Here is a 70,957-nt window from a genome sequence, read left to right as displayed (position 1 = left end):
TACTGAGAGAAAAATACACTGCGCTCCTACTACTACCTGTCCAGACCTATGGCCGTCTCGATGGGGTGCCACAGGGTTCAATTCTCGGGCCGACTCTATTCTCTGTGTATATCAATGATGTCGCTCTTGCTGCTGGTGACTCTCAGATCCACCTCTACGCATACGACACCATTTTGTATACATCTGGCCCTTCATTGGACACTGTGTTAACAAACCTCCAAACGAGCTTCAATGACATACAACACTCCTTCTGTAGCCTCCAACTGCTCTTAAACACTAGTAAAACTAAATGCATGCTCTTCAATCGAACGCTGCTGGCACCCGCCCACCCGACTAGAATCACTACTCTCGACGGGTCTGACCTAGAGTATGTGGACAACTACAAATACCTAGGTGTCTGGTTAGACTGTAAACTCTCCTTCCAGACTCACATTAAGCATCTCCAATCCAAAGTTAAATCTAGAATCGGCTTCCTATTTCGCAACAAAGCCTCCTTCACTCATGCTGCCAAACATGCCCTCGTAAAACTGACTATCCACCGATCCTTGACTTCGGCGATGTCATTTACAAAATAGCCTCCAACACTCTACTCAGCAAATTGGATGTAGTCTATCACAGTGCCATCCGTTTTGTCACCAAAGCCCCATATACTACCCACCACTGTGACCTGTACGCTCTTGTTGGCTGGTCCTCACTACATATTCGTTGCCAAACCCACTGGCTCCAGGTCATCTATAAATCACTGCTAGGCAAATCCCCGCCTTATCTTAGCTCATTGGTCACCATAGCAACACCCACCCGTAGTATGCGCTCCAGCAGGTATATCTCACTGGTCATCCCCAAAGCCAACACCTCCTTTGGCCGCCATTCCTTCCAGTTCTCTGCTGCCAATGACTGGAACGAACTGCAAAAATCTCTGAAGCTGGAGACTCTTATCTCCCTCACTAACTTTAAGCATCAGTTGTCAGAGCACCTTACCGATCACTGCACCTGTACACAGCCCATCTGAAATTAGCCCACCCAACTACCTCATCCCCATATTGTTATTTATTTTGCTTATTTGCAACCCAGTATCTCTATTTGCACATCATCTCTTGCACATCTATCATTCCAGTGTTAATACTAAATTGTAATTATTTTGCACTATGTCCTATTTATTGCCTTACCTCCATAACTTGCTACATTTGCACACACTGTATATATATTTTCTGTTGTATTTTTGACTTTATGTTTTGTTTACCCCATATGTAACTCTGTGTTGTTGTTTTTATCGCACTGCTTTGCTTTATCTTGGCCAGGTCGCAGTTGTAAATGAGAACTTGTTCTCAACTGGCTTACCTGGTTAAATAAAGGTTAAATAAAAAATAAATAAAAAAATAGATGTTTCTGCTGTTCATTTTGGGCTCAATGATGACCCCTGGTGGTCATTCAATGTAAGCTGTTTCAGAGTAGGCATACTATCCCAGTCTGTAAAATGCAGGGTTGTTCAGAATAGAAACTCTCTCTCTCTCCAGTTACCCTGCCGTGTGTGAGTTTCTACAGACCAACAACTTGTTGTCGGTCATCAGAGCACATGAAGCGCAAGATTCTGGGTAAGAGAAGCCCTACTTCTTCTTTGGTTATTGACAAAACACTGTTATTCTTCACATGGCAAGTGACAGGGTGACAGTAAAGGACTCTAATTTAATGTATTATGTTTAAAACATTCACCTGTCTACCCCAGTGTGTGTTGATCCGGGGCTGGAGATGTGGGTTAAGTGTTTGGGGGGTGGGGATAGGGGTTGTTATGTCAACCAAAACAGCAGCATAAGGTTTCATAATCAAATCAGTCCATTTATAATCACAGCTATCCATAGTCAAGGCTAACCTTAACCACACAACAACCATATCTTTAACCCTACACCCAATCTATGTAATCCTAACCCTAACCCTAATCCTAATCTGTATTCCCTGACTGTGTCCCTGTTCAGGTACCGGATGTACAGAAAGAGTCAGACTACAGGCTTCCCCTCCCTCATCACCATCTTCTCAGCACCTAACTACCTGGACGTCTACAACAACAAAGGTTAGACGCGTACACGCACACACACACGCACACGTGTACACGCACACACACGCGTACACGCACACACACACCAGTAGGCTATCAGTGTGTAACAGTCCTCTCTCATTCTCTCATAGCGGCGGTGCTGAAGTATGAGAACAATGTGATGAACATCCGTCAGTTCAACTGTTCCCCTCATCCCTACTGGCTGCCCAACTTCATGGACGTCTTCACCTGGTCCCTGCCCTTCGTTGGAGAGAAAGGTGGGAAAAACTACTAGACGTATTACAAACACCAGAATAATATGTTCTCTGAATATGTTCTCTCTCTTATTTTGTCTCTGTCTTTGCCTGTCTTTCTCTCTCTCTTTCTCTCGCTCATATTGACTGTGCCCCCTCTCTCTCTCTCTCTCTCTCTCTCTCTCTCTCTCTCTCTCTCTCTCTCTCTCTCTCTCTCTCTCTCTCTCTCTCTCTCTCTCTCTCTCTCTCTCTCTCTCTCTCTCTCTCTCTCTCTCTCTCTCTCTCTCTCTCTCTCTCTCTCTCTCTCTCTCTCTCTCTCTCTCACTCCCTCTCTCTCTCTCTCTCTCTCTCTCTCTCTCTCTCTCTCTCTCTCTCTCTCTCTCTCTCTCTCTCTCTCTATCTTTCCACAGTGACAGAGATGCTAGTGAATGTTCTCAGTATCTGTTCAGATGATGAGCTCATGGAGAATGATGGAGAGGAAGAGGTCTATGATGGTAATCATACCTTTATAGAACTTGCCAGCTTGTAGTCCTAAAAACCAATGAGTTACCTCTGGTCCGTTCAGGGGGAAAGAATAGGGTTTTAGGAAAAAATGCCAAAAATAAGGTCTTAGGTTAACACAGGTTTAGGAGATCTTATACGTGTTGATTGGTTGGTTCCAGTTCACTATTGTTATGTCAATATAACCTTCCTTTTCACGTTCTTTTGATTGGTGTCCTGTGTTTTACACCTCTGTGATTGGTTCCTTCCAGCCAATGCAGCGGCGGCTAGGAAAGAGGTGATCAGGAACAAGATCCGTGCCATCGGGAAGATGGCCAAAATGTTCCAAGTTTTACGGTGAGTGAGCTTCAGTGTGTGTGTGTCTGTGTGTGTGTGTGTGTGTGTCTGTGTGAACAATTGCGTAGGTCTCTGTGTATGAGCATCTTTTTTTTGTATGTGTGTGCGCAGATGCATGTGAGAGTGTGTATGCTAGTGTGTGTGTGTCTGTGTGTTTTTAATCCTCTATGTGTGTGTGTATCTGTGTTTTAGGGAGGAGAGTGAGAACGTATTGACCCTGAAGGGACTGACACCCACTGGCATGCTGCCCAGCGGAGTTCTGTCAGGAGGCAAGCAGACTCTGCAGAGCGGTGAGTACACACACACACACACACACACACACACACACACACACACACACACACACACACACACACACACACACACACACACACACACACACACACACACTCACACACACATTCCCACTTTCTCACACACATTTGCATACACACACTATCTATATACACACACACTATCTATCTATCCACCCCTCTCTTTTCCTTCCTTTCCTTTCCTCTGTCACCCTCTCTCTCTCTCTCTCTCTCTCTCTCTCTCTCTCCCTCTCTCTCTCTATCCCATGTTCGTCCTCTGTCACCCTCTCTCTCTCTCTCTCTCTCTCTCTGTCTCTCTATCCCATGTTCGTCCTCTGTCACCCTCTCTCTTCTCTCTCTCTCTCTCTCTCTCTCTCTCTCTCTCTCTCTCTCTCTCTCTGTCTCTTTATCTCTCTGTCTCTTTATCCCATGTTCATCCTCTGTCACCCTCTCTCTCTCTCCCTCTCTCTCTCTCTCTATCTCTATCCCATGTTCGTCATCTGTTACTCACCACGTCAGTCAGTGTCACCCTCACCTCACTACTGCTGAGGAGTACTAATAGCCTGGTATGTGTGAGTGTGAGCTAACGCTAGCTACCAAACATGCTAACATGCTAGCACCAAACGCCCTCTGCACTGAAGGCTGCAGTGCCGCTCTAAGGGTTTTGCATGAATAACCCTCACCCTCCTCCCTCTTTCTCTCTCCCTCACTTTCTCCTTCACTCTCTATCTTTCTCTCACTCTCACTCCCTCTCTCTCTTTCTCTCTTTCTCTCCATCCTCAGCTACCATTGAGGCCATTGAAGCCATCGATCCTGTTGAGGACGCAGAAGGTAAATTCCACTCATGCATCAACAATGAGAGTAAGCGAGTGAGTGTGTGAGAGAATGAAAGAGGTTGAGAAAGAGGCGGATGAGGCATGGCGATCCATCTACGCCATACACTTACCCACAATGCATTGAGCTCTTCTAACAGCACAGCTCATGGTGAAGCCTGACTGCTCTTATTCTTTCTCCTCACGCACGCACACACACACACACACACACACACACACACACACACACACACACACACACACACACACACACACACACACACACACACACACACACACACACAGACACACACACACTGCCCTCTACACACTCCACACACAAACACATACACACTCCCCTCTATATATTCCCCACACACACACTCCCCTCTACAAACTCCTCACACACACACACACACACATACACACACACACACACACACACACACACACACACACACACACACACACACACACACACACACACACACACACCCCTCTACACACTCCTCACACACACACACAAACACACAAACGGTAAAACAGTGGCTAAACATGAGTGTGTATCGGCTGGGGGAGGACTCTGATCCTATGATAACTCTAACATCGTCCCTACACAATGACATCATCCCTACACAACCTCTGCTATTTGCTTTCGGTACAATAACATGTGCTGTGTGGAGCCTGTGGAGTTTTGCATTGGAAAAGTGAGGTTCCATGATGATACACATTGTTAACACATGAACACTACAATCTTTATGTAGACTGTCAGTCGCTTGTAGGCTACTGTTGAATCTTGATACTTATAAGTCTGGAAGAATAGGGATTGTTAGTGTGTAAATTATGTCTGTAAGTGTTCAGTATATTTTGTTTGTGTGCTCTGTTTGTACTGGCCTAGCTGTTGTGTGTATTTATAAGGCTTGTGTGTAGTAACTAGTAGGGTTGGGCGGTATCCAGATTTTCATATCGTCATACCGTCCTTTCTCATCCCGGGATATACGGTATTACCGGCTTAATACACAAGGGGGTGCCAAAAAAAGCTAAAAAGCCCATTGAGTGTCTATTACCAGAATGCTAACAAAATTAGCACAGGTAATAGCGAATTTCCATGGAGGCTGCTAGCTAAATATGCTAACGAGCGCAAACAAAAATAAATTAATTGCAAAGAAAGGCAATCCAGCTCATAAAGGTATACATACAGTGCATTCGGAAAGTATTCAGACCCCTTGACTTTTTTCACATTTTGTTACGTTACAGCCTTATTCTAAAATCAAATTAAATAAATAAAAATCCTCCTCAATCTACACACAGACTATTTGCATTGACCCCCCCCCCCTTTTCTTTACGCTGCTGCTACTCGCTGTTTATTATCTATACATAGTCACTTTACCCCTACCTACATGTACATATTACCTCAATTACCTCGACTAACATGTACCATTTTTTTACATTTTAGTCATTTAGCAGACGCTCTTATCCAGAGCGACTTACAGTTAGTGAGTGCATAAATTTTTTCATCCCCCCGCACATTGACTCGGTACCGGTAACCCCTGTATATAGCCTCTTTATTGTTATTTTATTGTTGCTCTTTTATTTTTTACTTAGTTTATTTAGTAAATCTTTTTCTTAACTCTTATTTGTCTTAAAACTGCATTGTTGGTTAAGGACTTGTAAGTAAGCATTTCACGGTAAGGTCTACACCTGTTGTATTCGGCACATGTGACAAATTAAATGTGATTTGATTTGATTTGAATACCCCATAATGACAAAGCGAAAACTGGTTTTTAGAAATGTTTGCAAATGTTTTCAAAATAAAAAACGGAAATACCGGATTTACATAAGTATTCAGACCCTTTGCTATGAGACTCAAAATTGAGCTCGGGTGCATCCTGTTTCCATTGATCATCCTTGAGATGTTTCTACAACTTGATTGGAGTCCACCTGTGGTAAATTAAATTGATTGGACATGATTTGGAAAGGCACACATCTGTCTATATGAGGTCCCACAGTTGACAGTGCATGTCAGAGCAAACACCAAGCCATGAGGTCGAATAAATTGTCAATAGAGCTCCAAGACAGGATTGTGTCGAGGCACAGATCTGGGGAAGGGTACCAAAAAATGTCTGCAGCATTGAAGGTCCCCAAGGACACAGTGGCCTCCATCACACTGACAGAGCTCCAGAGTTCCTCTATGGAGATGGGAGAACCTACCAGAAAGACAACCATCTCTGCAGCACTCCACCAATCAGGCTTTTACGGTAGAGTGGCCAGACGGAAGCCACTCCTCAGTAAAAGGCACATAACAGCCCGCTTGGAGTTTGCCAAAAGGCACCTAAAGAACTCTGACCATGAGAAACAAGATTCTCTGGTCTGATGAAACCAAGATTGAACTCTTTGGCCTGAATGCCAAGCATCACATCTGGAGGAAACCTGGCGCCATCCCTACGGTGAAGCATGGTGGTGGCAGAATCATGCTGTGGAGATGTTGTTCAGCGGCAGGGACTGGGAGACTAGTCAGGATCGAGGGAAAGATGAACGGAGCAAAGTACAGAGAGATCCTTGATGTAAACCTGCTCCAGAGCACTCAGGACCTCAGACTGGGGCGAGGATTCACCTTCCAACAGGACAACAACCCTAAGCACACAGCCAAGACAACGCAGGAGTGGCTTCAGGACAAGTCTCTGAATGTCCTTGAGTGGCCCAGCCAGAGCCCGGACTTGAACCTGATCTAACATCTCTGGAGAGACCTGAAAATAGCTGTGCAGCGACTCTCCCCATCTAACCTGACAGAGCTTGAGAGGATCTGTAGAGAAGAATGGGAGAAACTCCCCAAATACAGGTGTGCCAAGCTTGTAGCGTCATACCCAAGAAGAATCGAGGCTGTAATCACTGCCAAAGGTGCTTCAACAAAGTATTGAGTAAAGAGTCTGAATACTTATGTAAATGTCATATTTAAGTTTTTTATTTTTAATACATTTGCAAAAATGTCTAAAATCAAGATAGCAGCTGTACAGACTTCTCAAACATGGCAGAAAGCTAACACAACATGATGCCCGTCTCCTTATTAATTCAGCCACTTACTGAGATAATGCAACCCTTAACTTTAACTTGCTAGTTAATGCAGAATGCTGCGTTTTTCACACAGAAACAATATAAAACGCATAAGAAATATCTTTCTGCATTTTGTAAACGCAGATCTAAAATGCTTCTTATTGTAATTTCTGCTCGGTATCAGACTAATGTTGTGCTTCAGTTGCACTTCTCCACTCGGATGACAGAGCTCTGACTGATGTGTAGCTACTTTTCTCTGGTACTTTTCCGTTTAGACTGCTTTTCTCCGGTATAATACAAGATTAAGTTTAAGCAAAACATTAGGAAATGTAGCTGGCTATATTCTTTCTATGATAAACATTAGAAATATGATGGCCATGCATCGTTTTTCCAAAAAAGACCTTGCTTTTTCAGTGTAAGCTCATTTACTTGTGCGGCTGCCAGACAAATAGCGTTACACTTCTGTTGTCATCTGATAAAAATTAAGCTATTTTCTGCCGAATGTGTTGCACTAATGTATACTGAACTAAAATATAAATGCAACTTGCAACAATTTCAACTACTTTACTGAGTTACAGTTCATATAAGAAAATCAGTCAATTGAAATACATTCATTAGGCCCTAATCTATGGATTTCACATGACTGGGCAGGGGCGTAGCCATGGGTGGGCCTGGGAGGGCATAGGGCCACCCACTTGGGAGCCAGGCTCAGCTAATCAGTATGAGTTTTTCCCCACAAAAAGGCTTTATTACAGACAGAAATACTCCTCCGTTTTATAAGCTGTCCGGGTGGCTGGTCTCAGATGATCCCACAGGTGTAGAAGCTGGATGTGGAGGTCATGGGCTGGCGTGGTTACACGTGGTCTGCGGTTGTGAGGCCGGTTGGACGTACTGCCAAATTCTCTAAAACGACGTTGGACACAACTTATGCTAGATAAATTAACATTAAATTCTATGGCAACAGCTCTGGTGGACATTCCTGCAGTCAGTATGCCAATTGTGCGCTCCCTCAAAATGTAGACATCTGTGGCATTGTGTTGTGACAACACTGCACATTTTAGTGGCCTTTTATTGTCCCCAGCACAAGGTGCACCTGTGTAATGATCATGCTGTTTAATCAGCTTCTTGATATGCCAAACCTGTCAGGTGGATGGATTATCTTGGCAAAGGAGAAATGCTCACTAACAGGGATGTAAACAAATATGTGCACAAAATTTGAGAGAAATAAGCTTTTTGTGTGTATAGAAAATTTCAGGGATCTTTTATTTCATCTCATGAAACATGCTATAGTGCTATAAAGAACACTTTCCTAAGGTTCTATAAAGAACGTGAGTCATAAATAACCGTCACTGGCCATAGTCATATTTAACATGTAATGGCATAACACAACTGATAGACTGGAATGACACTCTCAATCACGGTTGAAACGGAGCTGTGAGCAAACCAAGCTCCAAAATATTCGAATGAGCCGACGCCCCTACATTTTAATTGTCACTAAAAGAGGAAAGAACCCTTTTCTGAACTGCAAAGAACTACTGAATGGCTCAAACAATTCTTTGAGTCATTATGGTCCCACATAGAACCATCACGCTTCCCAAAGAACACTCATTTCTTAGTGTGTAGCAACTGCATTGTAACTACATTGTATGTGTGTATTACATGTGTGTGTAATTGTGTTGTGATCTGTCTCCCCAGCGATCCGAGGCTTCTCTCCTCAACATAAGATCAATAGCTTTGCGGAGGCCAAGGGTCTGGACCGGATCAACGAGCGCATGCCCCCCCGCCGTGACGCCGTCAACAGTGTGGGTCTGTCCATGGGCCGTATGAACATGGGGGAACCCAACGGCACTGACAACAACAGCAATATACAGGGATGAGGCACACACACACACACACATTTAAACACTAATTCATACACACTCTGAAACACACACATAGATATGAAGTACATACACAAACATACACACATTTACATTTTAGTCATTTAGCAGATGCTCTTATCCAGAGCGACTTACAGTTAGTGAGTGCATACATTTTATTCTTCATACATTTGACTTACACATACTCACAAATACACACTTACGCTTAAATACACTTGATTTAAACATAAAGTACACACACATACAGTTGAAGTCGGAAGTTTACATACACTTAGGTTGGAGTCATTAAAACTTGTTTTTCAACCACTCCACACATTTCTTGTTAACAAACTATAGTTTTGGCAAGTCGGTTAGGATATCTACTTTATGCATGACACAAGTAATTTTTCCAACAATTGTTTACAGATAGGTTATTTCACTTATAATTCACTGTATCACAATTCCAGTGGGTCAGAAGTTTATGTACAATAAGTTGACTGTGCCTTTAAACAGCTTGGAAAATTCAAGAAAATGATGTCAAGGCTTTAGAAGCTTCTGATAGGCTAATTGACATAATTTGAGTCAATTGGAGGTGTACCTGTGGATGTATTTCAAGGCCTACCTCAAACTCAGTGCCTCTTTGCTTGACATTATGGGAAAATCAAAAGAAATCAGCCAAGACCTCAGAAAAAGAATGGTAGACCTCCACAAGTCTTGTTCATCCTTGGGAGCAATTTCCAAATGCCTGAAGGTACCACGTTCATCTGTACAAACAATAGTACGCAAGTATAAACACCATGGGACCACGCAGCCGTCATACCGCTCAGGAAGGAGACGCAGTCTGTCTCCTAGAGATGAACGTACTTTGGTGCGAAAAGTGCAAATCAATCCCAGAACAACAGCAAACGACCTTGTGAAGATGCTGGAGGAAACAGGTACAAAAGTATCTATATCCACAGTAAAACTAGTCCTATATCGACATAACCTGAAAGGCCGCTCAGCAAGGAAGAAGCCACTGCTCCAAAACCGCCATAAAAAAGCCAGACTACGGTTTGCGACTGCACATGGGGACAAAGATCGTACTTTTTGGAGAAATGTCCTCTGGTCTGATGAAACAAAAATAGAACTGTTTGGCCATAATGACCATTGTTATGTTTGGAGGAAAAAGGGGGTGGCTTGCAAGCCGAAGAACACCATCCCAACCGTGAAGCACGGGGGTGGCAGCATCATGCTGTGGGGGTGCTTTGCTGCAGGAGGGACTGGTGCACTTCACAAAATAGATGGCATCATGAGGAAGGAAAATTATGTGGATATATTGAAGCAACATCTCAAGACATCAGTCAGGAAGTTAAAGCTTGATCGCAAATGGGTCTTCCAAATGGACAATGACCCCAAGCATACTTCCAAAGTTGTGGCAAAATGGCTTAAGGACAACAAAGTCAAGGTATTGGAGTGGCCATCACAAAGCCCTGACCTCAATCCTATAGAAAATGTGTGGGAAGAACTGAAAAAGTGTGTGCGAGCAAGGAGGCCTACAAACCTGACTCAGTTACATCAGCTCTGTCAGGAGGAATGGGCCAAAATTCACCCAACTTATTGTGGGAAGCTTGTGGTAGGCTACCCGAAACGTTTCACCCAAGTTAAACAATTTAAAGGCAATGCTACCAAATACTAATTGAGTGTATGTAAACTTCTGACCCACTGGGAATGTGATGAAAGAAATAAAAGCTGACATTTCACATTCTTAAAATAAAGTGGTGATCCTAACTGACCTAAAACAGGGAATTTTTACTAGGATTAAATGTCAGGAATTGTGAAAAACTGAGTTTAAATGTATTTGGCTATGGTGTATCTAAACTTCCGACTTCAACTGTACTTATACATACACTTAAACACAAAACATACAGGACACACAAGTCAACATATACCCTTATACAGTGATGGTACACACATCATCCTCCTCCTCCCCCTACCCCGTCCTGTTGCTGCCCAGCCCATCTCTCCACCAGTGTGGCAAGACTGTGCCATGGATGGTTGATGCGTCCTACTGGACAAACTGTACTGCAGGTTCCATCACTACCTGACCTGGTCACACACACTACTGCAGGCCCCTGACCTGACCACCTGACCGCACCACACTACTGCAGGCCCCTGACCTGACCACCTGACCGCACCACACTACTGCAGGCCCCTGACCTGACCACCTGACCGCACCACACTACTGCAGGCCCCTGACCTGACCACCTGACCGCACCACACTACTGCAGGCCCCTGACCTGACCACCTGACCGCACCACACTACTGCAGGCTCCTGACCTGACCACCTGACCGCACCACACTACGGAACACTCTACTGGAAGTTCTGGAACACTCCAATGCAAAACAAAGAGCTACTGTTCTGTTCTCATTGTGTAGTGGGGGTGACTGGGTGACAGATGTTACCTTTCTGTTGTGTTGGGGGCAGAGGGAGGGGGGTGGGGGGGATTGGGGAGGGGAGGCATGGGGTGAGAGGTCAATGGGGGCTGAGGTGGCATGCGGGAGAGGGACTTTTTCAGTTTCCTCTTCTCATTTTAAAACAGGAAGTTGTGTTGTCAGCCCGGTTGGTGGTTTACTTCATTAACTTTATTTTATAAGATAGCTAGATAGATAGAGAGATGGACTGGATGGTTGTCATGACGTCCATGGGAGTTTATTTGTGTGTGCTTGTGTCTGCGTTTGTGATTGTGTGAGTGAATGTGTTGTCTGTACGGGTGAAATTTGAATGGCATTTTCATATGCAAACATACAAGGTTGTGCTATCAAACATATTTTGCTACTAGTACTATATGACAATAACAGGACATTGAAATGAAGCATATTATTTATTAACTTCAAGGAAAAGACAATGTTGTCAGAAGGTTAAAATTGCAGTCTTATTACTTGAGTGTTCTCTCTCGATCTTATTTTATAAGCCAATATGCTCCACTGGTCAGTTAGTCAGAACTGAGGTGTGTGACCCACCGTTAATTCACAGTACACTCAATACACCCCAGGCAAACGCTGCCTCTAAAGTCAGATAAGTAAAACTGACCTTACATCAGTTTTAGGGGCGACGTCTGTCTATTCCAATCTTATGTTCTATTGCTGCCAAAACTGATCTTATTTCACATTTAAGGGCAACTTTTTACCACTTTTACCTATTCCACTTGCTGGGACTAGCTACACTTTTTATGTTATATTGCTGCCAAGTCAATAATAGAAATAGAAAGCATAGAATGGACACCTGTATCAGAGATTGACATTTTGAAATAATTTTGAAATGTTTTGCTGGCATGCAATCAGAATCAGCAATGAGTGAAGTCCATTCTATGCGTTCCATTTCTATGGTGTCCTCTTAATTTGCTGTCCAGTAGCCTATAACCTGAGCTGGCTGCACTGGAGGAAGTCCCTATACTGTATATGATGTTGTGTTCTACCTTGAAATGAAGTGTTTTTGGCTGAGTGTGAGCAGTGACTAACAGAAGTCAACAGAAGGTTATTTATTTGTAAAGCATTTATAAACGCATCAGTGCATGCAGTTAAGTTATTTGATAATAATAATAATAATAATGTGAAATTTGATTTGTGCCGTGTTTCAGTATGGTAAATTCATTTTTTCTTGCTTCGAATTAACTAAAGGATAATATTTATTTAGTAAAACGTTTATTTTGTAATTTTTGTTATTTTTTGTGTGATTTTGTTATTGTTATTATTATGTTTTTCATGACTGTATTATGAGTTCATTTATTGTTTTATTTTGATGCTGTACAGAATGGGAGCTTGTATGAGGTGAAATGCATTGTGACTCTATCTCTCCTCTCTTCTCTGTTGATGTACAGGAGTTGCTTTTAAACCTACAATAGCGTGAATGAATGACCATGCTATAAAGAGACAGACTTCCATTCAGGCAGCCAAAGCATGATTGCATGCTAAACTCATCTGTAAAAGCAGACACAGTTACAGAATTTTTGTCTCTCACATTTCAAAGGAAAAATGTACTCTCTAAATTATATTCTTGTTATTTAATATTATTATTATTCTATTTATAATTAACATTATTCTTAAGCTCTCTGCTGGTTGCTCTCACGTTTTGCTGATCCTTGTTTGGTCTCATTGTGCTTTATTTTGAGAGGTGAACTTACTGGAGACCTCGTGCCATGTAGTTTGTGCCATGGCTCTCTCTCTCTCTCGGACTCCCTTATCACACACACTGTAAGCATGCCCCATGGGACAAACCACTTTTTTTACTCTTGAATAAAATATGCATGAACCTTTGGCTTTGACTACCTTTATTTCCTCCGTCGGTCACAGACACACACGCACACGCACACACACCACATATACCAAACATTAGGAACACCTTCCTAACATTGAGTTGACTCCAATGCTTCCCACAGTTGTGTCAAGTTGGCTGGATGTCCTTTGGGTGGTGGACCATTCTTGATACACACAGGAAACTGTTGAGCCTGAAAAACTCAGCAGCGTTGCAGTTCTTGACACAAACATTTTACATTTTTACATTTTAGTCATTTAGCAGACGCTCTTATCCAGAGCGACTTACAGTTAGTGAGTGCATGCATTATATATTTTTATTTTTTCATACTGGCCCCCCTTGGGAATCGAACCCACAACCCTGGCATTGCAAACGCCATGCTCTACCAACTGAGCTACAAACCGGTGCGCCTGGCACCTACTACTATACCCAGTTCAAAGGCACTTACATATTTTGTCTTGCCCATTCACCCTCTGAATGGCACACACATCCACGTCTCAATTGTCTCTAGGCTTAAAAATCCTTCTTTAACCTGTCTCCTCCCCTTCATTTACGCTAATTGAAGTGGATTTAACAAGGGATATCAATAAGGGATCATAGCTTTCACCTGGTCAGTCTATGTCATGGAAAGAGCAGGTGTTCTTAATGTTTTGTACACTCAGTGTATGTTCTCTAATTGCTGTCTGATGGAGAACGCTCCCTCAGTAGATCACACACAATAACTGCAACTGTTATCTATTACAGTACATGCCTCTTCCACCACTCCCTGTTCCACTACTGTTATATATTACAGTACATGCCTCTTCCACCACTCCCTTTTCCACTACTGTTATATATTACAGTACATGCCTCTTCCACCACTCCCTGTTCCACTACTGTTATATATTACAGTACATGCCTCTTCCACCACTCCCTGTTCCACTACTGTTATATATTACAGTACATGCCTCTTCCACCACTCCCTGTTCCATTACTGTTATCTATTACAGTACATGCCTCTTCCACCACTCCCTGTTCCACTACTGTTATCTATTACAGTACATGCCTCTTCCACCACTCCCTGTTCCACTACTGTTATATATTACAGTACATGCCTCTTCCACCACTCCCTGTTCCATTACTGTTATCTATTACAGTACATGCCTCTTCCACCACTCCCTGTCCCATTACTGTTATCAATTACAGTACATGCCTCTTCCACCACTCCCTGTTCCACTACTGTTATCTATTACAGTACATGCCTCTTCCACCCCTCCCTGTTCCACTACTGTTACCTATTACAGTACATGCCTCTTCCACCACTCCCTGTTCCACTACTGTTACCTATTACAGTACATGCCTCTTCCACCACTCCCTGTTCCACTACTGTTATCTATTACAGTACTGGACTAAGCAACTGGACTAAGGAGACTGTAGCTCTATTGAAAATCACTCTTCCTGGCTCTTCCACAAATGTTTCCAGGCATGATGTGGATGGGGTCCACTCCATCCAGGGAATACATTTTAATTTGATTCATGAATTGAAAAGTGCCTGTTATTTTCTGTAATATCTTTAGGCTACCTAGGCCAGGATTCCACACCTGGATAGGGACCGTGACTTGCAGTGCTGTGCAGTGATGTGCTGTGCTGTGTAATAACACTGTAATAAGGTTTGAGTGGACTTGAGAGAGGTGGGTTAACTGAAACTCGTTACATCACCTCCCCAACAGGTTATCACAAGAACACATACTGTATGGTTCATCAGACATGTGGCAGTTGTAGCAGTGTTTTTAAACAGGGAAAAGTCTGGTTATAAAAACTTCCTCCTACGCTTACACCCATGCCTCTTCCACCACTCCCTGTTCCACTATTGTTATCTATTACAGTACATGCCTCTTCCACCACTCCTTGTTCCACTACTGTTACCTATTACAGTACATGCCTCTTCCACCACTCCCTGTTCCACTACTGTTATCTATTACAGAACATGCCTCTTCCACCACTCCCTGTTCCACTACTGTTACCTATTACAGTACATGCCTCTTCCACCCCTCCTTGTTCCACTACTGTTACCTATTACAGTACATGCCTCTTCCACCACTCCCTGTTCCACTACTGTTATCTATTACAGTACATGCCTCTTCCACCACTCCCTGTTCCATTACTGTTATCTATTACAGTACATGCCTCTTCCACCACTCCCTGTTCCATTACTGTTATATATTACAGTACATGCCTCTTCCACCACTCCCTGTTCCACTACTGTTACCTATTACAGTACATGCCTCTTCCACCACTCCCTGTTCCACTACTGTTATATATTACAGTACATGCCTCTTCCACCACTCCCTGTTCCACTACTGTTACCTATTACAGTATGTGCATCTTCCACCCCTCCCTGTTCCACTACTGTTACATATTACAGTACATGCCTCTTCCACCACTCCCTGTTCCACTACTGTTATATATTACAGTACATGCCTCTTCCACCACTCCCTGTTCCATTACTGTTATCTATTACAGTACATGCCTCTTCCACCACTCCCTGTTCCACTACTGTTATCTATTACAGTATGTGCATCTTCCACCCCTCCCTGTTCCACTACTGTTACATATTACAGTACATGCCTCTTCCACCACTCCTTGTTCCACTACTGTTACCTATTATAGTTCAGCAACGCCTCTGTGTGGAATGTATTATGTTTGTTTGCACATGCTTTAAATCTCCCTTCCTATTGTGGTGTCTCAAAATATGTTGCTAATTATGCTGTGATGATAAGAAGTCCGCTTACACTGTACTTTGATTATAAAGGTTTATTGTATCAAAGATCACAGTATCAATTTACAGACATCTGCAGATATCTGGAGAACAACGGCCCAATCTGTTAATATGTTGTTTTTCTCCTTCTTTGTTTAAGACATGGTATTTATATCCTATGTGACATAGTATGGCGTGATTTTAATAAACCAATCCCCGGCTTTCACATATCTCCAAATGTGCTCTATTCCAAGAAACCTATGTAGCAATGCTTTTCCAAATGCTTCAGCAAAGCAGAGTAAAGTTCATCTATTACACCATTTGCAAACATCAGCAAAATCAATAGACCTTCAGACACTACATATTTCCCCCGTTCGAGACTAATTAAGTCTCGAAAACAAAAAGAATAGGATTATGACAAATAACAATTTTTGTTCTTGAGTAACTTCAGCAATAAACCATAATTTATGGAGAGTAAACACATGTTTATATAGACACATTTTTGTATGGGGTGTAAATAAATTGTTATGGAGTGTAAGAGCCAAAAACCTGTCTGGCAGCTTTCATTCCAAATATCCATCAGTCAATCAAGACAGGAAAATTCTCTCACGGCCCCTCTGCCCTAGGCGACCACCTAAGTACTCCAGATCAATTCATAAATCTTTATCAATGCATTTTAAGCTATGATGCAATTGAATACACATGAAAACCTCAGCAAACAAAATACAATCAAAATGTCCACATTCAGGCTGGTCGACCCATCGGACCCTCCTGTGGATTCTCTCTGTCCCTGCCTAGACCCAATATCCCTAAGCTTCAACGAAATAAACAAAAACATCTGAGGTCCCCACATGTACCCAACAACAGAAAACATAATTATTCAAAAATTAATACAGAAAGAATATAACACTGGAATGTAGTCCACTACACTGCAGCTCCTCCACAGTGTCGACTTTCAATGCGACGTCGATGATGGAATCTGAACATTTCCACACCTTCCTTGTTCCACTTCCTCCAGTCCATTCATATTGTCCATGTTTGAGTATTTGAATCCCTCTACATATTCCCCCATAAGCTTCTGGAAGAAAAGAAAAGACCAAACAGTATCTTTTGCAAAACAACACATTCAAATTAAAACATCAATATCAGCAATAATATAAGAATGATATATAAGATTATATATAAAATGAATCACATTCCATTTCCCCCCTTTGATTCATAAGAAAATACTAAATATCACAATAATATAATTATCCCACAATCAGATATTCCAAATTTCCTAGAGATATTTCAACCCTAGTTTTCATAACATTTTAGTCTGACTATTTTCCAAATTTTTATTTTATTTTTATTTTTTCAAAAACCATTTCACTGATTTATTCACAAAACTCTTTCCCATTTTCTGAGGATATTAAATCGGGAAATTCCCACCTGCTTATGACTTCTTTACACAAGAACTTTGCAACCGACTGAGCATCTTTTAGCTTAGTTGGACATCTTATGCACCTCTTGGTATATGAATGTAACCAAGGATATCAGTCACACATTTTTCAGACAGATTGTGCACCTACCTATGACATAGTCAACCTATTCAAGAAAATATGGTTCCCAAAATCATACTCCTTTGAGATTATTCTAATCTCCCCTCTTGCAACATTAGCTAACCCATAGCTTCCTAAATCATCATGGTTTCTCCAAAACAATAATTGATTGCTACTCTAAGGATTTTTTTTTAATTGTCTTCAAAACCCTTGCTTTCGAAAGTCCTTCAATTTATGGTTCAATCCCTTGGATTGCTTCATCTTTCAATGGATACTGATTCTTCCAAGGAGGTCTGGCTCCTCGTTGAAGTTCAACTTACACCTCAATTGAGTTGATTTCACAAATCCAATATCAGTACTACTTTGATATCACAAACATTCTTGAACTTTTTGCAACATCTTCTCTTTCATAGGGTCTGAATCCATCTTCACACTGCAAATAGATTCATCTGTCATCCATACAGCTTGTGGCTCTCCTTGTCCTTGAGCCGAAATCATGATTTTGAGAAATCGATGATCTTCACTCCTCCAAATCCCTGTCCTAATTAGTTGATTTCACATAGTGAGATGTGTAACCTCTTCAGGCTGAACACAGATAAAAGCAGTTCCGCTATCCATCATCACTTCCCATAGTCCATTGTTTATTTTCACTTCAATTGTTGGGTCTTTTTCCCTAACTGGTGCTACCAGCTGAAACCCCACTTTCGGATCTTCTAGGCACCCCTAGAATCCTTGCTCCTATAAGGGTTCACCTGTCCTCCAGATGATCTTCACTTGCTCCTGTATCTTCCTCTGAAATTCTTTCTTTCCAGAAACTATCTATGGATATGAAACAACTTGTACCACTAGTTGTGGCTGGTACAATTGCAGTTGACCTGGTTCGGTTGAAGCTGTGGCAGTGATTGTTGATGTGGTTTACACTGATTCTGCATAACCAGAGCTTGTTTCTTCTCCTTCTTATTCTCCACCAGTTGTATTTGATTGAGTTTTCTGAGAGTTTCTTGGTCCTGTTCTTTCTGGTTGTGTTCCTTTTTCTGGTACAGATCCACTTGATGGGCTATATGATCTGTATAGACACCTTTTGTCATGCTCCCAAGTCCAACCACCTCTGCCAGTTTGCTCCTTACTGGTGAGGGCAGTCCCATCTGTAGTTTAGCTCTCAATATTGACTGCTCAATTTGACTCACATCTGGATCATTTCCGGTAATATTTCTTCACACTTGATGAACTCTTGACACATAGGCTCTCGGATTTTCTTGTTGTCCTAGTGGGTCAATCAGAATGTTGTCAGGATGCACATTTATTGGAAACGTATCTTTCAGTGCTCTCCACAGCCGATTTCTACTTGCAGCCAACAATTCAGGGTCATTCACTGCAGTCCCCACATATCTATGAAGTCCAGATCTCTGAAAAATGTCTTCCATGCCTGGAATCCCAAGGAGATTAGCCAAAAGTCTCTTAATGTCTCCTATGGCAGACTGTGTTCCCACTGTAATTTCTTCCAACTTTGAAATCCAAGGATATGCTCCATCTTGAAGAGTAGGCAGCTTCTCAAGTATATCTGACATATCGGTATTCTGCAAAGGCTTATATTCTAGGTTTTGTCCTCGAATGATCACTGGCATCATCTTCTTACTTGTGCTCCCTTGTCTTGGCCTCAATGTATACTTCTTCTCCAATTCTTGGGATCCTTTTTCAGCATTTCTTTCTTCTGTATCTTCAGCTTCTTGAGTTGTTCTTCCAGCTCTCTTACTTCTTCTAAATTATTGGCCTTATCCAGGTATGATACACATCGGTCTATATCTCTTTCTATTTCTTCTGTGCTAATCATTGTAGGATAAAATCCTCTTGAATATGAAGCACCTTTAATCTCCAAATCTTCATCGCTTTCTCCATCTTCACTTTCATCAGAGATCTAGTATCCTTCTTCTTCCTTCAACTTCCATCACCCCTTCTTTCCTCTCTTGCCAACTTCCTTCTGATCACAGAGTCATATCCACCCATGATCTCTTCTCAATCACTCTGATCATCATCATCATCATCTTCTTCAAGTTCCATCCTCCTGAACCTCACTCCACCCTTAGTTTCCAGACATCTCGTTTTCTTCCTACTTTTGGAGTTTGGATTCATCTTTATGGTCGTTTCTGCTTGTCCTCTCTCTATTATTCGTTCATCTTCATCTCTGATGCAATAATCACCCTCCTGAATGATCACTGGAAGCTGAGGATAGACGTCCATAAACTTGACTTCTTTCTCATAAGGTGGGGGTGTTTTTGCTGAATCCATATGTGAGAAAGGTGTATTGACTTCTGCCATTAGTTTTTCTGTCACCTTCACCTCTTTTGCCATTTTCTCTGTACCTCTGTCTCTCTTATCTTTTGTATCTTTTATCAGTTTTTGTTCTTCATTTTCAAACAGCTTAAGAACACCCAGCTCTCTTTGTCTCTTTTCTTTACGTTGTTGTCCTTTTTTTTTTCCTTCTTTTGATCTGCCTTATATGTGGATACAAGCACTTGCATTATCTTGATGACGTCTGGGTTAAGAGTCCCTTCCACTGGCCATGGTTGTTCAATGTCAGGCCAATGTTTATTCCATTTTTCAGATAATCTTGCAATACCATTAACTAGAGGATTACTATTCTGTACTACATCAAGAGGAGTAATTGCTTTTGTAGTTTTGATGTCCTTTTTCCCCATTGTAACGACTCTGTTATATGTTTCCCCTTTTTTTTTCTTTTTTTTAAAAAGTAAAAATAGTTAATTAATCAATTAATCAATTAATTAATCAATATATCAATTTATTTTATGAATTTTATTTTACCAAATTATTGATTAGTGGCAATCTTACCACATCTGATCAGGAAAAGTAAAGGAAAGTAGTCAACTTCAGAGCAATCCAAAAAGAAAAGACCTGTAATCCAGCAACACTACAGCACTCATAACCCAATTGCTTAATAAGCACCCAATTACCTTAATTTTACAGAATAATGTCAATGCTGGATTTCCAACACAACTCTAATCAAAACAAGTCATTCACAAAAACTCTAATGTGCAATTATCAATTACATCAATTCATCAGTCTGTTGCCAAGTTCCTGCGAAATGGTCACAACATGAAATATCCTATGTATACACAATGTATGTATTATATCCTGTAAGGGAAAGTAGGTTTTGTGGATAAGAACAGTACTGGCCTTGATTGGACTGGATTGTTGTCGCTTGATGTACTGGTCAGCACCTCCTCTCTCTCTCTCTGTCTCCTCCTTCTCATCGTCTCTCACATGACAGAAGAACAAAGAAACAGACAATAATTTAGTATTTTATGCATACTTATGTTCACATTCACACTAAGAAATAAGCAAACAGCTTAACTCAGGAATATTATAATAGCGCAATAACGTTTTATTTTATTAATTTATTTTATTATTATTATTTTTTTATCCATCAACATATCTCTCATTTATCAATTCAATCAAATAGTTTCATAGTTAAACAACAGCCACTTATCAAACAGAATACCTTAAGTCTCTCTCTCCCTCTCTACTCTGTCTACATGTCACAGCAGCTCAGTGAAGCAGGGGAGTGGCATATTTGCTCTACGTAACTCTAAACACATAAAATCCCACGCGTGCGTAGTTCATTCACCAGTGCGATTTCAGAGTGAACAGAACTCTCCTAAAAAGCTCTCTCCCAGCTAAGCAACAGTAGAGTAGACAGACCAGCTATCGCTCCGTTCTCTCCCCCTTTGACAAACAATAACACTTAACAGAGCTCACAAACGAACACGAAAACATAGAACATAGAACACAAATCCTACTTCCAAGTTTGTTATCTGCACTTATCCTAATCTGCAGATTTAAAGTTATGTTGTTATCAATTACAAAACATCTCTATACACTCTTAAAAAAGTCCTCCCTATAGGCTCATGATTAGTTAGTAAACGTTCTCTTTTTATAGAGACTCATAAGATTTTTAAACTTAATGTCCTTCCAGGGGGCTCATATATAGTTAACAATTATTAACGTTCTCACAAACGGAGACTCATAAGATTTTTTAACCTTAACTTCCTTCTAGGGGGCTTATATTTCCTTATGAAAACAAAAATCCCTGTTCTCAACCAAAACATATATATATATCTCTAACATAGAACTTATCCTAACATGAGTCGACACACAGCTGGCACACATCAGATGTACAGACATGCAGCGGCTCTTTCTCTGTCTCACACACACACGCAGGCTCCGTTCCTCTCATACACACACGCATACACAGTTTAAACAAGAATGCATCCGTTCATACAATAAAATAAGCATGCTACCGCCGTTCCTATTTTCCTTTATATTCCTTCCTAAATTTCTGCTACCTCAGGTTGTAGACATTCAATGAGAGGATTACTTCAGACAAATACTTCGTCAAATAGATTCTGAGAGGTAACATACAATTGAATATATCTTCTACAATCTGCAGTTCCCAGAACTGACTTGAGAGTTAATCTAATAACTATCAAGATTCATGGCCCATCATATTGATCTGTCACGATCGTCAGGGAGAGACCAAGGCGCAGCGTTGAATGCGAACATTATATTTATTAGAATGATCACACGATCAAAACAACAGACGAAAACGTGATGTCTACGGTTGAACACAAACCAAATAAGAACAAGAAACCACCAACACAAAGTGAAAGACAGACAGTTAAATATGGCTCCCAATCAGAGACAACCAGCTGACACTCGTTGCCTCTGATTGGGAATCACTCAGGCCAACATAGAAATACAAACATAGAATTACACACCCTGGCTCAACATAACAGTGTCCCCAGAGCCAGGGCGTGACAGTACCCCCCTAAAAGGCGCGGACTCCGACCGCGCCAACTAAACTACCACAGGGGAGGGACCGGGTGGGCACTCCGCCTTGGCGGCGGATCCGGTTCCGGGCCTGATCCCCACTCCCTCTCCAACCCCCCAAAGTACCCCTGGTCCGGTCTGGCCCCGCTGGCCGGAGCTGGACTGCACACTGATGGAGCGGATTGCTCTAGCTCCGGCGTAACGCATCTGACCGGTGCGGACCAGGCACCAGTGGAACAGGCACGGGCCGTGCGGACCGACGACGCACACCACTGGCTTGGTGTGGGGAACAGGCACGGGCCGTGCTGGACTGACGACGCACACCACTGGCTTGGTGTGGGGAGCAGGAGCGGGCCGGACAGGGCTGGCGAAACGCACCGTAGACTTGGTGCGGGGAGCAGGAACGGGCCGAGCCGGGCTGACGAAACGCACCACAGACTTGGTGCGGAGAGCAGGAACGGGCCGGACAGGGCTGACGAAACGCACCACAGACTTGGTGCGGGGAGCAGGAATGGGCCGAGCCGGGCTGACGAAGCGCACCACTGACTTGGTGCGTGGAGCAGGAACGGGCCGAGCTGGGCTGACGAAACGCACCACTGACTTGGTGCGGGGAGCAGGAGCGGGCCGGACCGGGCTGACGAAGCGCACCACTGACTTGGTGCGGGGAGCAGGAACGGGCCGTGCCGGGCTGACGAAGCGCACCACTGACTTGGTGCGGGGAGCAGGAACGGGCCGTGCCGGGCTGACGAAGCGCACCACTGACTTGGTGCGAGTGGCAGGAACAGGCCGGACTGTACTGGGAACACACACCACTGGCCCTACGTGGGGATCAGGAACAGGCCGGCCCGGACTGGCAACACACGCCAGTACCTCTCGCCGTGCCTCTACATCCACCATTCCCTCTTCGACCAGTGGCCCCCGTAACCTGGCGGCCTCCTCTGGCAACCCGCTGGGCCGCTCTATCGCGGCCTCCTGCTGCCCCGACGTCGTGAGCCCCCCCCTAAAAATGTTCTGGGGGTCTCTCCTCCCCGTGGGCCAGGCCTCTATCGTTCTCGCCCAACTCTCGCTCTTCTGTCTCCAACTCCCGCTATTCAGCTCCTCAATGGGCTTGACCCAGTCGAAGCTCTTCCTCAACTGTTCCCAAGTCCACCCTCTCTGCTCCTCACTAGGCTTGACCCAGTCGAGGTTGCCACGGAGATCTGCTAGCGATGGCTCCTGGACACGCTGCTTGGTCCGGTTTTGGTGGTTTCTTCTCCTGTTCGGTGTGTGCACAGTGTAAGGCGCCCAGACATTTGCCCAGGGGTAAGCTACAACCCCTGCCCGTTCCACAACGACCCTGGTCCCACCTCTCGGTGGACTTTGTTACAGACCTTCCCCCCTCACAGGGGAATACTACCATCCTGGTCATTGTGGATCGGTTCTCGAAGGCCTGTCGTCTCCTTCCCATGCCGGGTCTCCCTACTGCCCTACAGACCGCTGAGGCTCTGTTTACCCATGTCTTCCGGCATTACGGGGTACCCGAGGATATAGTGTCTGATCGAGGCCCCCAGTTCACCTCCAGAGTGTGGAGAGCTTTTATGGAACGGTTGGGGGTTTCGGTGAGCCTTACCTCGGGTTACCACCCGGAGAGTAATGGGCAGGTTGAACGTGTCAACCAGGATGTGGGGAGGTTTCTGAGGTCTTATTGCCAGGGCCGGCCGGAGGAGTGGGCGAGATACGTTCCGTGGGCCGAGATGGCGCAGAACTCTCTCCGCCACTCCTCCACCCAACTAACCCCTTTCCAGTGTGTGTTAGGGTACCAGCCGGTTCTGGCACCTTGGCACGAGAGCCAGATCGAGGCCCCTGCGGTGGATGAGTGGGTGCGGCGCTCGGAGGAGACATGGAACGCTGCCCACGTCCATCTGCAGCGGGCCATCCATCGGCATAAGACGAGCGCCGATCTCCACCGCAGTGAGGGGCCTGTATACGCACCTGGAGATCGAGTCTGGCTCTCGACCAGAAACCTGCCCCTCCGCCTGCCCTGCCGGAAGCTGGGTCAGCGGTTTGTGGGGCCATTCAAAGTCCTGAGGAGGTTGAACGAGGTGTGTTACAGGTTAGAACTGCCTATTGATTACAGGAATATTAACCCCTCGTTCCATGTGTCTCTCCTCAGGCCGGTGGTTGCTGGTCCACTCCAGGACTATGAGATAGAGGAGATTCCTCCGCCCCCGTTGGACATCGAGGGGGCTCCGGCGTACACTGTGAGGTCCATTCTTGATTCGAGACGCCGGATGGGGGGTCTCCAATATCTCGTGGAGTGGGAGGGGTACGGCCCGGAGGAGCGGTGCTGGGTGCCGAGGAGGGACATATTAGACCTGTCCCTGCTGACCGAGTTCCATCAGGGTCATCCTACGCACCCTGCTCCGCGTCGTCCTGGTCGTCCCCGAGGCCGGGATCGGCGCACGGCTGGAGCCGCGCGTCAAGGGGGGGGTACTGTCACGGTTTCGGCCGAGGCTGCTCCTCCTCCTTGTTCGGGCAGGCTTCGGCGGTCGTCGCCCCGGAGTACTAGCTACCACCGTTCGATGTTTCATGTTTGTTTGGTTTTGTCTGTTTGTACACCTGTCCCTTGTTAGTGTTTGATTTTGTTTCCTATTTAGTTATCGTGTGTTGGGTCAGGTGTTATGTGTGATTGTTTTTTGTCAAGCTGTAGCTCTCTGTATTTCCTCTCGTGCTTTGTTGTTTTCGAGAGTCCGCACTGTGTGCGCTATCGTCGTTTTACGCACTGTGTTTATTGTGCGTAATTTGTATCTTGCCTCCCGGTTGGGTTGGCTGTTCGCCTGTTTGGTGCTGCTTTCGTGTACTAAAGTCTGTTCACGAACGCCCGTGTTTCCTGCGCTTGATTTCCACACCGCATCTACACTCAGCCACTGACATGATCGCCTTGTTTCAAGGGCTTCCTTAAATCAACGGCGTCCTAAAAGTATACTTTTTCCTTATTCCTGGCCTTATTCCTTCATGCTTTTCCTGGACACTCTCTCACACTTTTTCCAAGCCAAAATATGTGTGCCCAGTGTCAATAATTTCTATAGACTCTCCCCCCTGTTTGCGTTGTTCCCAACGCAAACAAAGTTAGACATTTAGAACGGACTCTCATCCCACAGCAAATAACAGCAAAGCGCACACACAAGTCCTTTGACGGTACATCTGAACAAACACAGACACAAGCACACGAACCGACCAGCGCCCAAAGAACTGTGAGTAATCTCACCTTATCTGCCGGCGTCTTGAGCGGGAGTCACTTCGTAGCCCATGAATGGAATGCTGAGAAAAGACGTAGCACGTCCCAAATCCTTGTCGCCATTTATGTGGTGTCTCAAAATATGTTGCTAATTATGCTGTGATGATAAGAAGTCCGCTTACACTGTACTTTGATTATAAAGGTTTATTATATCAAAGATCACAGTATCAATTTACAGACATCTGCAGATATCTGGAGAACAACGGCCCAATGTGTTAATATGTTGTTTTTCTCCTTCTTTGTTTAAGACATGGTATTTATATCCTATGTGACATAGTATGGCGTGATTTTAATAAACCAATCCCCGGCTTTCACATATCTCCAAATGTCCTCTATTCCAAGAAACCTATGTAGCAATGCTTTTCCAAATGTTTCAGCAAAGCAGAGTAAAGTTAATCTATTACACCATTTGCAAACATCAGCAAAATCAATAGACCTTCAGACACTACACTATCTCTATCTCTTTCTCTTTCTCTATCACTCTCTCTCTTTATCTTTCTTGATCACTCTCTCTCTCTCTTTATCTTTCTCTATCACTCTCTCTCTCTCTTTATCTTTCTCTTTCTCTATCACTCTCTATCCCTTTATCTTTCTCTATCACACTCTATCGCTCTCTATTGGTCTTTATCGCTTATTGTGTGGGAAGTATTGCCTCACTTCCGCCTCTGTCAAACTGAAACTGAAATTATTACCCACGTTTGTATAACAGAAAGGGATGGATGGAGAGAGAGAACAGTGAGAAAGAACGTGGAAGAGGAAGAGATCTCTTATTTATCATTTCTATTAATCTCTGTCATTCTTGGATTGTCTCTGTTGTTCTGTTTTCTAGAACTGGGACCACTCCAAACAGAAGAAAGGTAAACCTCAGCAGATTAGCAATGTCAGGTGCAAACTTTTGAAAACGTTTGTTTGCATTTGAACTGAACCTTCAAATGAAGATCTGGGTATAGGATAACAATTCCCTCATGGAAAAAAAGTATTTATTGTGTATGAGATTATGTATGTTGTGTGGTATGAGAATGTAGTCATGGAGATGATGGTATGTTTCCATTACTCTGAAGTGCATGGGTAACATCAGGGCACCATTTAATAGCTGATGTATTATACTGGACTAAAATTATTATTTCTAAACTAAATGTGATCCTCTCCCATTCTACCATATATTATATTTGTTTTAAATCAGGCTGAGGGGTTCTCTTAAGGAGATTGGCCATATTATTGTATTCATGATAATCAGATTCCCAATTGTAGGATTATCTCACGTAATTGTTCCCCAGTAATTGAGTTCAGGACTAAAAGATAATCAGGCTTTGCACAATATTGCACAATACTGGACTAGCCAGTTTAGATTTCTGGTAAACCGGCATTATCTTTGAAACAGTGCAAGCAGGTGTGTGTATATAGGAAGTGTAACTACTCCTATATACCACACACACACACACAGACACACACACACACACACATTTGGGTTCTTAGTTGTTCTCAGATGGCTGTTCTTAGTTCGCCGATGTTCCGTACCAGGATGTTTTAATGTGACGTATTCTGAAATCTCATACACAAGATGCCACTGATGAAGAGGATGAAATCTAACCCAAACCCTGGGAATAGTTCCTCATTGAAAGTTATTCCAGAAAAGTTGTGAAAATGACAAAAGGAACAGGAGTTTACTGATGATTACTGTAGTGTTATATCATACTAAGTCATGGTCTCGTTACGTCTGTTCCTCAGATGCAGCAGTTGGGAGGGGAGGAGTGTCTGGTCCCTCAGCCTCGTGGGAGTCTACCCAAAGCCTGTGCGATAGGATTGGCTACCGTGGTGACGGTGGCTATCTTGGTTTTGGAGCCTGAGTGCTTCTTCAGACACGTTGCTGCAGCGATACTCATCCTGACTGTGGGGCCCTCACTGCACGGAGTGTTTCTTCTCTCAGAGGAATGTCTGCATCATGCAAATACCAGGTGAGGGAACTTATTAACTTCCATACTCACAAAACATGGTAGCCGAATAAATTGATTTACATGGATATTTACATGTTATTTACATGGATATTTACATGTTACCTGCCTCCCTCTCGCTCTACCGCCCTCTCTCTCTCTCTCTCACTTCCTCTCCCTCTCTCCTCTCTCTCTTTCTCTCTGCCCAGATACCGTGGTGGGAGGCTGGGTCAGATGGTGACAGCCTGTGTGGGTGTGTGTACCCTCCTGGGTGTGGGGTTGGCTGTGCTGCTGTTTGTCTTGACCAAGCCCCAGCCCTGGAGGGACCAGTGGAGCATGGTTATCCTGGCCTGTGTCCTCTACCCTCTACTCAAAACCCTGGGAGTACTGGTGAGATAACAAGCGCCTAATCTGGAACTCTCACACACAGTATGAACCAACACAGGACCCTATGTGTCTCCAGGTTGAGTTTTAATTTAAAAAAATTGTGGTCATTTAGCAGACGCTCTTAACCAGAGCAATTAGGGTTAAGTGCCTTGCTCAAGGGCACATCGACAGATTTTTCACCTAGTCGGCTCGGGGATTAGAACCAGCGACCTTTCGGTTACTGGCACAACGCTCTTAACCACTAAGCTACCTGCCGCCCCATCATCAGTCTAGTGCTCCAAACTCTTTCCTTTATGCCAATAATAACACTGTTTACCTTCGTAAAGCCAATGAAGGTGAATGATACTGTACGAGACGCATATTTCTGTCCCCTGAAACTCAAAAGAGTAACCCCTATTGCCCTCCAACAGTCAGCTAATCAGCAGAAGTGGCATGGACTTGTTTTGAAATACACCAAGCAGCTTTCATTTTGTTGTGGTTAATTTCTTCTGAAAATCGTGTTTCCCAAATATTTCTAAGGAAACTAGTATTCTTCCCTAAATCACCACAGAGTAAACATGGAAAGAGCTATGTATCCAGTGAGGTGCAACACACTGTTCATGCAGTCTAGTCCCTGGGACCATTGAGGAACCCTGAGGTTTTCTGACTAGGGCTGTTGTGTTACCATATTACCGCCATGAGTCATGACCGCAGTAAACTTCTACATGACTGTTGAGTCATGGTAATCTCCTCTTATGCAGTCTGGCATTAGTAGTACCCAACTAGCTAACGACCGTCAGGTTGCTAATGGCCTGGTGCTCAGGGCTCTATTGTCCCTCTAACCACTCTGACATCAATTCAAATGCAAACGAAAATCACATCAAATATTTATCATCAAAACAGTTTAGTGCTTTTAAAACTCACCTAAGTGTGATGATCAATTTGAAGAACAACAGGTTGAAACTGAGTGTAAAACATGGCCTTGTGGATGTTGTTTCAAAGCCTAACACAACGAAATGGACAGCGCTTTATAAGGTGATGATTAATTCAAAACATCCATATGCATATTAGATAACAAGGCCGAAAAAAAGAACTTCATTAAAATTATGATTGTGCCGTTATACAATACAAAGCCTATCGCATATTACCCATGGCAGAAAAACATAAAACAAAACTGATTTAAGATGTCTTTGGTACATAATTGTTCTAGCCTATACTCCAAAATTAAACAAATTCGAGTAATGGCCTTTGAGTGTGGACTGTATTATTATGCATACTGGATGGACTGGTTACATTATGCTACACTCCCAAATGTATATACAGTGGGGGAAAAAAGTATTTAGTCAGCCACCAATTGTGCAAGTTCTCCCACTTAAAAAGATGAGAGAGGCCTGTAATTCTCATGATAGGTACACGTCAACTATGACAGACAAATTGAGAAAAGAAAATCCAGAAAATCACATTGTAGGATTTTTAATGAATTTATTTGCAAATTATGGTGGAAAATAAGTATTTGGTCAGCTACAAACAAGCAAGATTTCTGGCTCTCACAGACCTGTAACTTCTTCTTTAAGAGGCTCCTCTGTCCTCCACTCGTTACCTGTATTAATGGCACCTGTTTGAACTTGTTATCAGTATAAAAGACACCTGTCCACAACCTCAAACAGTCACACTCCAAACTCCACTATGGCCAAGACCAAAGAGCTGTCAAAGGACACCAGAAACAAAATTGTAGACCTGCACCAGGCTGAGAAGACTGAATCTGCAATAGGTAAGCAGCTTGGTTTGAAGAAATCAACTGTGGGAGCAATTATTAGGAAATGGAAGACATACAAGACCACTGATAATCTCCCTCGATCTGGGGCTCCACGCAAGATCTCACCCTGTGGGGTCAAAATGATCACAAGAACGGTGAGCAAAAATCCCAGAACCACACGGGGGGACCTAGTGAATGACCTGCAGAGAGCTGGGACCAAAGTAACAAAGCCTACCATCAGTAACACACTACGCCGCCAGGGACTCAAATCCTGCAGTGCCAGACGTGTCCCCCTGCTTAAGCCAGTACATGTCCAGGCCAGTCTGAAGTTTGCTAGATTGCATTTGGATGATCCAGAAGAGGATTGGGAGAATGTCATATGGTCAGATGAAACCAAAATAGAACTTCTTGGTAAAAACTCAACTCGTCGTGTTTGGAGGACAAAGAATGCTGAGTTGCATCCAAAGAACACCATACCTACTGTGAAGCATGGGGGTGGAAACATCATGCTTTGGGGCTGTTTTTCTGCAAAGGGACCAGGACGACTGATCCGTGTAAAGGAAAGAATGATTGGGGCCATGTATTGTGAGATTTTGAGTGAAAACCTCCTTCCATCAGCAAGGGCATTGAAGATGAAACGTGGCTGGGTCTTTCAGCATGACAATGATCCCAAACACACCGCCCGGGCAATGAAGGAGTGGCTTCGTAAGAAGCATTTCAAGGTCCTGGAGTGGCCTAGCCAGTCTCCAGATCTCAACCCCATAGAAAATCTTTGGAGGGAGTTGAAAGTCCGTGTTGCCCAGCGACAGCCCCAAAACATCACTGCTCTAGAGGAGATCTGCATGGAGGAATGGGCCAAAATACCAGCAACAGTGTGTGAAAACCTTGTGAAGACTTACAGAAAACGTTTGACCTGTGTCATTGCCAACAAAGGGTATATAACAAAGTATTGAGAAACTTTTGTTATTGACCAAATACTTATTTTCCACCATAATTTGCAAATAAATTCATTAAAAATCCTACAATGTGATTTTCTGGATTATTTTTTCTCATTTTGTCTGTCATAATTGATGTGTACCTATGATGAAAATTACAGGCCTCTCTCATCTTTTTAAGTGGGAGACCTTGCACAATTGGTGGCTGACTAAATACTTTTTTCCCCCACTGTACATGAGTCTGGGGGTGCTGTTGTTTCATTGATTGTGCAGGGCGACTTACAGGTAGCCTACAATTATAGTGAACTTGTATTTGATTTTGAATAGCTAGTCAAATCAAATCAAATCAAGCTTTATTTATACTGCACATTTCAGACATGGAATGCAACACAATATGCTTCACCGGAAAACAACTAATAAAAACAATGAAAATGTAGTCCCCTGTAGCTCAGTTGGTAGAGCATGGCGCTTGCAACGCCAGGGTTGTTGGTTCGTTTCCCACGGGGGGGCAGTATGAAAATGTATGTACTCACTAACTGTAAGTCGCTCTGGATAAGAGCGTCTGCTAAAATGACAAAATATATATATATATATATATATATATATTCACTACATAACAAACATAAGAGGATAAAAAACAAAAGAACAGGGCCTCCCGAGTGGCGCAGCAGTCTAAGGCACTGCATCGCAGTGCTAGAGGTGTCGCTACAGACTCTGGTTTGAACCCAGGCTGTACACAACCAGCTGTGATCGGGAGTCCCATAAGGAGGTGCACAATTGGCCCAGTGTCGTCCGGGTTAGGGGAGGGTTTGGCCAGGGGGGCTTTACTTGGCTCCTTGTGGCAGGCCTGCAGGCTGACCTTGGTTGTCAGTTAAACAGTGTTTCCTCTGACACATTGGTGCTTCTGGGTTAAGTGGGCGGGTGTTAAGAAGTGCGGTTTCAGGGGATGCATGACTTGACCTCTGCCCCCCGAGCCCGTTGGGGAGTTTCAGCGATGACTAAAAACCAAAGCTAAAAAGGTGTGTTTTAAGATCTCTTTAAAAAATGTCCACAGTTTCGGCCCCCCTCAGGTTCTCTGGCAGGCTATTCCAGAGGCTGGGGGCATAGTAACTAAAGGCTTCCTCTCCATGCCTCTTGGTCCTAGGCATTGGGATAGTTAAAAGGTCTATGCCAGAGAACCTGAGGGACTTACTGGGTACATAACTTAAAATCATGTCTGACATGATGGATTGATTTAAAAACCAATAGAAGAATCTTAAAATTAATTCTAAAACTCACAGGCAGCCAGTGCAGAGACCTTAAAACCGGTATAATGTGTGCTCTCCATCTGGTCTTGGTCAGTACCCATGCTGCAGCATTCTGTAAGTTTTGCAGTTGACCAATGGCTTTCTTGGGTAGACCAGACAGGAGAGCATTACAGTAGTCAAGCCTGCTTGTAATAAAATCATGAATGTTTCTCTCTGAATCAGCCTGAGAGAAAAACAGCTGCACCTTGGGAATGTTCCTCAGGTGGTAAAAAGCTATTTTGGTCACATTCCTTATGTGTGATTAGAAATTGAGTTCAGAATCTAAAATAACACCTAGGTTTTGTACCTGGTGTTTTATCTTTAATGCCCTTGAATTAAAATCTGTGGCCAGATTCTCTCTCTATACTTTGGCTCCAACAATAAGTACCTCGGTCTCGTCTTGATTTAGCTGGAGGAAGTTGTGAGACATCCAAGTATTTAAATGACTAATACAGTCTAATCATTTGTCCTTGGAGCTAAAGTCCTCTGGTGACACAGAAATGGAAAGTTGTGTATCATCTGCGTAGCAGTGAAAATCAGTGATGTGCTTTCTGATAACGCTGCCAAGGGGTACCATATATAAACTGAACAGTACCGGACCCAAAATCTAAACTTGTGGAACGCCACATGTGATATGTATTTTCTCTTAGTAAGGTTCACCAAGGGTGACAAAAAACTCTCAACCGGTTAAATAGGTCCTAAACCAATTTAGAACTGGACCAGAGAGGCCAACCCACCACTCCAGTCTGTCCAGAAGGACATCATGGACAACAGTGTCGAATGCAGCACTTAAATCCAAGAGTACAAGGACAGAGAGCTGTCTGGTATCTATGTTGGCTCTAAGATCATTTACCATTTTCACTAAGGCTGTCTCTATGCTGTGGTGGGCCCGAAAATCAGATTGGAATTTTTCAAAAATACAGTTGGCACTTGAAAAATAATTTTGCTGTTTGAAAACCAATTTCTCCAGAATTTTGCTTATGAATGGAAAGTTGGAGATGGCCGAAAATTGCTAAACGCTGAAGAATCTAGATTACTTTTCTTCAGAAGGGGTTTCACCATAGCAGTTTTTAGTGCAGTGGGGAAAGTGCCTGTGAACAGGGAGTGATTAACAATAGCTTGAACTTCTTCAGATATGCAATTAAAAACTGTTTTGAAGAAGGTGGCGGGATAGGATCGAGAAGGCAGGTAGAAGGCTTAAGTTGTGATATCACTTTCCTGAGCATGTCGGTGTCAACCAGGGAAAATAAATCCATAGTGCCTTTGTGTGGTAGGCTAGGGCACATATCATCAAACTTCTCATCAGGTCTTGCTTGATTGATACCCAGCCTAATGTTTGTTATCTTATCTCTGAAATATACCGCAAACTCATCACATTTAGATGTGGAGGAAAGTTCACATAGGTTTGCGGGGTTAGGATTTATCAGGCCATCAATGGTCGTGTAGAGCACTCTCGAATTATTCTGATTATTAGTGATCAAGTTAGAAAAATGAGCCCGTCTGGCATTTTCTAATTGCCTTGTTATATGCCAAGTTGCTCTCTTGGAATATCATAATGGACCTGCAAATTTGTCTTTCTCCACTTCAGCTCTGCCTTTCTGCAATTTGCAAAGCCCAAATTCGCTATTCCAGTGCATACAGATAACATGTATCCCCCGAAAGTAATTTTACATATTCGTAAAGACTAGATTACATTTAGAATAGTCTGATGGGTGAAAATATGATCACTTGATAAGAGAACAGCTGTGCAGCTTGAGGCAAGGAACAGAGCACAAGCATATTTTGCGATTTTCTCAATCATCAATAGCCTGTAGTTGCGTCATGCAGCCCATATGCAGTATGTTTTGATTTCGAAGACATTCTAAGGTTTGTATCATTGCCAAATAACTCTAAATCTAGCATATAGGACCTGTTTCATATGATCACTTTTATGCTCAACATAGCCACTTCATATGTGCACTTGCTCTGGAATGAGGAAATTATATTTTATTCAGCTAAGTTCAATTATATTCTTCTTACTATAAAATCATATAATATAAAATAATGGCACGGGACTTATAAGCATATATTGTCAGCTAAATGAACAAGCCTACAGCCTATGGCATGGAGCATAGCCAGATAACATACAGTAGGCCAACTCATATTCTGTTCTTCTGAAATATCATAATGTTTCTTTAGACCTGACTAAAATACATAATTGATTTATTGTGATTCATTTGATTAATTCATTCATTTGACTTTTTTAAATGTAGATGTTCCAAAGGCGCGCATCAGTGGCTTGTACAGTATGCAGCTCTTATGTGTGGAGGCCTGGAGATGCTAAATGTGTTTATGTTAATTAACGGTCAATTACTGTGAGACCGGCTGACAAAATGCCACAGCCCTATTTCTGACACCCACACACAAACTCCCACACACAAAGCTCAGCTAAAATGTATAACATTAATTCCTACTTCCCATCTTTTTATCCCATTCTCTTGTCCTGTGAGTAATTCTGGTTATTTTCCGGTTGTTGTTTCTCTCTCCCATGTCCAGGGTCCGTCTGAGGTGGAGGTGTCAGAGATCTGTGAGAAGAGGAAGATGAACGTGGCTCATGGCCTGGCTTGGTCTTTCCACCTGGGCTACCTCAACCTGGTTCTGCCTCGTAAGTAGCATTAATTCATGAAGTGCTCTCATTTCATAAATCAAAAAGCTGTCATGTCAACGTTGTGTGTGTGTTCCTGTTCAAATGTACATGTATCCCATTGTGTGTGTGTGCGCGCCCGTGCATGCATGTGTGTGTTTCTCTGGTAGGGTTGGAGGGTTCTATCGCAGAGTTCCGTGCTTCAAATATGGTAGGTCCGTTTGAGACCAAGGGTTCCAGAAAGCTCCTCATCCTCCTCCCTCTCAACGCAAACATCACTCACAAGCTGGAGGATGCGGACACTAACATCAATTTCCATGACAACCTCCCTAACACAGAGATCGACAGGGCAGGTGTCAGGGGGCGTGTCTACAAGCACAGTGTCTACAGCGTATTGGACAAGGACAGACAGGTAGGCGTGATTCATTTACAGGCACATTCTCAAACACTATCTCAAAGTGAAATGCATCACACTGGCACCACCATGTGGTCAAATTGTGAATCAACAGTGAGTGCTTATGGAGCTCTGGAAAATACTAAAACAAACTTGGAAAAGCCCAACACTTGCAACACCGTGGCCAAATGTGTGGACAATCTATAAACCCATTTGCAGATTTTTTGCACTGAAACGCCTAATCACAGTATCTCCTGTGTGTGTGTGTGTGTGTGTGTGTGTCTGTAGGTCCATCACTGTGTGGTGGAGTATGCCACCCCTCTGCTGACACTGTATAAGATGTCTCAGGAGAGCAGTGCAGGGTTTGGGGAGAAGGACAGGAGAGAGCAGGTGCTGCTGTTCTACAGGACTCTACAGGACATACTGGACCGTTCACTGGAGTGCAGGAACCGCTACCGACTCATCCTGCTCAACGGTTAGATATCTGTCTGTCCTTCTCTCTCTCTCTCTCTCTCTCTCTCTCTCTCTCTCTCTCTCTCTCTCTCTCTCTCGCTCTCTCGCTCTCTCGCTCTCTCGCTCTCTCTCTCTCTCTCAACCTCTCTCTCAACCTCTCTCAACCTCTCTCTCAACCTCTCTCAACCTATCTCTCTCGCTCTCTCTCAGCCTCCCTCTCTCTCTCTTTCTCAGCCTCTCTCTCTCAGCCTCTCTCTCTCTCTCTCTCTCTCTCTCTCTCGTAGTATGTACCCTATATAATTTTTACTTCCTGTAGATGAACATGAGGATGACCCTCACTTCCTGTCCAAGGCCATTCTGAAGAACCTGGATCAGCAGGAGAAAGAAGAGTTCTATGTTCCCCCTGTCATCCCTCAGCCTGAGGTGGGCCGCCCATCCCATGCCCTGCCCCTCATAGATTACTGGCACAGAGCTGAGCCAATGAGCAGGGAGCCTACGCTCATGATCAGTCATGACATGCCACGTACGCTCAGGGAACCGGTTGAGAATTCGGAAGACCTTTCTCCGTGAGACAGGTCTAGAGAGATAAACACACACACACACACACAGAATTATACAACATAATTGGCCCTCATAAATTGCACGTATGTACAACAGCAGCAGCACTAAACCAGGCTGCAAGGAAGGAGCCCTCAAAGACATCTCAAAGTAGAGCAAGAAGGCCTTGCTCTCCCCTTCACCCTGCCACTCATTGGTTTACATACCAGGGTCAGATTGCATACAAACAGAGGAATAACAGAACATTGTTAATGGTGTAATACAATCCTGTGTTGGCTGTAACATTTGGCCACTTACTGTAAGTGTTGTGTTTCTGTATGCATACAAACAAACAGAGTTCAGAGTCAATTGACCATAACAACCCTGCTAATTCCTCTCATTGCGTGCATGTTGTGCTACACTCTCCTCAGCTCTGTAATTCATCTGTCCGTACTGTATGTACAACGCTATGATGGATTTACATTGTTTGCACAGCTTGAACCATGGGGTGAAGTAAACACACAGAGAGAGAGAGAGAGAGAGAGAGAGAGAGAGAGAGAGAGAGAGAGAGAGAGAGAGAGAGAGAGAGAGAGAGAGAGAGAGAGAGAGAGAGAGAGAGAGAGAGAGAGAGAGAGAGAGAGAGAGAGAGAGAGAGAGAGAGAGAGAGAGAGAGAGAGAGAGAGAGAGAGAGAGAGACAGAGAGAGAGTGAGAGTGAGAGTGAGAAGGGGAGAGAGAGAAAGAGAGAGAGAGCCTGAGGGACACTGAATAATAAAATCTGCATAGTAAGCAGTAACTTACTTAATATTATTATTGTTATTACTATTATTATTTTTTTTATTATTATTATTGTAGGTAGTAGGGGTGATGGTAATGATAGCAGTGTAATGATGGTGGTAGTAGTTGTAGTAGTAGTAATGATGATGGTAGTACTGATATAATGGTGAGGATGACAGTTAGTTATAAGTTAGTTATAGTTTCATTTTCCGTGTTTAGACTTTTATATTTGTTATATTTCTTTGGCAACTGCTTTGGCAACAATGTATACAACGCAATGTACAACTCAATGTTTTTCATGCCAATAAAGGAGCTTGAATTTGAGAGGAAAGAGAAAGATCCCATATCTGCATGCCTGGCCTGGGGCAAGGGAGTGGGCTGAGCCTGGGCTGATCATACAGAGGAGAACAGAGCCTGAGTCACAAGTTACCAGGAATGTTATCTATCTACAGTGTACACATGCACATGCACACGCACACACACACATGATCCGGATGATTCCTTTTGAAACACGTATTTGGGATTGCAACAGATACCATATCCATTTGATTGAGTGTCACGGAGACCGCCGAGGCTGCTCCTCCTCCTTGCTCGGGCAGGCTTCGGCGTTCGTCGTCCCCGGAGTACTAGCTACTACCGCTTGAGGTTTTCGATGTTTGTTTGGTTATGTCTAGTTGGTGCACCTGTCTCGTATTCTGTCATGATTATGTCTCCTATAAGTTCCCCTTTGTTAGGTTTGCATGTTGTGTGTTATTGTCCGCATGTTTAGGTTCTGTGTCCGTGGCCTTAGTGGGTATTTTACGCACTCGCGTATTTTGTTACACCTCGTGTGTTTTTTTGGGAGGCTGTTATTTTTGTGTGTGCCTTACTAAGTATCTAGTAAAAATCGTCTTGACTATTCTTCTGTGTCCTGCGCTTGACTCCACCACCGCATACACATCAGAATCGTTGACAGAATAACACACCACCTATGGAGTCAGCAGGAGCAGCAGCAGCGGTGACCGAGTCACTGGAGGAGCGGGTCAGCAGCCAGATCGCCATGATCCAGCAACTCGGCGCCGCCATGCAAGAGGTTATGAACACCCTGCGCCGATTGGAGAGAGGAGGCTTGCCCACACCTCCTCCTACCGTACCACCACCATCGGCCAGCCCTATCATACCAGCTCCGGAGTCCAGTGGGATTCGGCTCTCACTCCCGAGGGCATATGATGGCACCGCAGCCGGGTGTCAGGGGTTCCTCCTTCAGGTGGAGCTCTACCTGGCAACTATACACCCGGCGCCCTCGGGATACGAGAGTGTTTCCGCCCTCATCTCCTGTCTCTCAGGCAAGGCTTTAGAGTGGGCCAATGCCGAATGGAGGGGAATAGACGCCGCCACCATCAGCTACGCAGAGTTCTCCCGCCGCTTCAGGGCTGTTTTCGATCATCCCCCAGAGGGTAAAGCGGCGGGGGAGCGTCTGTTCCACCTCCGACAGGGGAGGAGGAGCGCACAGGAGTTCGCCCTGGACTTCCGGACTCTAGCGGCAGATGCGGGGTGGAATGAGAGGGCCCTCATCGACCACTATCGGTGCAGCCTGCGAGAGGACGTTCGACGAGAGTTGGCCTGCAGGGACACCAATTTAACCTTCGACCAGCTGGTGGACATGTCAATCCGTCTGGATACCCTGCTGGCCACCCGCGGACGTCCGGAGTTGGGGCCGTCCATTCCATCCCCCAGCACCTCCGAGCCGAGCCCTATGGAGCTCGGGGGTGCTGGCGCTAGAGAGAGGAGGAGAGAGACCTGGAGGGAGGCCGTCCCCTGCACCAACTGTGGCCGTAGAGGACACACTGCGGTTCGGTGCTGGGGAGGGTCTCCAGGGGATCGAGGCAACAGGTCACGCACTGGGGAGTCATTTCAGGTGAGTAGGCGCCCAACTCACCCAGAGCTCTCTGTTGGTCACATATGTATACCTGTAGTATTCCCCCAGGTTGCATCTCATTCCCAGCATAAGGCGCTAGTCGATTCAGGTGCAGCTGGGAATTTTATTGATCGTAAATGTTGTGTTCAGTTAGGGATTTCCCTCCGACCAGTAGAGGTGCCTTTCCAGATTCATGCCTTAGATAGCCGTCCGTTGGGATCTGGGTTGATTAGGGAGGTCACAGCGCCACTAAAGATGAAGGCGCAGGGGGGTCATGAGGAGATCATTCAGTTATATCTGATCGACTCTCCTGCGTATCCCGTGATGCTGGGGCTTCCTTGGTTAATCGCCCATGACCCCACCATTTCGTGGCAACAGAGGGCTCTTAAGGAATGGTCTGCCCAGTGTGTTGGGCGATGTCTAGGTGTTTCCGTAGGGGCGACCACGGTGGAGAGTCCGAACCAATTGCCCGCACTGCACATTCCTCCTGAGTATGAGGATTTGGCACTAGTGTTCAGCAAGACTAGGGCGACGCGATTGCCACCTCATAGACAGGGGGATTGTGCGATAGACCTCCAGGCAGGTGCTGCACTTCCACGTAGTCATGTGTATCCTCTGTCTCAAGAGGAGAAGGTAGCTATGGAGACATACATAGCCGAGTCTCTGAGACAGGGATACATACGGCCCTCCACTTCCCCTGCGTCCTCGAGTTTCTTTTTTGTGAAGAAGGATGGAGGTTTGCGCCCGTGTATTGATTACCGTAGTCTCAATCAGATCACTGTAAAATACAGTTATCCACTCCCTCTGATTGCGAGTATGAAGGAATCATTACACGGAGCGCGTTTCTTCACAAAACTGGATCTCAGGAGCGCCTACAACTTGGTGCGTATTAGGGAGGGAGATGAATGGAAGACAGCATTTAGTACCACCTCGGGTCACTACGAGCATCTCGTCATGCCATACGGGTTAATGAATGCTCCTTCAGTCTTCCAATCCTTTGTGGACGAGATCTTCCGGGATTTGCATGGGCAGGGTGTAGTAGTGTATATTGACGACATACTAGTTTACTCTTCTACACGAGCCGAGTATGTAGCCCTGGTGCGTCGAGTGTTGGGTAGGCTGTTGGAGCATGACTTGTATGTCAAGGCAGAGAAATGTCTGTTTTTCCAGGAGTCCATCTCCTTCATGGGCCATCAATTGTCCGCGTCAGGGGTGAAGATGGAGATTGACTGCGTTTCAGCCGTGCGTAATTGGCAGACTCCAACCACGGTTAAGGAAGTGCAGTGGTTTTGGGGTTTTGCTAATTACTACCGGAGGTTTATCCGGGGTTTTGGACAGGTGGCAGCTCCCATCACCTCCCTGCTGAAGGGGGTCCCGGTGCGTTTGCAGTGGTCAGCTGAGGCGGACAGGGCCTTTTGTAAACTGAAGGACCTGTTCACCTCTGCTCCTGTGCTGGCGCATCCGGATCCCGCTTTAGCGTTCCAGGTGGAGGTGGACGCGTCAGAGGCCGGTATTGGGGCTGTACTGTCTCAACGCTCAGGCACGCCTCCTAAACTCCGGCCCTGCGCTTTTTACTCTAAGAAGCTCAGCCCGGCCGAACGTAATTATGACGTGGGGGACAGGGAGCTGCTCGCCGTGGTTCAAGCCCTAAAGGTGTGGAGGCATTGGCTTGAGGGGGCTCAACACCCTTTTCTCATTCTGACCGACCATCGTAACCTGGAATACATCCGGGCAGCTAGGAGACTGAACCCTCGGCATGCTAGGTGGAACATGTTCCTGGCCCGGTTTGTGTTTAAGCTCACGTACATCCCAGGGTCCCAGAACGGTAAGGCAGACGCCCTGTCTCGGCGATATGATGCGGAGGAGAGGTCCATTGAGCCCACGCCCATACTGCCGGAGTCTTGTCTGGTGGCACCGGTGGTGTGGGAGGTCGATGCGGAGATCGAGCGGGCGTTACGCACCGACCCTACTCCTCCAGAGTGTCCGGTGGGGCGGACGTACGTTCCGCTCGAGATTCGTGATCGTCTCATATATTGGGCTCATACGTCACCCTCCTCTGGACATCCTGGTATCGGCCGGACAGTGCGCTGCCTTAGTGACAAGTACTGGTGGCCAACATTGGCTAGGGACGTGAGGGTTTATGTCTCCTCCTGCTCGGTGTGCGCTCAGTGTAAGGCGCCTAGACACCTGCCCAGGGGGAAGTTACAACCCCTACCCGTTCCACAACGGCCGTGGTCTCACCTATCGGTAGACTTTGTCACGCACCTTCCCCCCTCCCAGGGGAATACCACCATTCTGGTCGTTGTGGATCGGTTCTCTAAAGCCTGTCGTCTCATCCCAATGCCGGGTCTCCCTACTGCCCTACAGACTGCTGAGGCTTTGTTTACCCACGTCTTCCGGCACTACGGGGTACCCGAGGATATAGTGTCTGATCGGGGTTCCCAATTCACCTCTAGAGTCTGGAGGGCGTTCATGGAACGCTTGGGGGTCTCGGTTAGCCTTACCTCGGGTTTTCACCCTGAGAGTAATGGGCAGGTGGAGAGAGTGAACCAGGATGTGGGTAGGTTTCTGAGATCATATTGCCAGGACCGGCAGGGGGAGTGGTCGGGATATATTCCCTGGGCAGAGATAGCCCAGAACTCCCTCCGTCATTCATCTACTAACCTGACACCTTTCCAGTGTGTGTTAGGTTACCAGCCGGTTCTGGCACCTTGGCATCAGAGCCAGATCGATGGACTAGTGGTTTCGGCGCTCGGAGGAGACGTGGAATGCTGCGCACGTTCATTTGCAGCGTGCCATCAGGCGGCAAAAGGCGAGCGCCGATCGCCACCGCAGTGAGGCTCCGGTGTATGCACCAGGAGACCGGGTCTGGCTCTCGACTCGAAACCTGCCCCTTCGCCTGCCCTGCCGGAGGCTGGGTCAGCGGTTTGTGGGGCCATTTAAAGTCCTGAGGAGATTGAACGAGGTTTGTTACAGGTTACAATTGCCTAATGATTATCGCATTAACCCCTCGTTCCATGTGTCTCTCCTCAGGCCGGTGGTAGCTGATCCACTCCAGGACAGTGAGATACGGGAGACTCCTCCGCCCCCACTGGACATCGAGGGGGCTCCGGCGTACTCAGTCCGGTCCATCGTAGATTCGAGACGTCGGATGGGGGGTCTGCAGTATCTCGTGGAGTGGGAGGGGTACGGACCGGAGGAACGGTGCTGGGTGCCTAGGAGGGACATTTTAGATCCCTCCCTCCTGACGGAGTTCCACCGGAGTCATCCTACGCGCCCTGCTCCGCGTCCTCCTGGCCGTCCCCGAGGCCGGCGCACGGCTGGAGCCGCGCGTCAAGGGGGGGGGGGTACTGTCACGGAGACCGCCGAGGCTGCTCCTCCTCCTTGCTCAGGCAGGCTTCGGCGTTCGTCGTCCCCGGAGTACTAGCTACTACCGCTTGAGGTTTTCGATGTTTGTTTGGTTATGTCTAGTTGGTGCACCTGTCTCGTATTCTGTCATGATTATGTATCCTATAAGTTCCCCTTTGTTAGGTTTGCATGTTGTGTGTTATTGTTCGCCTGTCTGCATGTTTAGGTTCTGTGTCCGTGGCCTTAGTGGGTATTTTACGCACTCGCGTATTTTGTTACACCTCGTGTGTTTTTTTTGGAGGCTGTTATTTTTGTGTGTGCCTTACTAAGTATCTAGTAAAAATCGTCTTGACTATTCTTCTGTGTCCTGCGCTTGACTCCACCACCGCATCCACATCAGAATCGTTGACATTGAATGAATGACATAAAGACACTGCTAACTTGGATACTGTTTAGAAAAGTTCAAACTATCCAGCAGGTGTATGGATTCAAGGTTGTAGATTTTTCTAGACAGCAACACATGACCTGGTGATTGACCATGCAGGAGCTAGCAAGCAGGTGACGTGTTCTGGGCTGACAGTTTCTCAACTTCACTGAATATGCTTGAAGGATAGAATATTTTGACGAAATAGGGCACATCAGTGATACACTCTTAGAAAAAAGGGTTCCAAAAGGGTTCTTCGGCTGTCCCCATAGGATAACCCTTTTTGGTTCCAGGTAGAACCCTTTTGGGTTTCATGTAGAACTCTCTACGGAAAGGGTTCTACATAAAACTCAAAGGGGTTCTACCTGGAACCAAAAGGATTCTACCTGGAACCAAAAAGGGTTCTTCAAACGGTTCTCCTATGGGGACAGCTAAAGAATCCTTTTAGGTTCGAGATAGCACATTTTTTCTAAGAGTGTATATGGAACAGTAGTATTTGATTCATTTCATGAATTAGGTAAATCATTTCCTGTTCTCAATCTGATGAGGAAGCTGATACTGTGAGCAAACACACGCAAACACATGGATACACACACTTACACACAAAAAAAAACATGTGAAATGCAAGCCGAGAGGATGTCTGCATCAGCCAAGCCAGACACAGTGGTAAGCTCCACAGACCAACACATTCGGTAGTTTCCCTTCACTTCCATAGAAAGACAGTAAACGTTCTAATTACTGTTTAGACGTCATAACGATAGCCAGAACCTCACACGATCTGGGCAGGGCTGAAGATGATAGGCTGATGGTGTACAGGTGAAGCCTTAAAAGGGGAAATGTCCCTTTCTGTGACTCATAACTGAACGATTTTACAGTCAGACTCCTTCCTGGGTCTAGTCATAGATTCTCGACAGGTCCAGCAACATGTGAGCCTAAAAATAGCACATAGATGTTGTGATGTCACGAGAGGCTACACAGCTTTCAGCGGGATTGCTCAAGTAGTGCAAGGAGACCAGGTTCCACCAAAACAAGGATTTTATTAAAGGTCTTGGGAAACTAACGAAAGTATAACACAATTCTGTTCTCTGGTGGCTCTTAAGGGTTAACAGTTCAGGGATGTCTCTTCCACATCCAAAATCATAACTCTCCCTCGCTCAAATAACTTTTCCCCAGTCTTACTGTATTCCACGTTGCAGCTAGTGGCCAACCCAGCAAAACGTCCTTCCAAATGTCCCACACGTATTTCCACAGGTGCATATATCCAAAGGTGAGTATTTCCCAAAGGTAAGTATCTCCAAATCCTTATATTCCTCATGGAAGTGGACGTGCAGCACTCTTGTCCTCCATAGAGCCCAGCTTGGAGACTGTGTCTCTTCCCTTCCCCAAACCTTCAGCTCATCAGCTCCTGATTGGTTTCAGCTGCGTGGGAAGATTGGCCATAGAGGGTTGGAGTTCCCGACCATACCAGCAGATGGAGCCATAGCTGTCTGGGTTTGCAGCCATCTCAGGGGGATGTAACGTCCCTCCAGGACACAGCCTCTCGTGACATCACACATCCCCCTCCTCGGGACCGACGTCCTCGTCGGGGTAAAGGCAGCGAAGAAGGCATCACGCCGGGAGAGGGCGTCCGCATTGCCGTGGTGCTTGCCAGCCTGCTCTCTCTTCAACTCCTCCACCTCTAGGACCAGGGACTCAGCCTCCTGTTGTCTCTCCTTGAGTTTCTTACTGAACGCATCAGCCTTGGTTTTAGCAGAGTTTAGCTTCTGTTGAGCAGCTCTCAGTTCCTTCTCTCTCTCTGCCTCCGCATTCTTCATCTTGTTCTCCAACACCTTGTACTTCTCCTCTGCCTTCTTCTGGACCTCCTTACTACTGCGCAGGGTCTCCTCACACTCCTCGATGGTCCTGCGCAGCCTCTCCAGCTCCTCCTGTTGCTTATGGAAGGAGCTCTGTTGGAGGTTTAGCCTGGAGGATATCTAACTCTCCTGTCTTCATGTCTAACTGTTGCTTTAACAAACGATACCTCTCAGCGGTCCCCTTCAGACCAGACAGTTCTTTGTCCAGATTCTGTAGCTCCGTCTCTGTGTCGGTCTGGGCACCTGCCATCCCTATCAGAGCCCGGGCGGGAGTGAGTAATTCGGAGGATTGCACCGGAGCCTTCCCAGGATGAGTCTTGCCTCTCCGTTTCCGAGGTACTCGGGTTATCCTCTCCTGAGACTCTCTCCAGAGTGGGTAAAAGGCTGGGCAGTCTCGTCCAATTAGGACAGGGACGGGGAGGGAATCAACCACCCCCGCCGTCGTGTGTATGGTTCCCCGTGTGCTGGTCATTGTAAGTTCAGTAATGGGGTATTCTCTGGTGTCCCCATGGACACAGGAAACTGGGAGGACTTTCCCCGGGGTCAGACACGTTGGGCCCACCAAATCCTTACGCACCAGGGTGGCCCGGCTACCAGAATCCAGTAAGGCCTCCACATCATGGTGATTCACAGTTACCGGGCAGGTGGGGGGGTCGATCTGGGCCGCCATCTACGACTCCCAAGAGCGAGGCAAAACGATGTGTGGGTGCTGAGCTGGAGGACTCCGCAGTGGGCATAGGTTCATCGGCTGGTTTCCCACACTGCCAGGAGATATGTCCCATCTCCCCCACACCGGTAACACTGTCGAGGTTCCCCATCCTGGTGTACTCTTCTTGGACCCGCCTGGTTTCTGGCTCCCCCTGGAGCCGGGATAAGTCCTGACGCGGCGGGGTTCGAGACCTTGGGGTCCTTTGGACGGGGTTTTCCCCATTTGTGGTGGGGCCGCACTCCTGGGGTCTTTTCGGGAAGCATTCAGCATCTCCGCTGTGGCCTGGTACTTTTCCACAGCTTCCACGGTCAGATCAGCCGTGGTCAAGGCCTGTTGACTGATGAACCGTTTTGCCTCATAAGGCAGGGCGCGTAGGTAACGATCCACCACAACGGCCTCCACCACCGCCGCTGCTGTATTCCTCTGCGGATCCAGCCATTTCCTTGCGTTCGGACAAGTTCATGCATCTGCGCCCGAGGAGGTTGGTCTGGTTGGAAGGTCCAACTGTGAAAGCGCTGGGCCATACCAAACTTTGTGAGTCCATATCTGCTGAGGATCTCAGACTTCAGGGCATCATAGTCAGTAACCTGGTCAGGGCCCAGGTCCCGGACAGCATTCAGCGCTTCCCCGGTTAGAAAGGGGGCTAACAGACCAACCCACTGTTGCTTGGGCCAGGCTTCCCTAGTGGCCGTGGCCTCAAATGCATGCAGGTATGCCTCAATGTCATCGGTAGCTCCCATCTTAGATATAAAGTCACTTGCCTTTATTGGGCGGGTATTTTGGACCACCCTCTGTCTCTGCAACTGCAATTCCTCTGCCTTCAGAAGGTTGGCTTTCTTTTGCTCCTCCAAGAGAGCCACGTTTGCTTGCATCTGGGCTTGCTGGCCAGCAACAAGGGCTTTCAATATGTCCTCCATTTCAGTCGGCGGGGAGCCTACGGCCAACTTGGAAAACTGGGTGATCAAACCTTCGGTATCCTCCTCTGACATGCACTATTAACGCTTGAGCGTGCCCGTATTCTCCACCATCTGTGATGTCACGAGAGGCTACACAGCTTTCAGCGGGATTGCTCAAGTAGTGCAAGGAGACCAGGTTCAACCAAAACAAGGATTTTATTAAAGGTCTTGGGAAACTAACGAAAGTATAACACAATTCTGTTCTCTGGTGGCTCTTAAGGGTTAACAGTTCAGGGATGTCTCTTCCACATCCAAAATCATAACTCTCCCTCGCTCAAATAACTTTTCCCCAGTCTTACTGTATTCCACGTTGCAGCTAGTGGCCAACCCGGCAAAACGTCCTTCCAAATGTCCCACACGTATTTCCACAGGTGCATATATCCAAAGGTGAGTATTTCCCAAAGGTAAGTATCTCCAAATCCTTATATTCCTCATGGAAGTGGACGTGCAGCACTCTTGTCCTCCATAGAGCCCAGCTTGGAGACTGTGTCTCTTCCCTTCCCCAAACCTTCAGCTCATCAGCTCCTGATTGGTTTCAGCTGCGTGGGAAGATTGGCCATAGAGGGTTGGAGTTCCCGACCATACCAGCAGATGGAGCCATAGCTGTCTGGGTTTGCAGCCATCTCAGGGGGATGTAACGTCCCTCCAGGACACAGCCTCTCGTGACATCACAATGTATAGATAGTGTGAGACTTGTATTTTCATTTCCAATACACATTACAAGGCCTGTGTGTGAAAGAGTGGCGTGCTGAGAAAACATTGACTCTTTCATAAACTCATTCATTTTACCATATCTGAAATTATGTGGTGTGGGTGTTGAAAAAGCAAAGGGAGAGGGGGAGAGGGGGAGAGAGGGAGAGGGGGAGAGGGGAGGGAGAGGGGGGAGAGGGAGAGAGGGGGAGGGAGAGGGGGAGGGGGGAGAGAGGGAGAGGGGGAGAGGGGGGAGATGGGGGATGGGGAGAGAGGGAGAGGGGGAGGGGGAGGGGGAGGGGGAGGGTCCAAGGTTCAGAGGAAATCCCCTTCCTGTCTGATCAGTGAGTGTCAGGTCATGTGATGTGATTCACCTGTGACTCAGCCCAGGTAAGGCTCGTGGCTGGCTGGGCTGGCCTTGTCTAGACCGGCTGGCACAGGTAGTGAGCAGAGCAGTGAGTGTATTCAAGTGTATACCAGAATCCTCATGTGACATATTTATGAAGGGATTCACCAAAAGGGAATCAAGCCAACCACCTCCAATATCCAATAAATAATGTTTAGTGGGTTATTGACTAAGCCTACCTTTTTAGGACTACATTAGGCATGGGTATCCATCAATTATATTTATGTTTAGAACAATATAAAACAATTTGTTATAAATACACTATATATACATAAGTATGTGGACACCCCTTCAAATTAGTGGATTCTGTGATTTCAGCCACACCCATTGCTAACAGGGGTATAAAATCGAGCACACAGCCATGCAATCTCCATAGACAAACACTGGCAGTAGAATGACTAAGATCTGTGACTTTCAACGTGGCACCGTCATAGGATGCCACCTTTCCAACAAGTCAGTTCATCAAATTTTTGCCCTGGTGAACTGTAAGTGCTGTTATTGTGTAGTGGAAACATCTAGGAGCAACAACGGTTCAGCCGTGAAGTGGTAGGCCCACTACTGAGTTCCAAACTGCCTCTGGAAGCAACGTCAGCACAAGAACTGTTCGTCGGGAGCTTCATGAAATGGGTTTCCATGGCCGAGCAGCCACACACAAGCCTAAGATCACCATGCGCAATGCCAAGCGTTGCTGGAGTGGTGGTGTAAAGCTCGCCACCATTGGACTCTGGAGCAGTGGAAACGCGTTCTCTGGAGTGATTAATCACGCTTCACCATCTGGCAGTCCGAAGGACTAATCTGCGTTTGGCGGATGCCAGGAGAACGCTACCTGCCGGATGCATAGTGCCAACTGTCAAGTTTGGTGGAGGAGGAATAATGGTCTGGGGCTGTTTTTCATGGTTCGGGCTAGGCCCCTTAGTTTCAGTGAAGGGAAATCTTAACAATACAGCATACAATGACATTCTAGAAGATTATGTGCTTCCATCTTTGTGGCAACAGTTTGGGGAAGGCCCTTTCCTGTTTCAGCATGACAATGCCCCCGTGCACAAAGCGAGGTCCATATAGAAATGGTTTGTCGAGATCGGTGTAGAAGAACTTGCCTGGCCTGCACAGAGCCCTGACCTCAACCCCATCTAACACCTTTCGGATGAACTGGAACACAGACTGCAAGACAGGCCTAATCGCCCAACATCAGTGCCTAACCTCACTAATGCTCTTGTGGCTGAATGGAAGCAATTCCCCACAGCAATGTTCCAACATCTAGTGGAAAGCCTTCCCAGAAGAGTGGAGGCTGTTATAGCAGCAAAGAGGGGACCAACTCCATATTAATGCCCATGATTTTGGAATGAGATGTTCAACGAGAAGGTGTCCACATACTTTTGGTCATGTAGTGTATGAGTGTTTGTTACTTAAATTTTTTTGATAACCTAACAATAAACCTTTCTAATAACATGAATGGAATAGAATACAGAATACTGGATAAAACGGGTGATATTGTCAGTATTGAGTAGCCAGTAAGAGCAATGTCTAGGCATGTCGCGTGAGGCTGATTCAACCCCTTCCAGCAGTTGCTCACTGTCGCGCTGCTATGGTAACAAAGGAGGCCGTCCCACACGTGAGCAGCTGATGCAACCAAGGATTACTATTTAAACAAGGTGAGAGCCCCAGCGACTTCAATCAACTGACGCCTACATGGAGAGAATAGACCGAAAACCTGTATCACTGAGTGGCGTATTGGAGATAGAGAAAAAATCACAATGGTCTATACCCCGGCTTTGGTCCTCGGACACGGAATGCTCATTATGTCTGTAGAGGATAGCGTAGTCGAGCGAAAGTTTCTCTATCAAATCACATCGAGCAACAAAAAAGATACGCGTCGGGGCAGCCTTGAAAGTTGCGAATTCATCAAGGAAAGGAACTCCTCAAGTAAGGCTCTGTTCTGAAATCTAAGTTTTCATCGGCTATATGTGCTGTTATAAATGATGGCACATTATAACTGTCAGTTAATTCTGGTGACTTTATAGGCCTTTTGTCGAACTTTAGCCTACGACTCATAGGTTTTTACCATTCCAAGCGGCCACAGATAGTAGCCTGCACTGATACAACGTAGCTGATGCAGCCAGATAGTCTACACTCTACAGCAGGGTTCTTCAATTCCGGTCCTGGAGGGCCGAAACACTTCTGTTTTTTATTTCTACCTGGTAGTTAATTGCACTCACCTGGTGTCCCAGGTCTGAATTAGCCCCTGATTAGAAGGAGAGGATGAAAAACAGAGGTGTTTCGGCCCTCCAGGACCGGAATTGAAGAACCCTGCTGTAGAGTCTGTAGCCTACTGCTCATGACTGTCAGCTGATGGTCTGTTCTTGAAAGTTCATTAATTAAACCAACCTCTGTCTCTCGTTTTTAAAGTTGCTGATACATTGCCTTATTTTGACGATCAATGTAAAAATGTTGCGCAATATATAAGAATAGTCTATTACAATGTTACATTTGAGTCATTTAGCAGACGCTCTTATCCTGAGCGACTTACAGTAACCTAGTGAGTGCAAACATGTTTCGTACTGGTTTAAATGTATTATTGCAATGCTATTGAATATTAGGCTAAATAACTTCAGTAAATAGGCCTAGGTGAAACAGTATAGGCTCTATATAGAATAGGCCTAAATATAGCCCCTGCCTTATCAAATGTCTGTAATACAAAAGCATAGGCTGTACAACTTAAACTCATGGTTCACCAGCAATATATTGATATTAACACACCATTCTCTTTTCCAGGTCTGGACTCTGAAATTACTCTCGACTGTGAGGAGAGAATACTCCAGCAGGACATGACCAGGCAGATCGAGGGTTGTCTCTCTGAAGCTAAAGAATCGAATCTGCGCTGCCGGGTGCTGCTGCTTCCCCGCCCGCTGACCGCCAAGGTTGCCCGGGACGTGGTGCACTCCTCAGTTGGAGAACCGTGTGGGCTCCGTGGGGCCTTCATACAGGTTTATTTGGAGACACAACAGGGCCTGCAGACGCTGGGTACTATATCACCCGACCCCACCGTCACTCCTACCTTCGAGCTGTCCATAGTGTTCAAACTGGACAAAGATGGTTGGCCTCCTCTCAAACACATGTTCGTTACCGACAAGGTGTTGAAACTACGACCCCAGTACCGGCTGGTCAAGAATAAATTGTATTCCTCCGCGAGCCCTGTCATACACGAGTTTTGCTGAGATAGATAATTTCTGATCAGGGATCAACACGTGGCATATGTTTCTACATTCCTTTTTAGGAGAAAAATCTCAGCACTACTTTGTTGTTTTTCTTGTGTACTTAATGCATGTCAATGTACACCTGTATTGGAGTTTTGCACAGTATATGCACTGGAAAATCACTGGAACAGTCAGCTCAATTGTGAAAAGAAATATACTTATGTGTAGGTGACAAGGAGGGAATGTTACCCTATATGTTTTGTATGGCTGAAATTTGAGTTGACCTAGTTAGAAAAAAAGCACAGAATGCATGTTACCTTGCTGGTTCTAGCAGGGGGTGAAATGTGTTACAGTTCTGTACAAATGTAAGATCTTCATTTGAGCCAGTTTGCTACAGCAGGAAAATAATCCTGCAGCAACAGGAAATGTGGATTATAATTAATGGACAGTTTTGTAAGGGTTGATACATCTTTCGTAGGAGAAAATCATGTCTGAAATTTCAAAGTGGAAATTAAACTTCAGAAGCCCTTTTAAATCTCAAATACACAAGTAAACCTTTTCCTGCATTGCAGGGTGATCATATTAAGATCCTACATCTGTACAATGTAACAGCCATAGGTTGTTTTTTTGCAACCGACTTGCACAATTCCTTTGTAAAACCATGGAAACCTCATGTTGGCTGTGAAGGCAGCGGGAAGGCAAGCTGGTATTGCCCCTAACCCTGAGTCCGAATGTTTCTGTCTTGCAGTATTGTTAAACTGAAATAAAATGTTTTTGCACAGTATCCTTTTCAGTGTTGCCCTACTCTTTTAATCATAAAAGCTGTCAAACTTCAATGTCTATACTCCATACCCAAGACCAGAAGGTCTCAACTTGGGTCTGTCAAAGTTTAGACTGACATTACCATTGTTTTAAATTCTTACTCTAATAAACAGTTGAACAAAACACACAAATGAAAAAACTAAACTGTACATAAAGTTCAACACTCAGTTACTACTCTTTTGAACTCCCGCTAACATACAGTAAACACATCCCACTGGGCACATGTGGAAATGTGGGTAATTCTTGGTTGACGTTGATCAGAGATTTCAACCTTTATTAACCCACTCAAGACAGCCAGAAGTTTGTTGAATTCCCAATGGGTTATCACTATGCTTTCAACCATCTAAAAGCACAACCAAATTCCAATGGAAAAACTGTCTGATTTTTGGTTTAGTTGTCATTAAATATTTTATCACTGCACTTTCAATGATTTAAAAGCACAACAAAGTTCAAATGGGAATATGTCATTTTGTATTTATACAACTTAATGTGTCATCACTGTGCTTCATCTAATAGCACAACCAAATTAACTGGACTGCAGTTGAGATTACATTAATAGTGCAAGTGATCAATGCTGTTAGATTCTGCACAGATTTTTATATTGTGAAGATCTCCACAGACCTGCGACCTTTGCATGCCCTCATGAACATTAAGGCTTTCTATGATTACGTAAGACATTGATAGTTACAGTAACCAATGTGGCCATGGATGTGCTACTCATTTAAAGGTTGAATAAAAACAGTTACATTAGTTTGTAAGTGCCTTAACTTCAGGCTATTTACTGTATTACAAAAGTCATATCGAATTGTGTTAGCTTGACAACTCAACCAAATATCAACATTTAAAGGAGATGTATAGTTTCATCTGTCACTGGTTTAATCCCATTCTTTAACTTTTATTTTTGGTTTATTTAGAGAATCCAACATATGATTTGTTAACTTGTCATCAAGTTAATAGGTGTTTTACTGTATTGCAAAAGTGATATTGAATTGGGTTTGGTTGTCAACGCAACCAAATATCAACATTCGAAGGAGATGTATATTTTTTTAGCCACTGACAGTGCGACTAATTCCAGTTTGTCTACCAATTAATAATTGATATGTTGGATTCACGTCTCCAACTCAACTAAAAAGTTAAAGAATAGGACTAAATCAAATCAAACTTTATTTAAAGTGCATTTAAAGTTTGATTTGATTTAGTCCTATTAACTTTTTGGTTGAAATGGAGACATGATTCCAACATATTAATAGTTCACTTGTAGATTACGTTTGACATCAAGCAGAGCTTGAAACTCTAGGCCTATATGTATTGTCTATTTTTAGTTGAATTGAAACAACAGCTGTTGATGACTTTGCAAATGCTATATAGGCCTAAATGTTATCATTGATGATATTAATTATAGTGTATGGTTATATTTCATTTGCTCTGTTAAACCTACCCTTTGGAATGACTTCGATAGCAACATTGGTAGTCAGTGACAAATATCAAAGCTGGGCTTGGTTAAAACTCTGGATGGGAGACCAAATGGACAGCTGTGTAGAATAACTCTGCAGTAGGAGGTGCTGCCCAGCCAATTGTAAAAAAAAAAAAATGGATAGTGGATATAACGTTGAAGATCAGACATTGTTTCAAAGGTACAAATTCAACAGATTTTATACACGGTTTATCTATGTGCAAAATTGGTTACTATGATTACATAATTCTGTGGTTGAAAATTCACCCTCAAAACAACAGTTTGATGACTTTTTGCAAATCCAATGTATGTTCCATAGAAATACAAATGAATAGAAAGGGCGTCTCCATTCAAGTCAATGATGGCATAATGGGTGGACTGGCAGCCATTTTGAGTGTAATAATATAATATAATATGCCATTTAGCAGACGCTTTTATCCAAAGCGACTTACAGTCATGTGTGCATACATTTTTACGTATGGGTGGTCCCGGGGATCGAACCCACTACCCTGGCGTTACAAGCGCCATGCTCTACCAATTGAGCTACAGAGGACCACATGCCAGGAAGTAAAAACAGGAAGTGTACCTTCAATCTGTGCTGTGATTTGTTGAGTCAACTCAATTGACATGACAAAAAATACATTCCATGAGTCACATCAGTTAGCATCATTTGAATGAACATTCCAAAATACCATGGAAATTATTGCATCACAATACATGGCAGCCATTGCGAGTGTACCCATGAGTTAACCAGTGAATTAATTGCCAGGGTTAGAGGTTTGAAGCCCGTTCTATTCATTCTTATTTCTATGGTATTTTCCAAATATACTTAACAAAAATTATAAACGCAACATGTAAAGTGTTGGTCCCATGTTTCATGAGCTGAAATAAAAGTTCCCAGAAATCTTCCATGCGCACAAAATGCTTATTTCTCTCAAATGTTGTGCACAAATTTGTTTACATCCCTGTTAGTGAGTATTTATCATTTTCCAAGATAATCCATCCACCTGACAGGCGTAGCATATCAAGAAACTGATTAAACAGCACGATCATTACACAGGTGTACCTTGTGCTGGGGACAGTAAAAGGCCTCTCTAAAATGTGCCGTTTTGTCACACAACACAATGCCGTAAGTGTTGAGCGAGCACGCAATTAGCATGCTGACTGCAGGAATGTCCACCAGAGCTGTTGCCAGAGAACTGAATGTTCATTTCTCTACCATAAGCCGCCTCCAACGTCGTTTTAGAGAATTTGGCAGTATGTCCAACCGGCCTCACAACCGCAGACCACGTGTAACCACGCCAGCCCAGGACCTCCACATATGGCTTCTTCACCGGACCTGCGGGATCGTCTGGGGAGGGAATTGTTGCATGTTGCGTTTATATTTTTGTTCAGTTACATTGAAACAACGTTGATTCAACCAGTTTGTGCCCAGTGGGATCATGATTCCTTGCAGCATATTTTGCAGTTGGCTACATCCTATACACAAAACAATGGGGCCCCAAGTCAGTCAGTCACTAGTACTTTAGTACTACTGTAGTACTGCAGTAGTAAAACAGATTCAGTCCTCCAGGGCTGCAGTGTCTGCTGGTTACCAGTGGCAACTGTCAATCAGAATCATATGATGTCTGGATATCTAGTGTACTGGCTTTAAATACAATCATAGACTTAAGTTAGTTAATTAAACAGTACACAACTATGGTACACAATGATAAATCAGAAATGGCCTGGAGAGAATACCAGAAGACTGCAGCCCTGCTCGCCCTATCTCTGACACAAACCATCGAACCGAAAACTCTTTGATTAAACTCAAACAACCAACTTCTCAGAACAGTAACAACTCCACCAAACATTCTCTGGTTAAAATCGTCCAATCACTACATCAACTCTCTCTTTAAACCTACAGCCCTCTGGCCTGTTGGCACCCTACTGTCCTACTGCCTTTTGACTCTCTGGTTATTTCTTCATCTTCATGTCTGCTTCAATAGCACAGCGGCGCCCTCTTGTGCCCCCGTCCTGCAGGGAAGAGAGGTGGGTGAAGGTCAGTCTGACACCAGGTTGAAAACCCAGCGATGGCTCGTGGTTGGCCCGTTAAAAACACAAGACGATCTCCCACCAGAGGAAAACCAGAGAAGAAAGAAAAGCGATGGATCAGACGAGAAGTTGAAGACAACCACTGGATACACAAAAAAGGCATTTGTTGAGAAATGAACGAACACACGTACACACAACCAGGATGGGTCCATTTAAAAATCAAATACCGAAGGTTAAAAATGTAGTGACGGTGACGGATGTGTTTGTTAATATGAGAGGTGAGTGTTTGACTACAGGTGTAGTCAGTGAGTAGCAAACTGTTTTATGCCTTTCTGAATATGAGATTAGTGTTTTGGGTGTGTGTGACAGAGACGGAGAAACAGAGCGTGCGCTTGACTTGGCCTGGTGAGTTGTGACCTTCGACCTGAATACTTACAAAGAGAGAGAGAAGGAAAGCGGGAGAAGCCATTGGGACACTGTCCTGTAGGAGGACAAACAGTTAGTGAGAAAAGAGAGAACCACACACCCACACACAGTGACATTTACCCCTCGTATACACACACACCTCTCCACACACATGCATACACACACACCTAGAGTAAACAACACAAACAAGACAACATTGTACAAATAGAAGAACAGACAGTAAGACAGACACACGTTCAGACAGTCAAGTGAGAAACACAGCAGACAGACAGTAGTAATGGAGAGGGGAGACAGACAGTACTAATGGAGAGGGGACCCAGACAGTAGTGATGGAGAGGGGACCCAGACAGTAGACAGACAGACAGTAGTAATGGAGAGGGGACACAGACAGTAGACAGACAGACAGTAGTAATGGAGAGGGGAGACAGACAGTAGTAATGGAGAGGGGACCCAGACAGTAGACAGACAGTAGTAATGGAGAGGGGAGACAGACAGTACTAATGGAGAGGGGACCCAGACAGTAGTGATGGAGAGGGGACCCAGACAGTAGACACACAGTAGTGATGGAGAGGGGACCCAGACAGTAGACAGACAGACAGTAGTAATGGAGAGGGGAGACAGACAGTACTAATGGAGAGGGGACCCAGACAGTAGACAGACAGTAGTAATGGAGAGGGGACCCAGACAGTAGACACACAGTAGTAATGGAGAGGGGACCCAGACAGTAGACAGACAGACAGTAGTAATGGAGAGGGGAGACAGACAGTACTAATGGAGAGGGGACCCAGACAGTAGACAGACAGTAGTAATGGAGAGGGGAGACAGACAGTACTAATGGAGAGGGGACCCAGACAGTAGACACACAGTAGTGATGGAGAGGGGACCCAGACAGTAGACACACAGTAGTAATGGAGAGGGGACCCAGACAGTAGACAGACAGTAGTAATGGAGAGGGGAGACAGACAGTACTAATGGAGAGGGGACCCAGACAGTAGACACACAGTAGTGATGGAGAGGGGACCCAGACAGTAGACAGACAGACAGTAGTAATGGAGAGGGGAGACAGACAGTGGTAATGGAGAGGGGACCCAGACAGTAGACAGACAGTAGTAATGGAGAGGGGAGACAGACAGTACTAATGGAGAGGGGACCCAGACAGTAGACACACAGCAGTGATGGAGAGGGGACCCAGACAGTAGACAGACAGACAGTAGTAATGGAGAGGGGACACAGACAGTAGACAGACAGACAGTAGTAATGGAGAGGGGAGACAGACGGTAGTAATGGAGAGGGGACCCAGACAGTAGACAGACAGTAGTAATGGAGAGGGGAGTGGGTAGACAGACAGACAGTAGTAATGGAGAGGGGAGACAGACAGGCTCCATGCTCCTACAGAGGAACTGTAATGGCAGGGAGGTTAGGAGAGAGGCAAGATAAGATTATTGGGTCATGAGATGGGTACACAGTCAGTCCGGCGTCAATTGTACATGTCTTGGCTCCTTGGTGTCGATGCTGGACTCGGAGGTGTGCGTGTGTGTGGTTGAGTACAGGTAACTGCCAAAATAAAGGAAACACATTGAAGTGGCTGGAACTCTATTGGAGGGATGCGACACCATTCTTCCATGAGAAATTCCACCATTTGGTGTTTTGTTGATGGTGGTGGAAAACGCTGTCTCAGGTGCCGCTCCATAATCTCCCATAAGTGTTCAATTGGGTTGAGATCTGGTGACTGAGATGGCCACAGCATATGGTTTACACCGTGTTCATGCTCATCAAACCATTCAGTGACCACTTGTCATCCTATGGGGGCATAGCCATGGTAGCCAAAATAATGGCCTGCCCAGCATTTTTATACACGGCCCTAAGCATGATGGGATGTTAATTGCTTAATTAACTCAAGAACCACACCTGTGTGGAAGCACCTGCTTTCAATATACTTTGCATCCTTCATTTACTCAAGTGTTTCCATAATTTTGGCAGTTACCTGTATGCGTGTGTCTAGTCTTACCTTCTCCACTGACTCCCCTGGCTTGCGGCCCCCCTCGCGGCCTCTGAGGCTCTTGGTGGAGATGGAGGACTCTGAGGTCTGCATGATGAGCTGAGTGGCCAGGAACTGCTGCACGTGTTCTAGAACGTCCCTCTGCATCTCCAAAGCCATGTGGAACACGTCGTGGTCAGAGCTGTTGTACATCACCGCGTTCTGGAACATCAGCATGATGTCACGCTGGAACTCTGCTGTCGTACGGATCTGACCCGCCTCGATACTCTTCTTGATGGCCGACAGATCCATGGGTCTGGAGGGGGAGGGAGGGATTGGGTGTGAATGTGTGTGTGTGTGTGTGTGTTTGTGTATGAATTTGTGTGTGTGTGTTTTAGAGGGTACGGTTAGCATGTACTTACATTGTTTTATAAATAAATAGCTTTTATTTTCATACGCACATAACATATAATAGCAAACAAACCGTTTACTGTTATAGAACTCTCACCTGTGTACAATGCTGTGGTAACCAGGGGCGATGTCTTCAGACACAGACTGAAGGAACACACTGGCGTACCTGTCAAAGGTAACAACAACTGATCCGTCAAACTCTACAGTAGCTCAGACATGTTAAGTGATTGGCTGTTATTGGGAAAATGGCTAAGAGCTGACCTGTGATTGGCTGCTGCTCTCCACACCAGCATGATGGCTTTCTTCCAGATCTTCTGAGCCTGAACGGCCTCCTGATCCTCCCCACATATCGAACTGAGAGAGACGGAGGGAGAGACAGAGACAGAGAGAGACGGACAGACAGACAGAGGGAGAGAGACAGACAGACAGAGGAGAGTGAAAGGTGAGTGATAGAAGGGGAGAGAGGTCAAGGGAGCGAGACAGAGAGAGAGAGAGAGAGACAGAGAGAGAGGAGGGTGAAAGGTGAGTGATAGAAGGGGAGAGAGGTCAAGGGAGCGAGACAGAGAGAGACAGACAGAGAGAGAGACAGACAGAGAGACGGAGGGAGAGAGAGACAGGGAGAGAGACAGATAGACAGGATTGTGATGAGTGAACAAAAGCCCATCAAGACAGCTTACTACAGAGAAACCACCCCTAATCTTGGGGAGAGGTCAAAAAGCATTATTTAGGGTCAAGTTGACTTGCTTTATTCAGGCTTATGATGATGGCATGTTCAGGTTAAGAGTTGCCATGGATACAAGGACCATGGTTGGACACTTACAACTGGGAAGAGGCGGGGCTGCTGGCTAGCGAATCAGCTGTGGTGTAGCGTTGGGAGGAGGGGCCATAGCCGTCCTCGCTCTCACTGGCTGCTGGTTCTACTTCTGATAGGTAGGGCCCCTCCCCCTCTCCACACTCCTTCATCTCCATTCCTTCATCAGGATCCCCGTCGCTCCCTCCATCCTCATCCTTCACTTCCTACACAAAGATGCACAAGGAGAGATGATAATTCAACTGCACCTGGTAGAGGTGTGTGTGTTACTGAAAAGAGGACAATTACCTTGGACTCTTTCCCTGATCCGGAGCTGTCTTCTGAGTCTAGGCAGGGTGTGTTTGGTTCTGGCTGGGTCCACTCCTCATTTTCAGTCTTCACAGCTGTGCTCAGGGCTCCTTCCTCCCCTAGAACGCCCTCCTCTGTGACCTCACTTCCTGCCAGGCCATCATCAGCGACAACAGAAGGGGCAACGTCTGTCTGTACTGTTTCTTGTCCTTCACAGTCCTTCCCGTTCCCCTCCTCGGCTTCCCCCCTTCCACGCTCTGTCTCTGTCTGTGGCTCCAGGCCCCCAGGGTTAGCTCCCGCCCCAGCCTGAAGCCCCTGTGTGGGGTCAGACTGAACCGTAGGACCAGGCTCTGAGGCCTTCAAGTCCTGGGCCTCCCATGGGCCTGAGAGGGAGTGGCCAGCAGAAACAGCCTCCTCACAGAGAGAGAGAGCAGCCTCCACTGCTGCAGCATCTAGAGCCTCCACAGAGTCATCCACCTGAGAGAGAGAGAGAGAGAGAGACAGAGAGAGAGAGAGAGACAGAGAGAGACAGACAGAGACAGAGAGGACTGTGATGAGTGCGCACAAACAAGTCCGCTTACTACAGAGATATCTAGGTCAAAAGCTGTATCCCACCCTCTCAAAGTCCCCCCCCCCACACCATGTACCTTCTCCTCTATGATGGCGATGATATCTCTTAGGTCCAGCTCGTCCCCCATGTAGGAACCAGGTACATTGTCCTCCTTCACTAGCCCTGGCTCCATCACTAGCTCCACCTTCACCACCTCTGAGCCTGCCTCTCTGACTGAACACACAGACACAGAGAGAGAAAGACAGACAGAGAATCACGCACGTGTCACCACCAACGGTACACTGGTCTCACTGAGTAGAAATCAGATGAGGGTTCCTCTTTATATACTAGATATTCCTTCCCTTTTCTAGATGGAAGGGAGAGACAGCTGGGTTTAGAGAGAAACACTGACAGACAGACGAGGGACAGTATTAACCTGTGTTGGGTGGGGCAGGGCATGGGGGGGGCACTGTTTCCATTGGACACAACAAAGTACATCTAATAAAGGACACAGACACACACTTTGCTTCTAACACATTTAAAGCACATACAGCACTAATACTTAGCATCCTAACATGCACATCAAGCCAAACACATAACAGCCAGCCAGCCAGAGCGGTTACATCACGGTTGCCATAGTTACCTGCACTGGCAACCTCAAGGCCTGCTGTGATAGCGGGGGTTGTAGTAGGAACTCCTCCGTTAGCCAGTCCTGCAGCAGCAACATCCCCCTCCACTACCTGACAATATTACATCATCAACACACAATATCCCCGATTCCCTGTTCTAAAGATTTCTAAATCAGCTGTTTTTACAGAGCAGCTTAGTAGGATGTACAACAGCATAGTATAGACAGGAATTTCCCTGACACCAGTAGCTTGTGAAGTCAAACTTAACCTGAACCCTCTCCCTTAAAACAGATCCACCCAATACAACCCAATATAATCCAAATACTTTCATCCCTTATTACCACAAATCATCCTGTTTTTTAATCCCTCTTCCAACTTTCTTTTGTAGTGTATTTCTCACCAGTCTGGGGCTAGCAGAGATCAGGCTTCCTTTCTTCAGCAGCTCTGAAAGGAGAGGTGAGGGAGGCGGCGTGGACTTCTGACTGAGGAGCCTCTTCTGTGGGGAGTCATCTACCGGAGACCCCAGGCTTCTCTCCTCAGGCCCCGCCATTGGAGCGTCCGACGACGGTAGGAACACGGCCACCCCCTGGGCATACATGTACAGAGTGGGGGAAAAAACACATTCACTGACCATTCCTCCATGACAACAAGAGACTAGCAACAACCAGCTAGAAGAGACACTCAAAACAGTACAAAAACATCTCTAAAGTTTATAACACAAGTGCTTTATGCATACAGTGTTATGGTGACCAGGACAAAGACCCTTCCCTTACCACATTGGCGCCAGAGGTCTCCTCTGCCTGGGGCATGGCTGTATCTGTTGGGGGTGTCGGGGTGTCTGTCTGTGCCTCCTCCATGCTCGTGGCACTCAGAGGGGAGCGTACAGTGACACTGGGCACCCGCTTGGGTGTGTTCTTAACCGCTTGGCGAGCTGAAACCAGAGAGAAGAAGAATGGGTTATTATTACCGGTAGTTCCTGAGCCTAATCATTGGTCAAATCAGTGGTGCCCAAAAGGTGGATGATTATTATTAGGTCAAAGCTTACCCTGATAGGCTGTCTCTGTGGCCTTCCTCTTAAGATCTGCCTCATCCTCATCCTGCTTCTTTTTCCTGCCAAACAATTTTAATCATGAAACACAATCTTCACTACTAAATCTGGTTCAGAAAGTACACTATGAATAACAACGTAGTGTTTACAACAAATAAACAGAAAGACATATTGTTGGACAGACAGGCATGCAGACACAAACCGAGAGACAGACAGACCGGTTTCTTACTGTGTTATGTCTGTCCACAGCTCCTCCAGCCGGGAGTCCAGATGTCCTGTTTGGATCAGATCCACCTCCTTCTTCAGCTTTCTGTCAAAACAGGAAATACAGGGCCAAAGGTCAAGCATGGTAAATAGAGTGTATGGAGCATGTCGGTCATTTATAATGGCTTTGAACAGGGATACATTTTGGCTATGTATTGATAGTGAAGGGTCCACTGTGTGTGTGTGTGACTACATTTGTATGTGTGTGTGAGCGAGTGTGCCTGTGTGTATTGACCTGTATTTGTCCTGTGTGTCTCTCAGTCGTTTTTTCAGCTCCTCTATCCTCTCGGCGGTGAGTCTCCGTACGATCACATCCTCGATGGTCTCCACCACCTCACCCTTCTCCCCACGCTTACGCCTGAAACAGTGCCGTACATCAGACACATGAAGCGCTCTGACGACAGCTGGAGTGCTGCCTCCGCAACAGAATACTTAAATAAAGCAGATAAAATGTGTGTTTGTGTACTCACTTTGGAGCCTCTGTGGTCTCCAGCAGTTCAGAATACTGAGAGGCACAGTGCTGTGGGGTTCAGAGACACAGAGAGCAAGTTAGATATATAGTAGCTGACCTTTCAACTTTGTTCATCATGAAAGAGATTAATTGTTTTGTGTCACAGTGAGTCTGACTATGAAATGGGGACAAGCATGTTGTCTCTGTCATACCTTCTGGGAGAACCAGTCTGGAGGGCGGCCTGGCTCTGAGAAAGGCTTGATGGCTCTGCTGACTGACACCCTGAAAGGCAGACAGTGGCAGGAGGACAATCAAGCACACAAATTACCATGTAGAAGAGTTTACTATATACACTAGAAAGAAGAAAAAAAACATGTAAATGCAATCAGTGACAGACTGAAATAAGTAGTGTTTGTTTACCAGTTTTGGTCTCCGCTCCTCATTACAGAGGAGGCTAGGCATAGTTTCTCCCTCAATGACCACGGCTCCGTCGGGCCAACGGACAGCATCTTGTGTTCTACATAAAGACAGATATAAGGAAATTATGACGCTTGGAATAGGTAGGCTAGCAATAGAGAGAAAGAGAGATGTCACAGGTCGCGGCGCAGGGGGAACCAAAGTTAGGTCAGAGCACAAATCTAGGCTAGATAGTTAGCTAGCTAAACACCGGCTACACAGCAAGCAAGCTACAATATTGTTGTTAATGCAAATAAGGTTTTGAGCTATCTAGAAAAGCATAACATCACCACTTAGCTAGCTAGGTCATCTAACACAATAATTGATTTTGTTGTTTATCATATTCGGCTAGTAAAGTACGTGCTCTGTAGCTAGGAACACCAATTGTTATCAAGCTAGCAAACGTTAGCTTGCCAGGAGCGCGCCACTAGCTAACAAAACCCAGGCAGGGCTAGCTAGACGAAAATAATGTATAAAGCTAGTTACGAAAATATTGTAAATTACAGTTGAAATGTATGTATACGTTGTAGCTACACTTGCAAGCTAACAAATAATACTCACTCCCGACTCCACTCGCCATTTCTTTGTGGACAGGGCCTCGCCACTAAACTTCCGCCGGAATAAGTTCAATGTTGCACAGATGCGGAGAATGACATCAGAACAAATCACATACGGACCCTTGTCACACTGGGGGGATTAGCTCAAATGGTAGAGCGCTCGCTTAGCATGCGAGAGGTAGCGGGATCGATGCCCGCATCCTCCATTTTTTGCTTATTTTTATTGAATGTATTGAATGTGATATAATTAGCTTCTGAAGTAGTCTGATCAATTCCCTTTCCTTCTGTGTTATATTAGAAACGGATGTTGCTGCAGCTGTATTCTCAAATACATTGTATTATTATTATTATTATTGTCAGCATAGCTCTATATTAATTATAGGGGCTAATATCAAAATGATTTCTAGTTACATATTTACATTTACATCATTTAGCAGACGCTCTTATCCAGAGCGACTTACAAATTGGTGCATTCAACTTATGATAGCCAGTGGGACAACCACTATTTTTTTTATGGGGGGGTGGGGGAGGGGGGGTAGAAGGATTACTTTTATACTATTCCAGGTATTCCTTAAAGAGGTAGGGTTTCAAGTGTCTCCGGAATGTGGCGTCGTGGGGGAGCTTGTTCCACCATTGGGGTGCCAGAACAGCGAATAGCTTTGACTGGGCTGAGCGGGAACTGTGCTTCCGTAGAGGTAGGGGGGCTAGCAGGCCAGAGGTGGATGAACGTAGTGCCCTCGTTTGGGTGTAGGGTCTGATCAGAGCCTGACGGTAAGAAGGTGCCGTTCCCCTCACAGCTCCGTAGGCAAGCACCATGGTCTTGTAGTAGATGCGAGCCTCAACTGGAAGCAAGTGGAGTGTGCGGAGGAGCGGGGTGACATGAGAGAACTTGGCAAGGTTGAACACCAGACGGGCTGCAGCGTTCTGGATAACATGCAGAGATGCGATTCGCCACCTGGTTATCAGAAGGGCAAAAGGAGAAAATTAATTGTGTGTCATCTGCGTAGCAATGATAGGATATGACAGAGCCAAGTGACTTGGTGTATAGAGAGAATAGGAGAGGGCCTAGAACTGAGCACTGGGGGACACCAGTGGTGAGAGCACGTGGTGCGGAGACAGATTCTCACCACGCCACCTGGTAGGAGCGACCTGTCAGGTAGGACGCAATCCAAGAGTGAGCAGCGCCGGAGATGCCCAACTCGGAAAGTGTGGAGAGGAGGATCTGATGGTTCACAGTATCAAAGGCAGCGGATAGGTCTAGAAGGATAAGAGCAGAGGAGAGAGAGTTAGCTTTAGCAGTGCGGAGAGCCTCCGTGACACAGAGAAGAGCAGTCTCAGTTGAATGACCAGTCTTGAAACCTGACTGGTTTGGATCAAGAAGGTCATTCTGAGAGAGATAGCAGGAGAGTTGGCTAGAGACGGCACGCTCAAGAGTTTTGGAGAGAAAAGAAAGAAGGGATACTGGTCTGTAGTTGTTGACATCGGAGGGATCGAATGTAGGTTTTTTGAGGAGGGGTGCAACTCTCGCTCTCTTGAAGACGGAAGGGACATGGCCAGGGGTCAAGGATGAGTTGATGAGCGAGGTGAGGTAAGGTAAAAGGTCTCCGGAAATGGTCTGGAGAAGAGAGGAGGGGATAGGGTCAAGTGGGCAGGTTGTTGGGCGGACGGCCGTCACAAGTCGCAAGATTTCATCAGAGAGAGAGGGGAGAACGAAGTCAAAGCATAGGGTAGGGCAGTGTGAGCAGGACCAGCGGTGTCATTTGACTTAATAAATGAGGATCAGATGTCGTCAACCTTCTATTCAAAATGGTTGACGAAGTCATCCACAGAGAGGGAGGAGGGAGGGGGAGGAGGAGGAGGATTCAGCAGGGAGGATACGGTGGCAAAGAGCTTCCTAGGGTTAGAGGCAGAGGCTTGAAATTTAGAGTGGTAGAAAGTGGCTTTAGCAGCGGAAACAGAGGAAGAGAATGTAGAGAGGAGGGAGTGAAAAGATGACAGGTCTGCAGGGAGTCTAGTTTTCCTCCATTTCCATACGGAGCAGGAGGGGAGGACCGAGCCGGCCGGGAGGATAGGGGACATAGAGAGTCAAAAGATGCAGAAAGGGAGGAGAGGAGGGTTAAGGAGGCAGAATCAGGAGATCGGAGGGAGAAGGATTTAGCAGAGGGAAGAGATGATAGGATGGAAGAGGAGAGAGTAGTGGGAGAGAGAGAGCGAAGGTTGCGACGACACATTACCATCTGAGTAGGGGCAGAGTGAGTAGTGTTGGAGGAGAGCGAGAGAGAAAAGGATACAAAGTAGTGGTCGGAGACTTGGAGGGGAGTTGCAGTGAGATTAGTAGAAGAACAGCATCTAGTAAAGATGAGGTCAAGCGTATTGCCTGCCTTGTGAGTAGGGGGGGACGGTGAGAGGGTGAGGTCAAAAGAGGAAAGGAGTGGAAAGAAGGAGGCAGAGAGAAATGAGTCAAAGGCAGACGTAGGGAGGTTAAAGTCATCCAGAACTGTGAGGGGTGAACCATCCTCAGGAAAGGAATTATCAAGGCGTCAAGCTCATTGATGAACTCTCCAAGGGAACCTGGAGGGCGATAAATGACAAGGATGTTAATCTTGAATGGGCTAGTGACTGTGACAGCATGGAATTCAAATGAGGATATAGACAGATGGGTCAGGGGAAAAAGAGAGAATGTCCACTTGGGAGAGATGAGGATTCCTGTGCCACCGCCGCAATGACCAGATGCTCTCGGGGTATGCGAGAACACATGATCAGACGAGGAAAGAGCAGGACTGGAGGGTAGCATAGGCTGAGATGAACTCTGCCTTGTTGGCCGCAGAATGGCAGTTCCAGAGGCTGCCGGAGACCACGTGTGTCGTGCGCGCAGGGACCACCAGATTAGAGTGGCAGCAGCCACGCGGTGTGAAGCGTTTGTATGGCCTGTGCAGAGAGGAGAGAACAGGGATAGACAGACACATAGTTGACAGGCTGCAGAAAAGGCTACAATAATGCAAAGGAGATCAGAATGAAATGAACTAAACATCTGGGAAAGCGAGAGAGCGGGGCCTCCCTCACTTACGTTTCACTGAAACACTCAAATATAACTCTCCCAACTTCCACTTTAGAAATTATAATGTTGTAAACTACAGCGGTTCAATGTTTTCTAGGAATAGACTCTAACTTAGTTTATTCAGCTAGCTAACTTGATACAGTATTCTTCCGTGAAAACCGCCCAGGGCACCATATCCTATGACGCCATAGCTAACTAGCATGCTAGCTTCCAATAACACGGTTTAGCACCAATACTCGGTTACAACAAACTACCAATAGTGTGTTAACACACTAAACTTAGGCTATTAATCAGTAATCATCAAGGGACTCCAAGGGAAAATAGTAATATTGCTTATGAATTAGAGACATACTGTATACACAGTTACACATTCTACTTTTGTGAACATTCACTGAAAGTTCCATTAGTCATTATCTCTGAACATGAATGGAGGATTAGCTCAAATTGTAAGGCATTTGCTTAGCATGAGTGGTAGTGGGATTAATGCCTGCTTCCTTCAAATCTTTACTTTCCATCTATGACTAGGCAGTGCCAGAGATATGGAAGATGTTTTATAATTGTTGTAGTGAACACAGGGGGATTAGCTCAAATGGTAGCGCGCTTGCTTAGCATGTGAGAGATTGTGGGATTGATGCCTGCATCCTCCAAATCTTTATTTATTTTATAGTCTTTTTTTGCTCATCTTTATCAAGGGATCCAATAATTCCGGACCCCACTGTATGTGAAAACGACAGGTTTCTATGATTTGTAGTGAAAGAGATGCACACCAGATTATGTCAAAGGTGTTTCTGGATGATGTGTTTCTGGATGATGTCATCGGAATAACTTGACATCATCTGGTGTGTTTCATGTGATTTTAACTATGAGCAGGCAAAGGTTAGTAAATCACATGCTACACACCAGATGATGTTAAAAGTGTTTCCAATGACATCAGAAACATAGAAACCCGCCACTTTCACATGTTGATGTTAGGGTGGTGCTGGAGAAGTTGACAAGTGGTAACCAATCAATCAATCAAAGTGATTTATAAAGCTCTTTTTACATCAGCAGATGTCACAAAGTGCTTATACAGAAACCCAGCCTAAAACCCCAAACAGCAAGCAATGCAGATGTAGAAGCACATTGCTAGGAAAAACTCCCTAGAAAGGCAGGAACCTAGGAAGAAACCTAGAGAAGAACCAGGCTCTGAGGGGTGGCCCGTCCTCTTCTGGCTGTCCTGGGTGGAGATTTTAAGAGTACATGGCCATTACGGCCAAATCGTTCTTCAAGATGTTCAAACATTCATAGATGACCAGCAGGGTCAAATAATAATCACAGTGGTTGTAGAGGGTGCAAAAAGACAGCACCTCAGGAGTAAATGTCAGTTGGCTTTTCATAGCCGAGCATTCAGAGGTCGAGACAGTTGCGGTAGGGAGGGAGAGAGAGAGAGGGAGCGGGAGAGGGTGAGAGAGGGTCGAAAACAGCAGGTCCAGGGCAAGGTAGCACATCTGGTAAAAAGGTCAGGGTTCCATAGCCACAGGCAAAACAGCAGAAACTGGATCAGCAGCACGACCAGGTGGACTGCGGACGGGGAGAGCCAGGAGACATCAGGCCAAGTAGTCCTGAGGCATGGTCCTAGAGCTCAGGTCCTCCGGAAGGGGAGAGAGAAAGAGAGAGAGATGGGAGAATTAGAGGGAGCATACTTAAGTTCACACAGGACACCAGATAAGACAGGAGAAATACACCAGATAGGACAGACTGAATAAACATTTCCCTTTAAGGACAGCTGAAGAAAGCACACGTGTTTTCTTCAGGAAAATTACCCTTACTAGTTCCTTTGTAGTTTCTGCATAGTGTGTCATAAGAACCAGATAAAGTATTAGTGAACAGTTGCTCTGAGTTTTATGGGACAAAAACCCATCAATTGGGGGGCGCCGTGAGATTTATTTGAAGATGTAGGGTTTCAGACGTTTTCGGAAGATGGGCAGGGAATCAATCTCTGTTCTAAACTTTGGGGGAAGCTCGTTCCACCATTGGGGTGCCAGGACAGAGAAGAGCTTTGACAGGGCTGAGCGGGAGCTGAATCACTGTTCCCCTTGCTGCTCCGTAGGCAAGCACCAGGGTTTTAAAATGGATGCGAGCTTCGACTGGAAGCCAGTGGAGTGTGCGGAGGAGCGGGATTACATAGGAGAACTTGGGAAGGTGGAACACCAGGCAACTGTGGAGTTCTGCATAAATTGCAGGGGTTTGATGGCACAAGCGGGGACCCCAGCCAACAGAGAGTTGCAGTCCAGACAGGAGATTTAAAGTGCCTGGATTAGGACCTGCGCTGCTTCCTGTGTGAGGAAAGGTCGTACTCTACAGATGTTGTAGAGCATGAACCTGCAGTAGCAAGTCACTGCTTTGACGTTTGCAGAGAACGACAGGGTGTTGTCCAGGGTCACGCCAAGGTTATTTGCACTCTGGTAGGGGGACACCGTGGAGTTCAAACCGTGATGGAAGGGTCTTTGAGGTGGCAGGCCTTCCCCTTGGAGGAAGAGATTGTTGAGGTTGAGCTTGAGGTGTTGGGCCGACATCCAAGCTGAGAGGTCTGCCAGGCATGCAGAGATGCATGTAACCACCTGGGTGTCAGAAGGGGGAAGGAGAAAACTAGTTCAGTGTCATCCGCATAGCAATGATAGGAGAGACCATGTGAGGATATGACGGAGCCAAGTGACTTGGTGTATAGAGAGAAGCGGAAAGGGCATAGAACCGAGCCCTAGGGGACGCCAGTAGTGCAAGTGGTGCAGACACAGATCCTCTCCATGTCACATGGTAAGAGCGACCTGCCAGGTAGGACACAATCGAAGAGTGTGCAAAGCCTGAGACACCCAGCCCTGAGAGGGTGGAGAGGAGGATCTGATGGTTCACGGTGTCGAAGGCCGCTACACCTCCGACATCGGCAAAACATCAGCTAACCTGTTTCAACTCTCCCCCACACACTAAAGCTAATTAATGCTGTAGCTTTGCTGGTTAATTGGCACCCTAAACAATCTTAAGGCACAATGCCCCCTTGATACAAGTTTTCATTTTCAATAGGAAAGCATTTGTGTTAATTCTAACTCCAGACTGTTTATCCTTAGTCCACAAACCTTTCTTTCTTTCTTTCTTTCTTTCTTTCTTTCTTTCTTTCTTTCTTTCTTTCTTTCTTTCTTTCTTTCTTTCTTTCTTTCTTTCTTTCTTTCTTTCTTTCTTTCTTTCTTTCTTTCTTTCTTTCTCTTTCTTTCTTTGTCTCTCTAATTTCTCTGACCGCCTCTCTCTTCATTACCCCCTGTCTCTCTTGTGGTCTCCCCTTGCCATCTCATGGGACTGACTCCCTGCTAACATAAAGGTGAAATAAAAAAAAGTGAAATGCACATAAAAACCAACAGTGTAATGTTTGAATTGGGTCTTGTGTCAGATTAACTGTTGTCCTCAACTTCATTCTGTTTTATTTTACTTCCTACCATTTTAGTAGGTCTAGATCTAACTGAATGAAGACAAACGACAGACAGACCAAAAAGATAGATCACCATTTAAGTGCTTTATTAAAAGGTAAAACAAAAATAACAGAAGTCAGAGGTGTATGTATATCTATATATTTATACATAGCAAAAATAATTGGCATGTAGCACAGTTCTCTAGCACATACAAGCACAACAAGCTAAATAGAAAGTGAATGAGAAGAATTTTCATACCAAGAATCAAAGCAGTCAATTTCACTTCTGTCCTAGAGTGGAGGAGAGAGGAGCCCTTGTTGACAGAGATATAATGGACAGCCTTCTCTCCACTGGAAATGCTTCTAAACAGACCCAATGTTTTAGCCCGGGTGCAAGTTTGATCACTCCTTGGCTTTGCCTTGCCAAGCAAAAACAGGCAACTAATATCCAAGAAAGCACCCAAAGCAACTAATAGTTGTTTAAATTAAAGGGACAAATTCTGTGGTCACTTGCCATGTATGAGATGCATGTTTTTGCTTTCCCATCAACAAGCACAGATGTACATTATGAGACTGATCTTTGAATCAGTTGTTAAATGTTTGGGAGCCTTGACCCCCAGTCTAAGGTTATCCTCTCCTCTGTTTACAGTGGAAAGGCCTTGGACCAATCCACTGAGACCCAGTCCCTCCACCACCTCTAGGACAAGTGCCATGGCAACAAAATGATTGGCTTCCAAAGCAATTGAAGAACATTTAATGTACAAGTTCGCATGAACAGAAGTTTTCGTCAGGGATGTTTGTTTCGCAAGTGTGTGTGATTGTAGTAAAAGCAGTTATTTTATCCAGATCGGACTAAAATCCTGTGGAGAATTCAGATTTATTGTTTTTTGGATAATGACAATGAGTAAAGAAAAATCCCTTCTCACAAACCGAATACACATGAATAGTAAATTATTTCCTGTTTTGCGCACTACTGACATCCATTATTTCCGACTATCAGCTGATCTGGATGTCATTCCCCAGACAGACAGCAGGTGGACCACCAAATTCACAGGTTCTTCTGCACAACAGCTTGCATGCAGAACTATGGGACTGATCGTGTAGATAGGCCTAACACAGTTTGATCTTGAAATCAATCTAGTTTTATATAGGGTTGCAAAGGGAGGGTATATTACTGGATCATTTCGAAGTTTACCAGTAAACTACCAGAAATTTTGTAAATTTCAAGGATTTAATGTAAATTATCACAAGACATCTAGTGGCCATTTTGGATACTTCAGATTATCACAGGTGTCTAATGATCTCTGGCCCTCTGTGTGGCCTTATCACATGTCAAATATATAACAATCAAATAAGATGATTTTAATATTTAAAAAATAGAATGACAAAGCTGTAAAACATTATCCTAAATATAAACCATCAACTTAGTGAATACCATTGGTGTTTAATATAAGGGTTTTAGCATGAAATATCCTTTATATATTCTTTACACACTTTTATTTACTTTACTAGGCTATGTCAATATGTCTTTGTTGTAAATGTTTTGGCGCCAAACTGGTGGCAGTTGTGAAAAAAGTCAATAGTTGGAAGTCAATAGTTGGAAGAGTTGCAGAGTTAATTGAAAATAATGCCATTGTTGATTAGATTCTAATTTAATTAATTTTCTCTTGAATCATATGTCTATCTACTAGAAACTCATGCACAATACGGATACAGGTATACAAAATGTTTTTTGTTTTTTTAAGTTATTCAAGTATAAATTACCAAAGTTATTATAGATTGCCATATATTACCTGTTAATTACCAAAAAATACAGAAGATTCCAGTAACTTTGTTAAATTACCGGTAGCTTTGCAACCCTAGTTTTATGTAAGCTACCATTCTGATTTACTGTGTTACTGTGTCATCAAACAGGAGAACACATGA

The 70,957-nt window shown here is 45.2% G+C and overlaps 4 protein-coding genes and 1 non-coding gene across 12 annotated transcripts in view; 4 read left to right on the top strand and 1 right to left on the bottom strand.

The window, feature by feature from the left end:
* The window catches only part of LOC121533584 (serine/threonine-protein phosphatase 2B catalytic subunit alpha isoform-like), a 37,988-nt gene extending 28,759 nt beyond the window's left edge, over positions 1-9,229 (top strand). For 3 of the 4 annotated variants that reach the window (XM_045205793.1, XM_041839664.2, XM_045205796.1), the window contains 8 exons: positions 1,515-1,592; positions 1,971-2,065; positions 2,182-2,307; positions 2,694-2,777; positions 3,036-3,120; positions 3,313-3,410; positions 4,197-4,244; positions 8,972-9,229. In XM_045205793.1, the coding sequence (XP_045061728.1) occupies positions 1,515-1,592; positions 1,971-2,065; positions 2,182-2,307; positions 2,694-2,777; positions 3,036-3,120; positions 3,313-3,410; positions 4,197-4,244; positions 8,972-9,153 (796 nt within the window). In that variant the 3' untranslated portion in view covers positions 9,154-9,229. The remainder of the gene's footprint in view (positions 1-1,514; positions 1,593-1,970; positions 2,066-2,181; positions 2,308-2,693; positions 2,778-3,035; positions 3,121-3,312; positions 3,411-4,196; positions 4,245-8,971) is intronic. The other variant, XM_045205794.1, reaches the window with a different exon arrangement.
* Positions 9,230-26,371: 17,142 nt separating this feature from the next.
* Positions 26,372-41,853, top strand: sting1 (stimulator of interferon response cGAMP interactor 1). Of its 2 annotated transcripts, none has more exons than XM_041872126.1 (7): positions 26,372-26,683; positions 27,555-27,781; positions 27,967-28,147; positions 34,636-34,744; positions 34,894-35,135; positions 35,406-35,592; positions 41,813-41,853. In XM_041872126.1, exons 1-7 carry the CDS (start codon positions 26,546-26,548, stop codon positions 41,821-41,823), a joined length of 1,095 nt encoding a protein of 364 aa, XP_041728060.1. In that variant the 5' UTR covers positions 26,372-26,545; the 3' UTR covers positions 41,824-41,853. The 2 variants fall into 2 exon arrangements, with proteins under 2 accessions (XP_041728060.1, XP_041728059.1); XM_041872125.2 differs by lacking the exon at positions 41,813-41,853 and adding an exon at positions 35,887-36,696.
* Positions 41,854-48,811: 6,958 nt separating this feature from the next.
* On the top strand, positions 48,812-51,143 carry si:ch211-39i2.2 (DNA damage-inducible transcript 4-like protein-like). Its single transcript, XM_041872122.2, has 2 exons — positions 48,812-49,088; positions 49,938-51,143. Exons 1-2 carry the CDS (start codon positions 48,920-48,922, stop codon positions 50,378-50,380), a joined length of 612 nt encoding a protein of 203 aa, XP_041728056.1. The 5' UTR covers positions 48,812-48,919; the 3' UTR covers positions 50,381-51,143.
* Positions 51,144-53,946: 2,803 nt separating this feature from the next.
* On the bottom strand, positions 53,947-62,617 carry LOC121558727 (bromodomain-containing protein 8-like). 4 transcript variants are annotated; one of them, XM_045226566.1, is made up of 18 exons: positions 62,542-62,617; positions 61,945-62,041; positions 61,737-61,806; positions 61,544-61,593; positions 61,309-61,431; positions 61,039-61,119; positions 60,807-60,871; positions 60,535-60,692; positions 60,162-60,347; positions 59,776-59,872; positions 59,230-59,366; positions 58,583-59,059; positions 58,304-58,500; positions 57,745-57,837; positions 57,581-57,649; positions 57,103-57,388; positions 55,105-55,149; positions 54,001-54,810 (listed from the first exon to the last, which is right to left on the bottom strand). In XM_045226566.1, the coding sequence occupies exons 1-18, from the start codon at positions 62,558-62,560 to the stop codon at positions 54,616-54,618; spliced, it is 2,445 nt and encodes an 814-aa protein (XP_045082501.1). In that variant the 5' UTR covers positions 62,561-62,617; the 3' UTR covers positions 54,001-54,615. The 4 variants fall into 4 exon arrangements, with proteins under 4 accessions (XP_045082510.1, XP_045082501.1, XP_045082502.1 ...); XM_045226567.1 differs by having other exon boundaries at positions 54,001-54,650; XM_045226575.1 differs by lacking the exons at positions 54,001-54,810; positions 55,105-55,149 and adding an exon at positions 53,947-53,985.
* Positions 62,618-62,670: 53 nt separating this feature from the next.
* Positions 62,671-62,743, top strand: trnaa-agc. Its single transcript has one exon. It is a non-coding gene; the product is annotated as a tRNA-Ala (tRNA).
* The last annotated feature ends 8,214 nt before the right edge of the window (positions 62,744-70,957 follow it).

Source organism: Coregonus clupeaformis, chromosome 2, assembly GCF_020615455.1.
Source record: "Coregonus clupeaformis isolate EN_2021a chromosome 2, ASM2061545v1, whole genome shotgun sequence".
Lineage (NCBI taxonomy): Eukaryota > Metazoa > Chordata > Actinopteri > Salmoniformes > Salmonidae > Coregonus > Coregonus clupeaformis.
Note: the sequence above shows the minus strand (reverse complement) of the source record. Positions and strands in the feature narration are given on the sequence as shown.

Excerpts from the sequence above, each read along its gene's own strand:
- sting1 (XM_041872125.2), top strand. The coding sequence starts at position 26,546 with ATGGAGAGAGAGAACAGTGAGAAAGAACGTGGAAGAGGAAGAGATCTC. Across the intron at positions 34,745-34,893 it reads CCTCAACCTGGTTCTGCCTC|GGTTGGAGGGTTCTATCGCA; the intron begins GTAAGTAGCATT and ends TTTCTCTGGTAG. Across the intron at positions 35,593-35,886 it reads CCGACTCATCCTGCTCAACG|ATGAACATGAGGATGACCCT; the intron begins GTTAGATATCTG and ends TACTTCCTGTAG.
- si:ch211-39i2.2 (XM_041872122.2), top strand. The coding sequence starts at position 48,920 with ATGGTCTATACCCCGGCTTTGGTCCTCGGACACGGAATGCTCATTATG. Across the intron at positions 49,089-49,937 it reads CAAGGAAAGGAACTCCTCAA|GTCTGGACTCTGAAATTACT; the intron begins GTAAGGCTCTGT and ends TCTCTTTTCCAG.
- LOC121558727 (XM_045226566.1), bottom strand. Across the intron at positions 61,594-61,736 it reads CAGACTGGTTCTCCCAGAAG|CACTGTGCCTCTCAGTATTC; the intron begins GTATGACAGAGA and ends TGAACCCCACAG. Across the intron at positions 60,872-61,038 it reads CTGTGGACAGACATAACACA|GAAAAAGAAGCAGGATGAGG; the intron begins GTAAGAAACCGG and ends ATTGTTTGGCAG.